The sequence below is a fragment of the Somniosus microcephalus genome, chromosome 23 (genome assembly GCF_052327205.1).
Source record: "Somniosus microcephalus isolate GS21.2 chromosome 23, FLI_Smic_1.0, whole genome shotgun sequence".
NCBI lineage: Eukaryota > Metazoa > Chordata > Chondrichthyes > Squaliformes > Somniosidae > Somniosus > Somniosus microcephalus.
In genome coordinates this window covers 64,141,447-64,213,535 of record NC_141009.1, presented here as the reverse complement: position 1 = coordinate 64,213,535, position 72,089 = coordinate 64,141,447, and the positions used below count along the sequence as shown (strand labels likewise).

Sequence of the window (72,089 nt, the reverse complement as noted above, 5' to 3'; positions counted from 1 at the left end):
TATTGGGATTAAACACACTGCTGTCACCCTCATTTATAATGGGATGAAACACGCTGCTGTCACACTCATTTATAGTGGGATGAAACACGCTGCTGTCACACTCATTTATAGTGGGATTAAACACACTGCTGTCACACTCATTTATAATGGGATTAACACATGGCTTTACCTGTGTTTTAACCATCATATCTTCGCTGTTAAGATTCTCCCTTTTATGCACCATCTGTGTTCTCGATGTGTTTGCCACGGCGGTCGGGGCTCCGATTGATGGCGTGTTTGCTGCAGCTGTCGATGTTGTCCCCTGGGCTCACAGCCAAGCTTTCAGCGTTTTATCCGCCTGTACGCTCAGCACGCACGATCTGTTTACCTCAGCCTCTTTCCAGCCAGTCTGCCTGCTCTTTACTCTGGTTACTCCTGATAGACCTGAAATATCTCCGTCTCTTTCCTACGGCTTATTTGCTGTCACAGCTCAGAGATTTGAAGATTTCCTTCTTGTGTTTGGCTTCAACTCTAATCCATATTAAATGTTTTTCAATTTTTGATTGTTTTTATTTTTTAGGCAGAAAGAAATCAATTAATTTTAATACATTTGCATAGGACAATAAATTTTTCATTACTCGAACAGTCGTCTAACTGCAATAGATTGACATTAATAATGATCTGTGGTGCAGTACACTACTCTCACACTTAATTATACTAAGTCACCCTCTTGTACTACAGGTACTTATTGCCCTGGAATTTGCGATCGGGTTGATGGCGAACTGGCAGCGTTCAGCATCATTCCGCCCTTGAAACTGACCGCAACTTCGGGATTTGGCACATGCGCATGCGGAAATCCGATTTTATGCTCAGTCATTGACAGCTCCGAATCTGGCTGCGCTGTGCCTCCCCACCCCTACCCACAGAGCGGGCAATCAGTGAAACTTGCCCTGTGCCCCTCTACCCCCACCCACAGAGCGGGCAATCAGTGAAACTTGCCCTGTGCCCCTCTACCCCCACCCACAGAGCGGGCAATCAGTGAAACCTGCGCTGTGCCCCTCTACCCCCACCTCTACCCACAGAGCGGGCAATCAGTGAAACCTGCCCTGTGCCCCTCAAACCCCTACCCACAGAGCGGGCAATCCGTGAAACATGCCCTGTGCCCCTCCACCCCCACCCACAGAGCGGGCAATCCGTGAAACCTGCCCTGTGCCCCTCCACGCCCTACCCACAGAGCGGGCAATCAGTGAAACATGCCCTGTGCCCCTCAAACCCATACCCACAGAGCGGGCAATCCGTGAAACATGCCCTGTGCCCCTCCACCCCCACCCACAGAGCGGGCAATCCGTGAAACATGCCCTGTGCCCCTCAAACCCCTACCCACAGAGCGGGCAATCCGTGAAACTTGCCCTGTGCACCTCTACCCTCACCCACAGAGCGGGCAATCAGTGAAACCTGCCCAGTGCCCCTCCACCCCCACCCACAGAGCGGGCAATCAGTGAAACCTGCCCAGTGCCCCTCTACCCCCACCCACAGAGCGGGCAATCCGTGAAACTTGCCCTGTGCCCCTCCACCCCCACCCACAGAGCGGGCAATCAGTGAAACCTGCACTGTGCCCCTCTACCCCCACCCACAGAGCGAGCAATCAGTGAAATCTGCAGTGTGCCCCTCTACCCCTACCCACAGAGCGGGCAATCAGTGAAACCTGCCCTGTGCCCCTCTACCCCTACCCACAGAGCGGGCAATCAGTGAAACCTGCCCAGTGCCCCTCCACCCCCACCCACAGAGCGGGCAATCAGTGAAACCTGCCCAGTGCCCCTCCACCCCCACCCACAGAGCGGGCAATCAGTGAAACCTGCCCAGTGCCCCTCTACCCCCACCCACAGAGCGGGCAATCAGTGAAACCTGCCCTGTGCCCCTCCACCCCCACCCACAGAGCGGGCAATCAGTGAAACCTGCACTGTGCCCCTCCACCCCCACCCACAGAGCGAGCAATCAGTGAAACCTGCCCTGTGCCCCTCCACCCCTACCCACAGAGCGGGCAATCAGTGAAACCTGCACTGTGCCCCTCCACCCCCACCCACAGAGCGGGCAATCAGTGAAACCTGCGCTGTGCCCCTCTACCCCCACCCACAGAGCGGGCAATCAGTGAAACCTGCGCTGTGCCCCTCTACCCCCACCCCTACCCACAGAGCGGGCAATCAGTGAAACCTGCCCTGTGCCCCTCTACCCCCACCCACAGAGCGGGCAATCAGTGAAACCTGCGCTGTGCCCCTCTACCCCCACCCACAGAGCGGGCAATCAGTGAAACCTGCCCTGTGCCCCTCCACCCCCACCCACAGAGCGGGCAATCAGTGAAACCTGCCCTGTGCCCCTCCACCCCCACCCACAGAGCGGGCAATCAGTGAAACCTGCGCTGTGCCCCTCTACCCCCACCCACAGAGCGGGCAATCAGTGAAACCTGCCCTGTGCCCCTCTACCCCCGCCCACAGAGCAAGCAATCAGTGAAACCTGCACTGTGACCCTCCACCCCCACCCACAGAGCGGGCAATCAGTGAAACCTGCGCTGTGCCCCTCCACCCCCACCCACAGAGCGGGCAATCAGTGAAATCTGCCCTGTGCCCCTCTACCCCCACCCACAGAGCGGGCAATCAGTGAAATCTGCCCTGTGCCCCATTACCCCTACCCACAGAGCGGGCAATCCGTGAAACCTGCGCTGTGCCTGTTGTGTATGTACCTTTAAGAGAGAACTGATTTCATACTGTAGCACCGGCAGTGACCACACCTGTATATAAAGCCATAGCAGGCTTTTGTACTTACAGTTTGAGCATACCCTCTGTTCAGTAAATACCTGTTATTATTGTTCTCCTGCAGTCCGTGTGTTATTGATACGCGGACATTACACTGGCGACGAGCAGGTTCGAACTCACCTGCAGTACTGCATCACCTCACGGGGATCTTTCCCTGAAAAGAAGCTTCTTGGAGGTCGAAGTCAGAGCAACGGGCGTCGACCGTGGGCAACCGCCCAGTGATCCATCGGAGTTCGGAGAATTGCAGGGGAGGCTGTGGAGAGCTGGGCTTGGCTCCCAGTCAAGGTGTTCCAGCAAATCGTGCTGGTAGCAGGTAGTGCGCTGACCCTTCCGGACTGTGGCGGGCTCGAGCTCGATCGAGTGGCTCTGCAAAGGGGCCGTGCAGCGTCGTTGGGAGGAAAAGAGAGAGAGAGAGAGAGGGTGGAGCTCAAGAACCGGGCAGCGTAGAGAAAATAAAACGAGGGGAAGGAAAAGTGAGACGCGCTGAAGCCGCGGGTTGCTGCCATTACCCTGTAGAACACTAGAAGCAGCGTGGCAGCAAGGGGAGGAAGAAAAAGCGCGGGAGGTGCCATTTTAAACCACCCAAGATGCCGAAGAGTGGCAGTATCACTGCTTTCGACAATGAGGTAGAAGACTGGACCACGTATGTGGAAAGAATTGGAGTGTACTGCAAGGCAAATGAGGTGGCCGATGGAAAGAAGGCGTCGGTATTATTAAATTTGATCGGCGTGAGAACGTACGGCCTATTGCGGAATTTAATTACCCCAGCTAAACCAATGGAGAAAAGTTTTGAAGAGATTGCTAATATCTTACAGGAACACCTAAACCCTACACCGCTGCTGATAGCAGAAAGATTCAAGTTCCATAAAAGAAACCAGCACAAAGATGAGAGCAATGCTGACTATCTTACGGAACTACGCAAGTTATCGAAGCACTGCCAGTTCGGAGCAGGACTGGCAGACACCTTAACGGATAAGTTTGTCTGCGGGCTCCAGCGTGAAGGAACCCAGAAACGACTACTTTCGGAAAAGGACCTGACGCTAGAACAGGCTTTCAGCGTGGCAGTATCCTATGAAGCAGCAGCACGGGGAGCTGCGGAAATACAACAGAAACCACAAGAATACAGCACTAATGAAATGGCATATGGAGCAGAAAAGTGCTATCGCTGCGGCAGAACAACCCATGATCAGAAGGACTGCTGGTTTAAGGACAAAGTATGCAGGCAATGTGGGAAAATGGGACATATAGCAAGAATCTGCAGGTCGGGAAAGAAAACCAACACTAAAAGAACTACTAAGGAAAAGTACAAGAAAGAAAAAAAAATGACAGACAGTAGTTCAGAAGATCAGGAGAGTGATAATGACTCCGGGAGCAGGAGACTAAGTTGTCTAAAGTTACACAACGTGATCGCAAAGGAGGATCACCGAACCATTTGGGTCACCCTCATGATAGCAGGGTCCCAAGTAAAGATGGAATTGGACACAGGATCAGCCCTAACTGTCATGAATCGATGAGACTATGAGCGGCTCATCTCACACATACCCTTGAAGGACACGACCATTGTATTGAAGACATACACGGGGCAAAAGCCTACCCCAGAGGAAAAATAAGGGTGCCAGTTAAATACAACGGCAAGGAAACACAGAAAATGTATCTAGATATACTACAAGATGGAGGACCACCATTATTGGGACGTGAATGGATCCGAAAAATACAATTGGATTGGCATTCCATTCAGGCGCTAACTGTGACTGACAAAAAGGATGACGACGTCACACCTGGACGACTGTCAAAAATTCTAACTGATGCGAAAGAGGTGTTCCAACAAGGACTTCGGACTCTAAAAGGAGTAACGACAACAATAAAAATCGAAGATAACGCAAACCCAAAATTTTTTAAGGCCAGACCGTTACCGTACGCGATCCGCCCAGCCGTTCAAGCAGAGCTGGAGAGTCTGGAGCGTTCGGGTGTGCTGTCCAAGGTGGACTGGAGCGAGTGGGCCACACCCATCATTCCTGTAATGAAGAAATCATTGAGCAGCACGCCTGGGGAGCCGAAGAAGGTTCGCATCTGTGGGGACTTCAAGGTAACGGTGAAGCCAGTCCTGCACACAGTACAATATCCACTTCCACGGATAGAAGATATTTTCGCCTCACTATCTGGAGGGAAACGCTTTACGAAGATTGATCTGGCCCAAGCGTATCTACAAATGGAGGTGGAAGAAGCATCTAGGAAATACCTCACGATAAAAACTCACAAAGGTCTTTACCAGTACAACCGACTGGTATTCGGGGTAGCATCAGCCCCAGCTATTTGGCAGAGGGCGATGGAACAAGTCCTGCAAGGGATCCCGGGGACCCAGTGTTATTTGGACGACATCCTGGTTACGGGCGAAAATGACAGTGAACACCTTGCCAACCTGGAGCAGGTGCTCACTAGATTACAAGAATATGGGCTATGAGCCAACCGCCCCAAATGCGAGTTCTTCAGGAGACAAATCTCGTATTGTGGCCACATGATTGATGAGGAAGGGTTGCATAAGTCCCCAGACAAGATTGAGGCAGTAGTCAAGGCTCCAGCACCGGAAAATGTGTCGCAACTGAGTTCGTTCCTCGGGTTGGTGAACTACTACCATAAGTTCTTGCCGAATTTATCTACAATTCTGCACCCACTGAACGCCCTGCTGCAAACTGGAGTAACATGGAAATGGAGTGATGAGTGTAAGCGTGCCTTTCAGAAATGTAAATGCCTAATCACTTCAAAAGAAGTATTGGCCCACTACAATCCAACACTACCGATTCGGTTGGCATGTGATGCGTCTCCCTACGGCATTGGAGCGGTGCTGTCACACAAATTCCTTGACGGTTCAGAGAGGCCAATAGTCTTTGCGTCGCGCTCGTTAACCTCAGCCGAGCGTAACTACACCCAGATTGACAGGGAGGCCCTCAGCCTGGTGTGGGGGGTGAAGAAGTTCAATCACTATCTGCACGGGCAGAAATTCACCCTGCTGACTGATCATCAGCCTCTGGTCTCCATTTATAACCCAAAGAAGGGCGTTCCGGTGATGACGGCGCAACGGCTGCAAAGATGGTCACTTTTTCTAGGGGCACATCAGTACGACATAGAGTACAAGGGTACGAAACAGCATGGAAACGCTGATGGGCTGTCGCCTACCGTTGCCTACGGTGGAGGAAGCACCTGCAGTGGACCCTGTTGAGATATTCCATTCGACCATAGTCGAATGTCTACCTGTTACAAACTCAAGTGTAGAGAAGGAAACCCGAAATGACCCGACACTCTCTCGGGTCTATGATTTGACGGTAAAGGGATGGCCAGCACATGGCGACTCACTGTTGCCAGCATTCTCGCCAAGGAGAGAACAGCTGTCAGTGTGCCGGGGGACCTTGATGTGTGGATCCCGAGTGGTAATTCCACCCAAGTTGAGAGATAGACTGCTCAATGAGATTCATGAGGGTCATCTGGGAGGGGTAAAAATGAAGAGCCTAGCCAGGGCGTTTGCGTGGTGGCCGGGAATCGATAAAGAAATCGAGGATATGGCCAAGAGATGCACAGGATGCCAGAAGGTCCAAAACGCTCCACCACAGGCCCCGCTACACCCATGGGAGTGGCCCTCATCTCCATGGCAATGGGTACACATTGATTTTGCTGGTCCATTTACGGACTCAATGTTTTTAATCGCCGTGGATGCCCATTCGAAATGGCCAGAGGTCATCAAAATGTCCTCCACCACCACGGAGAAAACTACTGCAGTCCTACGGACCATCTTCGCCAGGAATGGCTTGCCAGAACAGATTTGCTCCGACAATGGACCACAGTTTGTGTCCGAGGATTTCCGGAGGTTTCTGAGGAATAATAGGGTGAAACATTACACATCTGCCCCATATCATCCAGCCACAAATGGATTGGCTGAGAGGTTTGTTCAGACCTTTAAAAAGGCAATAAAGGCGATGTATAACGACGACATACCACTACAACACAAGGTGGATAATTTCTTGTTTGCTTACCGGAATGCGACACATGCAGTCACCAACCAAGCTCCAGCCATAATGTTCTTCAACCGAAGGCTAAGATGTCACCTGGATTTGCTCAAATCAAACATAAGACGAGATGTTGAGGATAAGCAATTCCAGCACATCAATGAGAAGCCTACCAGGAGCTTCAAGATAGGGCAACCAGTCTTGGCCCACGACTACCGAACAGAAAAATGGCAGCCAGGAACGATATGTACACAGCAGGGACCACTAATGTACACAGTGGACGTTGGAGAGAGTATCGTGAGACGCCATGCTGACCAGATTCTAGAGTCACAGGAACAAGCCAAACCCATACCACGAGCATGCGCACCTGGTAATGAACCCGAAGTACAGATTGCGTCTACCTCAGAATCAGTGGTATTGGAAGCTGACGAACCAACCAATGACAATGAGCCAGAATCGACTCCGCCGCAAGAACAGGATACTCGAGAAAGGCGCTATCCAGTCAGGATCAGGAAGCCTCCTCAAAGACTGAACTTATAAATGATTATTTCAGTTGATGTATATAGTACAGAGAAAATTGTAATTGTAATTAGTTATTATTTAGTTGTTAAATGAATGTTATGTACTGTTTATATAAAAAGGGAGGAATTGTTGTGTATGTACCTTTAAGAGAGAACTGATTTTATACTGTAGTACCGGCAGTGACCACACCTGTATATAAAGCCATAGCAGGCTTCTGCACTTTCAGTTTAAGCATACCCTCTGTTCAGTAAATACCTGTTATTATTGTTCTCCTTGGTGTCCGTGTGTTATTGATACGCGGACACGACAGTGCCCCTCTACTCCCACCCACAGAGCGGGCAATCAGTGAAATCTGCCCTGTGCCCCTCCACCCTCACCCACAGAGCGGGCAATCAGTGAAATCTGCCCTGTGCCCCTCCACCCTCACCCACAGAGCGGGCAATCAGTGAAATCTGCCCTGTGCCCCTCCACCCTCACCCACAGAGCGGGCAATCAGTGAAATCTGCGCTGTGCCCCTCCACCCCCACCCACAGAGCGGGCAATCAGTGAAACCTGCGCTGTGCCCCGCCACCCCCACCCACAGAGCGGGCAATCAGTGAAACCTGCCCTGTGCCCATCCACCCTCACCCACAGAGCGGGCAATCAGTAAAACCTGCGCTGTGCCCCTCCACCCCCACCCACAGAGCGGGCAATCAGTGAAACCTGCGCTGTGCCCCGCCACCCCCACCCACAGAGCGGGCAATCAGTGAAACCTGCCCTGTGCCCATCCACCCTCACCCACAGAGCGGGCAATCAGTGAAACCTGCGCTGTGCCCCGCCACCCCCACCCACAGAGCGGGCAATCAGTGAAACCTGCGCTGTGCCCCACCACCCCTACCCACAGAGCGGGCAATCAGTGAAACCTGCGCTGTGCCCCCCCACCCCCACCCACAGAGCGGGCAATCCGTGAAATCTGCGCTGTGCCCCTCCACCCCCACCCACAGAGCGGGCAATCCATGAAATCTGCGCTGTGCCCCTCCACCCCTACCCACAGAGCGGGCAATCAGTGAAACCTGCCCTGTGCCCCTCCACCCCTACCCACAGAGCAAGCAGTCAGTGAAATCTGCACTCTGCCCCTCTACCCCCACCCATAGAGCGGGCAATCAGTGAAATCTGCCCTGTGCCCCTCTACCCCCACCGAAAGAGTGGGCAATCCGTGAAACCTGTGCTGTGCCCCTCTACCCCTACCCACACAGCGAGCAATGAGTGAAACCTGCGCTGTGCCCCTCTACCCCCACCCACAGAGCGGGCAATCAGTGAAGCCTGCCCTGTGCCCCTCTACCCCCACCCACAGAGTGGGCAATCAGTGAAACCTGCGCTGTGCCCCTCTACCCCCACCCACCGAGTGGGCAATCAGTGAAACCTGCCCTGTGCCCCTCTACCCCCACCCACAGAGTGGGCAATCAGTGAAACCTGCGCTGTGCCCCTCTACCCCCACCCACAGAGTGGGCAATCAGTGAAACCTGCCCTGTGCCCCTCTACCCCCACCCACAGAGTGGGCAATCCGTGAAATCTGCACTGTGCCCCTCTACCCCTACCCACAGAGTGGGCAATCAGTGAAATCTGCCCTGTGCCCCTCCACCCTCACCCACAGAGTGAGCAATCAGTGAAACCTGCGCTGTACCCCTCCACCCTCACCCACAGAGCGGGCAATCAGTGAAATCTGCGCTGTGCCCCTCTACCCCCACCCACAGAGTGAGCAATCAGTGAAATCTGCGCTGTGCCCCTCCACCCTCACCCACAGAGCGGGCAATCAGTGAAACCTGCGCTGTGCCCCTCCACCCTCACCCACAGAGCGGGCAATCAGTGAAACCTGCGCTGTGCCCCTCCACCCTCACCCACAGAGCGGGCAATCAGTGAAATCTGCGCTGTGCCCCTCCACCCTCACCCACAGAGCGGGCAATCAGTGAAACCTGCGCTGTGCCCCTCTACCCCCACCCACAGAGCGGGAAATCAGTGAAAACTCCTAAATCATTTAAACCGATGAAAAATTTGGCTCTTCCACAGTACGTACGCTGTTAACTTCCCCACTAAAGTTAGACCCAAAGTGATTGGCTGTAACTGGGGTTTTGACAGTGTTATTACTGCTAAACAAATGTTTAGGGGCTGGAAAACAAATTTTAGTTTTGTGCAGTGTGAAATTTGTCCATTTTAATAAAAATGAAAAATTTTAAGAAACGTTTCAAAAAATAAATCCTTGTGCGAGGTGTATTCGGGACCAGGAGCAAACACCTTCGCTGACGGCAGATTCCGGGCCATTGTGTAACAGTCAATCTCCCGTCGCATTGCAGTCGAGACCTAGGCCATTGTTCAGGTCAAACTGGTTTCAAGGGTGGGGGAGTAACTGAAGCAAGGTGCAGGAAGGGAGAGCAGGCAGATGGGAGGGGAAGGCAGGAGGGTGGGGAGGAACAGGGTGAAGGTAGAGACTGGGGATGGGCTGAGGTGGAGAGAAGAGAGGGGGATAGAAGGAGGGGGCGGAGAAGGTGAGGAGGGGGAGAGGCAGAGGATGGGGCGAGGAAGGAGTGGAGAGGGGGAGGAGAAAGGGAGATGAGAAGAAATGTGAGGAGAAAATAGGAGAGTATGGGAGGGAAAGAAAGGGGAGAGTGGGAATGGGCATTGGAAGAGAAGGAGAGGAGCAGGGAGAAAGAGAATGAGGGGGAGGGAGGAGCAAACAGGAAAGAATGGAAGAGAGAGATCAGGAGTAGGAGAGGGAAGAATAGGAGGGGAGAGAGGGGTGACGGGGTTCGGGTGATTGGGGTTTGGGTGATTGGGGTTTGGGTGATTGGGGTTTGGGTGACGGGGGTTTGGGTGACTGGGGTTTGGGTGATTGGGGTTTGGGTGATTGGGGTTTGGGTGATTGGGGTTTGGGTGATTGGGGTTTGGGTGATTGGGGTTTGGGTGATTGGGGTTTGGGTGATTGGGGTTTGGGTGATTGGGGTTTGGGTGATGGGGGTTTGGGTGATTGGGGTTTGGGTGATTGGGGTTTGGGTGATTGGGGTTTGGGTGATTGGGGTTTGGGTGATTGGGGTTTGGGTGATTGGGGTTTGGGTGATGGGGGTTTGGGTGATTGGGGTTTGGGTGATGGGGGTTTGGGTGATGGGGGTTTGGGTGATTGGGGTTTGGGTGATGGGGGTTTGGGTGATGGGGGTTTGGGTGATTGGGGTTTGGGTGACGGGGGTTTGGGTGATTGGGGTTTGGGTGATGGGGGTTTGGGTGATTGGGGTTTGGGTGATGGGGGTTTGGGTGATGGGGGTTTGGGTGATTGGGGTTTGGGTGATGGGGGTTTGGGTGATTGGGGTTTGGGTGATTGGGGTTTGGCTGATTGGGGTTTGGGTGATGGGGGTTTGGGTGATTGGGGTTTGGGTAAAGCGCTTTGGAACATCCTGAGGTTATGAAAGGCGCTATATAAATGCAAGTCTTTCTCTTTTTTTTGTCACCTTAATGTGTACGCACAGCTGGTTGGGAGTTCATTGTTGCTTGGAAAAAGAAGTGTCAAAAAGTTCACAGTAATGTTCACCTTGACAGTGACTGACAGGTTGTCATATTAATCGTTATAAAAATATTTACAAGCAAAGCCCTTATTAAAAGTGTTTGGCACTAACCCAAACCCCAATCACCCAAACCCCAATCACTCACTCACACTCACACACTCACTCACACACTCACTCACACTCACACACTCACTCACACACTCACACTCACTCACACACTCACACTCACTCACACACTCACACTCACACACTCACACTCACTCACACACTCACTCACACACTCATATACTCACAAATCACTCACACTCACACACTCACTCACACACTCACTCACACTCACACACTCACTCACACACTCACACTCACTCACACACTCACACTCACTCACACACTCTCACACACTCACTCACACACTCACACTCACTCACACACTCACACTCACTCACACACTCACACTCACACACTCACACTCACTCACACACTCACTCACATACTCACAAACTCACTCACACTCACACACTCACTCACACACTCACTCACACTCACACACTCACTCATACACTCACACTCACTCACACACTCACACTCACTCACACACTCACACTCACTCACACACTCACACTCACTCACACACTCACTCATATACTCACAAACTCACTCACTCACTCACTCACACACACTCACGCACTCACACTCACTCACACACTCACTCACACACTCACTCACACACTCACACACTCACTCACACACTCACACTCACTCACACACTCACACTCACTCACACACTCACTCACTCACACTCACTCACACACTCACACTCACTCACACTCACACACTCACACACTCACTCACACACTCACTCACTCACACACTCATATACTCACAAATTCACTCACTCACTCACACTCACTCACTCACACACTCGCACTCACTCACACACTCACACACTCACTCACTCACACACTCACTCACACTCACTCACACACTCACTCACACACTCACGCACTCACTCACGCACTCACGCACTCACTCACACTCTCACACACTCACTCACACACTCACACTCACACACTCACTCATATACTCACACACTCACACACCCAATGGCCTGGAGTTTGAGATCCTGATGACAGCGAGCTGGCAGCGTTGGATTAGGTGCTGCTGAACAAAGGTTATGGCCCTGAAAAAACTAATTTTAATTTTGTGGAGTGTCAAATGTATCCAAACTTTTAAAAGTTTGTTCATCTTTATTTCAGGTTGAGAGTCCCAATCTTTGTTTTGCTCTCTCCAACATTTTTTAAAAGCTGGACTCAAAGGAGCGTTTCCACTTCCTGGTTCCTGGACTGTGGGAATTCTGCGTTTTGATTGGCTGCTTAGACAGCTTGTTGAGGTCACGGCAGCGCTTTGCTGGGAATCCCTATTAACTTGCATTGATTTCAATTACGCGTTGGAAAAGAGATCATGAGATTTTTGCGGGAAGCTTACTTCGGGGCCACGGGCCAATGAAATCCCCTTGCCCAAGCAAATATTGCATCGTTTCCTACATTACAACACTGACTACACTTCAAAAGTATTTCATTGGCTGTAAAGCGGTTGGAACACCCTGAGGTTATGAAAGGCGCTATATAAATGCAAGTCTTTCTCTTTTTTTTGTCACCTTAATGTGTACGCACAGCTGGTTGGGAGTTCATTGTTGCTTGGAAAAAGAAGTGTCAAAAAGTTCACAGTAATGTTCACCTTGACAGTGACTGACAGGTTGTCATATTAATCGTTATAAAAATATTTACAAGCAAAGCCCTTATTAAAAGTGTTTGGCACAGGTGAATGAGTTAAGCCATTCCACTCAATTAAACATCATTTTGTGGTTTTCTGCCTCTCACGTATCTTTCGTTTTATTCATTCACGGCATCACTGGCAAGGCCAGCATTTATTGCCCATCCCTAATTACCCTTGAGAAGGTGGTGGTGAGCCGCCTCCTTAAACCGCTGCAGTCCGTGTGGTGAAGCTACTCCCACAGTGCTGTTAGGGAGGGATTCCACGATTTTGACCCAGCGACAATGAAGGATCGGCGATATACTTCCAAGTCAGGATGGTGTGTGATTTGGAGGGGAACTTGGAGGTAGTGGTGTTCCCATGCGCCTGCTGCCCTTGTCCTTCTAGGTGGTAGAGGTTGCGGGTTTGGGAGGTGCTGCCGAAGGAGCCTTGGCGAGTTGCTGCAGTGCATCTTGTAGATGGTACACACTGCAGCCACGGTATGCCAGTGGTGGAGGGAGTGAATGTTTAAGGTGATGGATGGGGTGCCAATCAAGCGGGATGCTTTGTCCTGGATGGTGTCGAGCTTCTCGAGTGTTGTTGGAGCTGCACTCATCCAGGCAAGTGGAGAGTATTCCATCACACTCCTGACTTCTGCCTTGTGGAAAGGTTTTGGGGAGTCAGGAGGTGAGACACTCGCTGCAGAATACCCAGCCTCTGACCTGCTCTTGTAGCCACAGTATTTATGTGGCTGTCCAGTTAATGATCAATGGTAACCCCCAGGATATTGATGGTGGGGGATTCGGCGATGGTAATGCCGTTGAATGTCAAGAGGAGGTGGTCCAACACTCTTGTTGGAGATAGTCATTGCCTAGTACTTGTGTGGCGTGAATGTTACCTGCCACTTATCAGCCCAAGCCTGAATGTTGTCCAGGTCTTGCTACATACAGGCACAGACTGCTTCATTATCTGAGGAGTTGTGAATGGAACTGAACACTTTGCAATCATCAGCGAACATCCCCACATCTGATGGAGGGAAGGTCATTGATGAAGCAGCTGAAGATAGTTGGGCCTAGGACACTGCCCTGAGGAACTCCTGCAGTGATGTCCTGGAGCTGAGATGATTGGCCTCCAACAACCACAACCATTTCCTCTTGTGCTGGGTATGACTCCAGCCAGTAGAGAGGTTTCCCCCTGATTTCCATTGACTTCAGTTTTACTGCCTATTGATGTGTCCAATGGTTGGGTAAGAGATTGGTGGGTGGTCTATTACCCAGCAGGCAAGCTGAAAGGGATGTAGAAAAGCTAGTGCCTGTATTTGGCCCTGTATTACTGCAAGTGCTCACCTTTGCTGGAGTAGATACAGGCCCATTGTTTTCAGAGCCAGTGCCCACTGTGGCTCGTGCAGGGTTCTGTGATGGTATAGAACTGACACCGACATCCAAGCCCGTTGGCTGCTCCTGTTATTCTAAGCCAGCCAGTCCCAGAACGAATTCTCCTCACGAGGAGGCCATAGGACGGAGGGTCTCAGAATCCCGCTTATAGTCGTTCTCCAAGTGAGTTGAAGCAGCACTCTGACTATGTGTTGGAGTTCAGACCCCAAAGCTTCCATCACTACAGTAAAACTATTCCAGAGAGGTGCACCTACTCTGCCTCTGTTGCGTTATTGAAGGCAAGTCATGATTGGCTGTTACATTACTCTTACTGCTAGAAATTAGGAAGCATTCTCGTCACTAGATTATGATTAAACATTAGGTTTTCTTATCTTCTTTGATAGAAGAGCAAAATCGAAATCTAAGAAATACTGCTGAGCATTTGCAGGCTGATATAGATCTCCAGTGAGTATATTTTCTGGCTCTGGACACTGTTCCCATGCAAATGTCACAGTCATCATAAATCATCGAGTCACACAGCACAGAAGGAGGCCATTCGGCCCATCGTGCCTGTGCCAGCTCTTTGAAAGAGCGATCCAATTAGTCCCACTCCCTGCTCTTTCCCCAGAGCCCTGCTAATGTTTCTGTTTTAAGTAGAGATCCAATTCCATTTTGAAAGTTATTGTTGAATCTGCTTCCACTACCCTTTCAGGCAGTGCCTTGCAGATCACAACAACTCGCTGCATGAAAACATTCTCCTCAACTCCCCCCTGGCTTTTTTGCTAATTATTTTAAATCTGTGTTAGCGATAGTCCTGCCAGTGCAAACGATTTATCCTTATTTACTCTATCAAAACCGCTCATAATTTTGAACATTTGAATTAAATCTCCCATTAACCTTCCCTGCTCTAAGGAGAACAACCCCAGCTTCTCTAGTCTAGAGTTGGCAAAGGCTTTAAACTAGTAAGAAAGGGGAGTGGTGGGGGCAGGGGTGGGGGAGGATCTACAAGAAATGAAACAAGCCTAAATATAAACGAAACAGGAAAGGAGAGCCTAGAGCAGACTAAACAAAGAGAGGATATACGAAATAACAACAGAAAATGCTGGAAAAACTCAGCAGGCCAGGCAACATCCGTGGAGAGAAAATAGAGTCAACGTTTCGGGTGAAAACCCTTTGTCAAGACTAAAGAAGCACAGGAAATGAAATAGATTAAGAGGCCAGGCTGGGAGAGAACAAAAGAGAAGACGAGACATTAAGAGTTATTCAAAACGAGACGAGATGGTGATAGGACTAATGGATAGGACTAGTGGGTGACCACATTGTGGAACACCTCTGTTCAGTCCGTAAGGGTGACCCCAAGCTTCCGGTCGCCTGTCATTTTAATTCCCCGCCCCATTCCCACTCAGGCCTCACCGTACTCGGGCTCTTGCATTGTTCCATGGAAGCCCACCGTAAACTCGAGGAACAGCACCTCATCTTCCGATTAGGCACTTTACAACCTTCTGGACTCAATATCGAGTTCAACAATTTCAGATCATAACCTCGGCCCCTATTACATTCTTACTTATATTTTTTATCCACACCTTTGTTTTGGCCCTTCCCCCTTTTTTTCTCTCCCACATGGCAGCTGTCTCCCATTCTGCCAGCGCATTTCACATCTAATCTGAGCCGTCTTTTGTCTCCACTAGTCCCATCATCATCTCGTCTGGTTTTGAATACCTCTTAATGTCTCTTCACTTCTCTTTTGTTCTCTCATCCCCATTTCCCAGCCCCCAAACTGGCCTTTTAATCTGTTTCACTTCCTGTGCTTTTTCAGTCCTGACGAAGGGTTTCGACCGGAAACGTTGACTCTATTTCTCTCTCCACGGATGTTGCCTGGCCTGTGGAGTTTTTCCAGCATTTTCTGTTGTTATTTCGGATTTCCAGCATCCGCAGTATTTTGCTATCGAAGAGAGGATATAAATGGCCAGGGAATAAATACAGTTATAGAACAGGAGTCTAAAAAATGGTTAAAAATAAAGCGTGAGGAACTGCTATTAAAAATGAGTTAAACTGTCTGTACAGCAATGCACACTGTTATCTGTAATAAAACAGGGGGACTGGAGGCAATAATATGTGGTGAGGAACCAGATATAGTAGGGATTACTGAGACATGGTTACAGACAAATCAGGACTGGGAATTAAACATTGCAGGGTATAACATATTTAGAAAAGATTGAGAGGGAAAAAGAGGAGGTGGAGTAGCTGTATTTATTAGAGATAACATATGGCAGTAGAAAAAAGTGACACAGCCATCAGCAAGACAAAAATAGAATCCATATGGATAGAGATAAAAGATAATAAAAGATCAATCACACTAATACAGGTAGTCTACAGACCACCTAATAGTGGAAGGGAGTTGGAGGAAGAAATTTGCAAACAAATTAAGGAAATGAGTAAAAAACATAGAATAATAATCATGGGGGATTTCAACTATCCTGAAATTAATTGGCCAGAAGAGGTAGGAAAAGGGGATAAGGGAATGGAGTTCCTACAATGTATACAGGATCCTTTCTAACCCAATATGTAAGAAGCCCAACAAGGAAGGATTTGCTACTGGATCTAGTAATGGGGAATGAACCAGAGCAGATAAAGAAAGTAAAAGTAGGGGAACATCAAGGTAATAGTGACCATAATATAATATGGTTTAAGATAATAATTGAGAAGGGCATAAGCATGTCAAAGACCAGGGTAATAGATTGGAGAAAAGCTGATTTTGAGGGGTTGAAAATAGAACATGGGAAAATAAAATGGAAAACAATATTGCTAAACAATGATGTAGAACAGCAATGGGAAACATTTAAAACAGTGTTCAACAGAGTCCAGGAAAAATATATCCTGCTAAAAAACAAGAACAAACTAAACACTAATGAGACACCATGGATGAATAAAGACATATGGGAAAAATTGAGGTTAAGAAAAGAGGCATACACTAAGTACATGGACAGCCGAGAGCATGACAAGAGAGAATACGAAGAGATTAGAAAAGTCAAAAAAACATTTAGGAAGGCAAAGAGGAACTATGAAATTAAATTATGAAGGGCCTTTGAAGCTGAAACTTCGAAACAGAGAAAACATCTTTAAACCAAAAAAGCAGCTTTAAATGGCTTTAGATGTGAGTACTTGAGCATTCATAAGCCTTCTAGTTCCCTTAATTTGTTGCTTGCTGTTTGATCCATTTGCAGTTTTCCTGAGGTGTTGATGTTTACGATGGTTATTCCAGTCGATATAACAGAGCAATTCCTTGCCATTTTTATACCCCTGGAGTTCGACAGTTATGACCATTTAGAGGAGTTTCAACAGGTAATTTGTTCTGCAGACACACTTGTGAAGCACCTTGGGATGTTTTACTATGTTAAAGGTGCTATATAAATGCAAGTTGTTGTTGTTGTTGCAGGCAACGGGCAGTCTATTTAGGAAATTCCCCACCCATGCTCTTGTGATGGAGAACAAGAAACAGAGGATCCAAATTCCCAGCCACTTCAAGTAGGCCTCGTCGAAACTATGCTGCGTCCACTACGGACAGCCATGGACCGGTTCCACTGGATTGAGACTGAATCAACGGCTGGGACACTTGTGATTATGTCATGTGCCATTCACGTATCGCTGATTGCGCTTTGATTTGAGCCGTGATTAGATCACAGTGATGCAGCATGGTGGGAGCAGACGGAGCATGAACTATCAAGGACGCCATTTGCTGAGTGCGGGAATTAAGTGTTGAGCAGGAGATAAGCCTAAAGGAGTCATGGTCGAGTGTGGCTTACAGCAGACGGATGGCCTTGCGCTTAAGCGTGAGTACAAAGTACGAACTCCACACCCAGCTCATGCAGAGCCAATCACTAAAGCCTCCCATGGTAACGCTGGAGTTCCGTGGTTCGGATAAGAACATAAGAACATAAGAAATAGAAGCAAGAGTCGGCCATTCAGCCCTTCGAGCCTGCTCCGCCATTCAACGAGATCATTGCTGATCTTCTGCCTCGACTCCATTCACCGGCCCTATCGCCATATCCCTTGATGCCCTTACTAGTCAGAAATCTATCGACTTCTGTTTTGAATATACCCAATGACTGAGCCTCCACAGCCCTCTGGGATAGAGAATTCCAAAGACTCACCACCCTCTGTGTGAAGACATTTCTTCTCATCTCAGTCCTGAATGGCCTACCCTTTATCCTGAGGCTGTGACCCCTGGTTCTAGACTCCCCAGCCAAGGGAAACATTCTCCCAGCATCCATCCTATCAAGCCCTGTAATAATTTTGTATGCTTCAATGAGATCCCCTCTCATTCTTCTGAATTCAAGAGAATACAGGCTTAGTTTACTTAATCTCTTCTCATACAAGTCCCCCCATCCCAGGAATCAATCTCGTGAACCTTCGTTGCACTCCCTCTATGGCAAGTATATCCTTCCTTAGGTAAGGAGACCAAAATTGTACACAGTACTCCAGGTGTGGTCTCACCAAGGCCCTATATAATTGGAGTAAGACTTCTTTACTCCTGTACTCAAATCCTCTTGTAATGAAGGCCAGCATACCATTTGCCTTCCTAATGGCTTGCTGCACCTGCACATTCAATTTCAGTGACTCATGTACAAGGACACCCAGGTCCCTTTGAGCATCTGCATTCCCCAATCTTTCACCATTTAGGAAATACGCTGCCTTTCTGTTTTTTCTACCAAAGTGGATAACTTCATATTTATCCACATTATATTCCATCTGCCATGTTCTCGCCCACTCACTGAGCCTGTCGAGATCCCCTTGAAGCCTCTTCACGTCCTCTTCGCAACTGACACTGCCACCTAGCTTTGTGTCATCAGCAAATTTGGAAATGTTACATTTAGTCCCCTCATCCAAATCATTGATATAGATTGTGAATAGCTGGGGCCCAAGCACCGATCCTTGCGGTACCCCACTAGTCACAGCCAGCCATCCTGAAAAAGACCCGTTTATCCCTACTCTTTGTTTTCTGTCTGTTAACCAATTCTCAATCCATGCTAGTACATTACCCCCAATTGCATGTGCCCTAATTTTGTTCACCAACCTCTTGTATGGGACCTTATCGAAGGCCTTCTGAAAATCCAAATACACCACATCTACCAGTTCCCCTTTGTCTACTCCACTAGTTACATCCTCAAAGAACTCCAATAGGTTTGTCAAACAGGATTTCCCTGTCGTAAATCCATGTTGACTCTGCCCAATCTTACTATTAGTTTCTAAGTGCCCAGTTATTGCATCCTTTATAATAGACTCCAGCATTTTCCCAACTACTGATGTGAGGCTAACAGGTCTGTAGTTTCGCATTTTCTCTCTCCCTCCTTTCTTAAATAGCGGGGTTACATTTGCTATCCTCCAATCTGCAGGAATCATTCCAGAATCTATAGAATTTTGGAAGATGACAACCAATGCATCCACTATCCCAATGGCCACCTCTTTCAAAACCCTAGGATGTAGATCATCCGGTCCTTGAGATTTATCGACTTTTAGTCCCATTAATTTTGCAAGTACTGTTTTTTTACTAATAATAATTTCTTTAAGTTCCTCATTCTCGCCACACCCTTGGTTTTCTCATATTTCTGGGAGGTTTTTTGTGTCTTCCTCCGTGAAGACAGAAACAAAGTATTTATTTAATTTCTCAGCCATTTCCTCATTCCCCATTATAAATTCTCCCGTCTCTGACTGTAAAGGACCTACATTTACCTTCACCAGTCTTTTCCTTTTCACATACCTACAGAAGCTTTTACAATCCGTTTTTATATTTTTCGCTAGTTTGTGCTCATATTCCATTTTCCCTTTCTTTAGCAATTTCTTACTCCCCCTTTGCTGATTTCTAAAAAGATCCCAATCCTCAGGCTGACCGCTTTTTCTGGCAACTTTATAAATTTCCTCCTTTGACTTAATACTAGCTTTAATTTCTTTTGTTAGCCATGGTTGGATCACTTTTCCTTTTGGGTTTTTGTGCCCTAGAGGAATATATGTTTGTTGCAAATTATGCATTATTTCTTTGAATGTTAGCCATTGTATGTCCACCTTCATACCTGATAGTGTAGTCTCCCAATCTACCATGACTAACTTGTCCCTCGTACCCTTGTAGTTTCCTCTGTTTAGATTGAAGACCTTAGTTTCAGATTGCACTACATCACTCTCAAACTTATTGGCCCAGTAATTCCTGTCCCAACGCGTGAGTACGGACGGGGTACTCACGCGTGTGCCCGGAGGAATTGCCAGTTTTCAGCATGCACAGCGCATGCGGGGAAAACCGGCATTTCCTCTCCTCTGACCCAAGGGGTTAAGAGGCTGAACGCGTGCGTGCAGCAGTCTGCGCGTGCGACTTGGATTTCCTTTATTTTTAGAGAGTTGCGCATGTGTAAAGGCCTCCGGTTTTTACGCATTGAAAAACCACACGTAAGTACTTAGTTTTACAGGTAAGTGGTCTATTAATACAATTTATTTAAAAAATTTCCACAGGTTTATTATTTTTAAAGAATTTACAGTAAGGTAAGTTTAGTTTCAGCCCCGATTTCTTATATAATAATTTTTTTCAAATTATAAAATTATTGTTTAATATAGTTTTTTACAGTTATTTATGGTTCATTTAAGTAGTGCAATGTTTTTTTTAATTTTCTTTCAAGTTTAAGTAGTGTTTTGGGGCCAGGAGTTTTCATGAATTTGACAGCTCTTACTATCAAACTCATGAATGAACTTTTGCAACCTCCCATTGGTTGCCCTGTGCTCACGTGATCCCAGCCGGCTCATCGCACTAAGTACGCCGCTGGGTCACGCACGCACAGCGCGGCAGGACCTCAAGCGCGCCAGTGAGAGGAAATGCAATGCGGGCCACGATTCAAATGTCAGCGCGCCGGGTAAGTGCACATCGGGGGCTTGCACGCGTGACAAGCTCCCGATCCTAATTTTAGAGCCAATGTAAAATACAATCATATTATGGTCACGTACCCCTAAAGGCCCCTTTACCACTAATTATTGATTAGCCCTTTCTCATTACACAGTACCAGATCCAGAATAGCCTGTTCCCTGGTTGGTTCCTCCACATACTGATCCAGGAAACAATCTCGCATGCATTGCAAGAATTTGTCCTCCACACCATTAGTGGTAATTTGATTTGCCCAGTCAATATGTAGATTAAAGTCCCCCATCAATATGTACATTAAAGTCCCCATCAATGTGTAGATTAAAGTCCCCATCAATATGTAGATTTAAGTCCCCATCAATATGTAGATTAAAGTCCCCCATCAATATGTAGATTAAAGTCCCCATCAATATGTAGATTAAAGTCCCCATCAATGTGTAGATTAAAGTCCCCTATCAATATGTAGGTTAAAGTCCCCATCAATGTGTAGATTAAAGTCCCCCATCAATATGTAGATTAAAGTCCCCATCAATGTGTAGATTAAAGTCCACATCAATGTGTAGATTAAAGTCCCCATCAATATGTAGATTAAAGACACATCAATATCTGGATTAAAGTCACCATCAATGTGTAGGTTAAAGTCCCCAGCAATATGTAGTTTAAAGTCCCCCATCAATGTGTAGATTAAAGTCCCCCATCAATATGTAGATTAAAGTCCCCATCAATATGTGGATTAAAGACCCCCATCAATGTGTAGATTAAAGCCCCCATCAATATGTAGATTAAAGTCCCCATCAATATGTGGATTAAAGTCCCCCATCAATATGTAGATTAAAGTCCCCATCAACGTGTAGATTAAACTCCCCCATCAATGTGTAGATTAAAGTGCCCTATCAATATGTATATTAAAGTCCCAATCAATATGTAGATTAAAGTCCCCCATCAATGTGTAGATTAAAGTCCCCCATCAATGTGTAGATTAAAGCCCCCAACAATGAGTAGATTAAAGTCCCCATCAATGTGTAGATTAAAGTCCCCCATCAATGTGTAGATTAAAGTCCCCATCAATATGTAGCTTAAATTCCCCATCGATATGTAGATTAAAGTCCCCCATCAATGTGTAAATTGAAGTCACCCATCAATATGTAGATTAAAGACCCCCATCAATATGTACCTTAAAGTCCCCATCAATATGTAGATTAAAGACCCCATCAATGTGTAGATTAAAGTCCCCCATCAATATGTAGATTAAAGTCCCCATCAATGTGTAGATTAAAGACCCATCAATACGTAGTTTAAAGTCCCCATCAATGTGTAGATTAAAGTCCCCATCAATATGTAGATTAAAGTCCCCATCAATGTGTAGATTAAAGTCCCCATCAATATGTAGATTAAAGACCCCCATCAATATGTAGATTAAAGTCCCCCATGAATGTGTAGATTAAAGTCCCCATCAATATATAGATTAAACTAGCCATCAATATGCAGATTAAAGTCCCCATCAATATGTAGATTAAAGTCCCCCATCAATATGTAGATTAAAGTCCCCATCAATATGTAGATTAAAGACCCCCCATCAATATGTAGCTTAAACTCCCCATCAATATGTAGATTAAAGCCCCCATCAATATGTAGATTAAATTCCCCATCAAGGTGCAGATTAAAGTCCCCATCAATGTGTAGATTAAAGCAGCCATCAATATGCAGATTAAAGTCCCCATCAATATGCAGATTAAAGTCCCACATCAATATGTAGATTAAAGTCCCCCATCAATATGTAGCTTAAAGTCCCCATCAATATGTAGATTAAAGTCCCCATCAATGTGCAGATTAAAGTCCCCATCAATATGTAGATTAAAGTCCCCCATCAATGTGTAGATTAAAGTCCCCATCAATAGGTAGATTAAAGTCCCCATCAATGTGTAGATTAAAGTCCGCATCAATGTTTAGATTAAAGTCCAATCAATATGTAGATTAAAGTCCCCCGTCAATGTGTAGATTAAAGTCCCCCGTCAATGTGTAGATTAAAGTCCCCCATCAATATGTAGATTAAGGTCCCCATCAATGTGTAGATTAAAGACCACATCAATGTGTAGATTAAAGTCCCCATCGATATGTAGATTAAAGACACATCAATATCTGGATTAAAGTCACCATCAATGTGTAGGTTAAAGTCCTCATCAATATGTAGATTAGAGTCCCCCATCAATGTGTAGATTAAAGTCCCCCATCAATATGTAGATTAAAGTCCCCATCAATGTGCAGATTAAAGTCCCCATCAATATGTGGATTAAAGTCCCCCATCAATGTGTAGATTAAAGTCCCCCATCAATATGTAGATTGAAGTCCCCATCAATATGTGGATTAAAGTCCCCCATCAATATGTAGATTAAAGTCCCCATCAACGTGTAGATTAAAGTGCCCCATCAATATGTATTTTAAAGTCCCAATAAATATGTAGATTAAAGTCCCCCATCAATGTGTAGATTAAAGTCCCCCATCAATGTATAGATTAAAGCCCCCAACACTGTGTAGATTAAAGTCCCCCATCAATATGGCGATTAAAGCCCCCATCAATATGTAGATTAAAGTCCCCGTCAATGTGTAGATTAAAGTCCCCATCAATGTGTAGATTAAAGTCCCCCATCAATATGTAGATTAAAGTCCCCCATCAATATGTAGATTAAAGCCCCCATCAATGTGTAGATTAAACTAGCCTTCAATATGCAGATTAAAGTCCCCATCAATATGTAGATTAAAGTCCCCCATCAATATGTAGATTAAAGACCCCCCATCAATATGTAGCTTAAAGTCCCCATCAATATGTAGATTAAAGCCCCCATCAATATGTAGATTAAAGTCCCCCATCAATGTGTAGATTAAAGTCCCCATCAATATGTAGATTAAAGTCCCCCATCAATGTGTAGATTAAAGCCCCCATCAATGTGTAGATTAAACTAGCCATCAATATGCAGATTAAAGTCCCCATCAATATGTAGATTAAAGTCCCCATCAATGTGTAGATTAAAGACCACATCAATGTGTAGATTAAAGTCCCCATCGATATGTAGATTAAAGACACATCAATATCTGGATTAAAGTCACCATCAATGTGTAGGTTAAAGTCCTCATCAATATGTAGATTAGAGTCCCCCATCAATGTCTAGATTAAAGTCCCCCATCAATATGTAGATTAAAGTCCCCATCAATATGTGGATTAAAGTCCCCCATCAATGTGTGGATTAAAGTCCCCCATCAATATGTAGATTAACGTCCCCATCAATATGTAGATTAAAGTCCCCATCAATATGTAGATTAAAGTCCCCCATCAATGTGTAGATTAAAGCCCCCATCAATGTGTAGATTAAACTAGCCATCAATATGCAGATTAAAGTCCCCATCAATATGTAGATTAAAGACCCCCCATCAATATGTAGCTTAAAGTCCCCATCAATATGTAGATTAAAGCCCCCATCAATATGTAGATTAAATTCCCCATCAAGGTGTAGATTAAAGTAGCCATCAATATGCAGATTAAAGTCCCCATCAATATGTAGATTAAAGTCCCACATCAATATGTAGATTAAAGTCTCCCATCAATATGCAGCTTAAAGTCCCCATCAATATGTAGATTAAAGTCCCCATCAATGTGTAGATTAAAGTCCCCATCAATATGTAGATTAAAGTCCCCCATCAATGTGTAGATTAAAGTCCCCATCAATAGGTAGATTAAAGTCCCCATCAATGTGTAGATTAAAGTCCGCATCAATGTTTAGATTAAAGTCCAATCAATATGTAGATTAAAGTCCCCCATCAATATGTAGATTAAAGTCCCCCGTCAATGTGTAGATTAAAGTCCCCCATCAATGTGTAGATTAAAGCCCCCAACAATGTGCAGATTAAAGTCCCCCATCAATATGTCGATTAAAGCCCCATCAATATGTAGATTAAAGTCCCCATCAATGCGTAGATTAAAGTCCCCCATCAATATGTAGATTAAAGTCCCCATCAATGTGGAGATTAAAGACCACATCAATGTGTAGATTAAAGTCCCCATCGATATGTAGATTAAAGACACATCAATATCTGGATTAAAGTCACCATCAATGTGTAGGTTAAAGTCCTCATCAATATGTAGATTAGAGTCCCCCATCAATGTCTAGATTAAAGTCCCCCATCAATATGTAGATTAAAGTCCCCATCAATATGTGGATTAAAGTCCCCCATCAATATGTAGATTAAAGTCCCCATCAACGTGTAGATTAAAGTCCCCCATCAATGTGTAGATTAAAGTCCCCCATCAATATGTATTTTAAAGTCCCAATCAATATGTAGATTAAAGTCCCCCATCAATGTGTAGATTAAAGTCCCCCATCAATGTATAGATAAAAGCCCCCAACAATGTGTAGATTAAAGTCGCCCATCAATATGTAGATTAAAGTCCCCATCAATGTGTAGATTAAAGTCCCCATCAATGTGTAGATTAAAGTCCCCCATCAATATGTAGATTAAAGTCCCCCATCAATATGTAGATTAAAGTCCCCATCAATATGTAGATTAATGTCCCCATCAATATGTAGATTAAAGTCCCCATCAATATGTAGATTAAAGACCCCATCTATGTGTCGATTAAAGTCCCCATCAATATGTAGATTAAAGTCCCCCATCAATGTGTAGATTAAAGTCCCCATCAATATGTAGCTTAAATTCCCCATCGATATGTAGATTAAAGTCCCCCATCAATATGTAAATTGAAGTCACCCATCAAGGGGATAAATGCAATTGAAAAGAAGGATATTAACTCAGTTAATACAGAATCTATATGGGTGGAGCTAAGAAATAGCGAGGGGCGAAAAACATTAATAGGAGTGGTATATAGGCCTCCAAATAGTAAAATAGAGGTTAGGGAGGGCATCACGAGGGAAATTAGAGAAGCGTGCAATAAGAGCACAGCTGTCATCATAGGTGACTTTAACTTACATATAGATTGGACTAGCCTAATCAGTAAAAATAATGAGGAGGAGGAATTCCTTGAGTGTTTAAGGGATGGTTATCTGGATCAATATGTCGAGGAACCAACTCGGGAACAGGCTATATTGGACTGGGTACTGTGCAATGAGAAGGGACTAATCAGTAATCTTGTTGTACGGGGACCCTTGGGTCAGAGCGATCATAACATGATCGATTTCTCACTCGAAATGGAGAGCGAAGAAATTGACTCAGAGACTAAGGTCCTGAATTTAAACAAGGGGAATTATGATGCCATGAGACGGGAACTGAGTAGGTCTGATTGGACAACGTTCCTGGGAGGACTGGAGGTAGATAAACAATGGCAAACATTTAAAGATAGAATGACAAAATTGCAAAAATTGTTTATACCAATCTGGCATAAAAGGAAATCTAAAAAGGTGACTCAACCGTGGATAACAGGGGAAATTAGAGACAGCATAAAATCCAAAGATAGGGCGTATAAAATAGCCAAAAAAAGCGCCAGAGCGGAAGATTGGGAACAGTTTAAGATAGAGCAAAGGAGGGCAAAGGGCATGATCAAGAGGGGCAAAATAGCTTACGAAAACAAGCTGGCGGAAAATATAAAAACTAACTCCAAAAGCTTTTATAAATATATCAAAAGGAAAAGACTGGTGAAAACCAAAGTTGGTCCATTGCAGTCAGATACGGGGGAATATATAATGGGAAATAAGGAAATGGCAGATCAACTAAATGCATACTTTGGGTCAGTCTTTACGAAGGAAGACACAAAAAACCTCCCTGGGATATCGGGAAAAATAGGAACATTGGCAAAGGAGGAACTGACGCAAATCAATATCTCTAAGGATATGGTGTTAAGGAAGCTAAAGGGATTGAAGGTGGACAAATCCCCAGGGCCTGATAACATGCATCCTAGGGTACTGAAGGAGGTGGCCCTAGAGATAGCGGATGCACTAAGGATGATTTTTCAGAATTCATTAGACTCGGGAACAGTGCCGATGGATTGGAGGGTAGCTAACGTTACCCCACTATTCAAAAAGGGGGGTAGGGAAAAAGCAGGTAATTACAGACCTGTAAGCCTTACATCAGTTGTGGGCAAAATGCTGGAGTCCATCATTAAGGATGAAATAGCGGAGCACTTAGCAAATGGGGACAGGATAGGACAGAGTCAACATGGATTTACAAAGGGTAAATCGTGCTTGACTAATCTATTGGAATTTTTTGAGGGAGTAACTGGTAGAATAGATGGGGGAGAGCCAGTAGATGTGGTGTACCTGGACTTCCAAAAGGCCTTCGATAAGGTCCCACATAAAAGATTAGCATGGAAAATTGAGGCTCATGGGATAAAGGGGAAAGTTTTGGCGTGGATAGGGAACTGGCTGTCAGATAGAAAACAGAGAGTTGGAATAAACGGCTCATTTTCTGAATGGCAGGCAGTAACAAGTGGGGTACCACAGGGATCTGTCCTGGGCCCCCAGCTGTTCACAATTTACATTAATGACCTGGATCAGGGAGTCGGATGCAGCATTTCCAAATTTGCAGACGACACTAAACTAGGAGGGGGGGTGGGCTCAGAGGAAGAGACCAGGAAGCTCCAGAGCGATTTGGACAGACTGGGCGATTGGGCGGATAAATGGCAGATGCACTATAATGTGGACAAGTGCGAAGTTATCCACCTTGGGTGCAGGAACGGGAGGGCAAATTATTATTTAAATGGCAATAGATTGGGAGAGGGGGAAGTACAGAGAGACCTGGGTGTTCTTGTACACCAGTCACTGAAGGCGAGCATGCAGGTGCAACAGGCGGTCAAGAAGGCAAACGGTATGCTGGCCTTCATAGCAAAAGGGTTAGAATACAGGAACAGGGATACCTTGCTGCAGCTGTACAGGGCACTGGTGAGACCACACCTCGAGTACTGTGTACAGTTTTGGTCGCCTCATCTGAGGAAGGATGTTCTTGCCATGGAGGGGGTGCAGCGGCGATTCACCAGGCTGATACCAGGAATGGCGGGAATGACCTATGAGGAGAGACTATGTAGTTTAGGGATGTACACACTGGAGTTTAGAAGATTGAGAGGGGACCTCATAGAAGTGTATAAAATTCTGACAGGTCTAGACAGACTGGATGCAGAAGGAATGTTTCCCTTGGCGGGTGAGAACAGAACTAGAGGACATAATTTAAGGATAAGGGCTAAACCATTTAGGACAGAGATGAGGGGGAATTTCTTCACTCAGAGAGTGGTGAACCTGTGGAACTCATTGCCACAGAGGGCAGTGTACGCCAGCTCATTAAATATATTTAAGAGGGAATTAGATATATTTCTACGGGCAAAAGGGGTTAAGGGTTACGGAGAGAAGGCGGGGACAGGATACTGAATTAAAGGATCAGCCATGATCTCATCGAATGGCGGAGCAGGCACGAAGGGCCGAATGGCCTACTCCTGCTCCTATCTTCTATGTATCTATGTATCTATGTAATATGTAGATTGAGGACCCCCATCAATATGTAGATTAAAGTCCCCATCAACATGTAAATTAAAGTCCCCATCAACGTGTAGATTAAAGTCCGCATCAATGTGTAGATTAAAGTCCCCATCAATATGTAGATTAAAGACCCCCGTCAATATGTAGATTAAAGCCCCCATCAATATGTAGATTAAAGTCCCCCATCAATATGTAGATTAAAGTCCCCCATCAATAGGTAGCTTAAAGTCCCCATCAATATGTAGATTAAAGTCCCCATCAATATGTAGATTAAAGTCCCCCATCAACATGTAGATTAAAGTCCCCATCAATATGTAGCTTAAATTCCCCATCGATATGTAGATTAAAGTCCCCCATCAATATGTAAATTGAAGTCACCCATCAATATGTAGATTGAGGACCCCCATCAATATGTAGATTAAAGTCCCCATCAACATGTAGCTTAAAGTACCCATCAATATGTAGATTAAAGCCCCCATCAATATGTAGATTAAAGTCCCCCATCAATATGTAGATTAAAGTCCCCCATCAATGTGTAGATTAAAGTCCCCATCAATGTGTAGATTAAAGTCCCCATCAATAGGTAGATTAAAGTCCCCATCAATGTGTAGATTAAAGTCCCCCATCAATGTGTAGATTAAAGTACCCCATCAATATGTATTTTAAAGTCCCAATCAATATGTAGATTAAAGTCCCCCATCAATATGTAGATTAAAGTCCCCCATCAATGTGTAGATTAAAGTCCCCCATCAATATATAGATTAAAGTCCCCGTCAATATGTAGATTAAAGTCCCCATCAATGTGTAGATTGAAGTCCCCTCCAATGTGTAGATTAAAGTCCCCCATCAATATGTAGATTAAAGTCCCCCATCAATATGTAGATTAAAGACCCCATCAATATGTAGATTAAAGGCCTCATCAATGTGTAGATTAAAGTCCCCATCAATATGTAGATTTAAGTCACCATCAATGTGTAGATTAAAGTCCCCATCAATGTGTAGATTAAAGTCCCCATCAATATGTAGATTAAAGTACCCATCAATGTGTAGATGAAAGTCCCCATCAATATGTAGATTAAAGACCCCCATCAATATGTAGATTAAAGTCCCCATCAATATATGGATTAAAGTCCCCCATCAATATGTAGATTAAAGTCCCCATCAACGTGTAGATTAAAGTCCCCCATCAATGTGTAGATTAAAGTGCCCCATCAATATGTAGATTAAAGTCCCAATCAATATGTAGATTAAAGTCCCCCATCAATATCTAGATTAAAGTCCCCCATCAATGTGTAGATTAATGTCCCCCATCAATGTGTAGATTAAAGCCCCCAACAATGTGTAGATTAAAGTCCCCCATCAAAATGTCGATTAAAGCCCCCATCAATATGTAGATTAAAGTCCCCATCAATGTGTAGATTAAAGTCCCCATCAATGTGCAGATTAAAGTCCCCATCAATGTTTTGATTAAAGTCCCCATCAATGTGTAGATTAAAGTCCCCATCAATAGGTTGATTAAAGTCTCCCATCAATGTGTAGATTAAAGTCCCCCATCAATGTGGAGATTAAAGTCCCCATCAATGTGTAGATTAAAGTCACCGTCAATGTGTAGATTAAAGACCCATCAATATGTAGATTAAATTCCCCATCAATGTGTAGATTAAAGTCCCCATCAATGTGTAGATTAAAGTCCCCATCAATATGTAGATTAAAGTCCCCATCAATGTGTAGATTTAAGTCCCCCATCAATGTGTAGATTGAAGTTCCCCATCAATGTGTAGATTAAAGTCCCCATCAATATGTAGCTTAAATTCCCCATCGATGTGTAGATTAAAGTCCCCCATCAATATGTAAATTGAAGTCACCCATCAATATGTACATTGAGGTCCCCCATCAATATGTAGATTAAAGTCCCCATCAATATGGAGATTAAAGTCCCCATCAATATGTAGATTAAACTCCCCCATCAAGGTGTAGAATAAAGTCCCCATCAATGTGTAGATTAAAGTCCCCATCAATGTGTACATTAAAGTCCCCCATCAATGTGTAGTTTAAAGTCCCCCATCAATGTGTAGCTTAAAGTCCCCCATCAATGTGTAGTTTAAAGTCCCCTTCAATGTGTAGATTAAAGTCCCCATCAATTTGTAGATTAAAGTCCCCATCAACATGTAGATTAAAGTCCCCCATCAATGTGTAGATTAAAGTCCCCATCAATGTGTAGATTAAAGTCCCCATCAATGTGTAGATTAAAGACCCATCAATATGTAGATTAAAGACCCATCAATGTGTAGATTAAAGTCCCCATCAATATGTAGATTAAAGTCCCCATCAATATGTAGATTAAAGTCCCCATCAATGTGTAGATTAAAGACCCATCAATATGTAGATTTAAGTCCCCATCAATATGTAGATTAAAGTCCTCGTCAATGTGTAGATTAAAATCCCCATCAATATGTAGATTAAATTCCCCATCAATGTGTAGATTAAAGTCCCCATCAATGTGTAGATTAAAGTCCCCATCAATATGTAGATTAAAGTCCCCATCAATGTGTAGATTAAAGTCCCATCAATATGTAGATTAAAGACCCATCAATATGTAGATTAAAGTCCTCGTCAATGTGTAGATTAAAATCCCCATCAATATGTAGATTAAATTCCCCTTCAATGTGTAGATTCAATTCCCCCATCAATATGTAGATTAAAGTCCTCCATCAATATGTAGGTTACAGTCCCCATCAATGTGTAGATTAAAGTCCCCATCAATGTGTAGATTAAAGTCCCCATCAATGTGTAGATTAAAGTCCCCCATCAATGTGTAGATTAAAGACACCGTCAATGTGTAGATTAAAGACCCATCAATGTGTAGATTAAAGTCCCCCATCAATATGTAGATTAAAGTCCCCATCAATGTGTAGATTAAAGTCCCCATCAATATGTAGATTAAAGTCCCCATCAATGTGTAGATTAAAGACACCGTCAATGTGGAGATTAAAGTCCCCATCAATGTGTAGATTAAAGACACCGTCAATGTGTAGATTAAAGACCCATCAATGTGTAGATTAAAGTCCCCCATCAATATGTGGATTAAAGTCCCCATCAAGGTGTAGATTAAAATCCCCCATCAATTTGCAGATTAAAGTCCCCCATCAATATGTAGATTAACGTCCCCATCAATATCTAGATTAAAGTCCCCATCAGTGTGTAGAGTAAAGACCCCATCAATATGTAGATTAAAGGCCCCCATCAATGTGTAGATTAAGGCCCCCATCAAGATGTAGATTAAAGGCCTCCATCAAGATGTAGATTAAAGGCCTCCATCAAGATGTAGATTAAAGTCCCCCATCAATATGTAGATTAAAGTCCCCCATCAATATGTAGATTAAAGTCCCCATCAATATGTAGATTAAAGGCCCCATCAATATGTAGATTAAAGTCCCCATCAATGTGAAGATTAAAGTCCCCATCAATATGTAGATTAAAGTCCCCATTAATATGTAGATTAACGTCCCCATCAATATGTAGATTAAAGTCCCCATCAATATGTAGATTAAAGTCCCCCATCAATGTGTAGATTTAAGTCCCCCATCAGTATGTAGATTAAAGTCCCCATCAATGTGTAGATTAAAGTCCCCCATCAATGTGTAGATTAAAGTCCCCATCAATGTGTAGATTTAAGTCCCCCATCAATATGTAGATTAAAGTCCCCCATCAATATGTAGATTAAAGTCCCCCATCAATATGTAGATTAAAGTCCCCCATCAATGTGTAGATTAAAGTCCCCCATCAATATGTGGATTAAAGTCCCCCATCAATATGTAGATTAAAGTCCCCATCAACGTGTAGATTAAAGTTCCCATCAACGTGTAGATTAAAGTCCCCCATCAATATGTAGATTAAAGTCCCCCATCAATATGTAGATTAAAGTCCCCCATCAATGTGTAGATTAAAGTCCCCCATCAATATATAGATTAAAGTCCCCGTCAATATGTAGATTAAAGTCCCCATCAATGTGTAGATTAAAGTCCCCTCCAATGTGTAGATTAAAGTCCCCCATCAACGTGTAGCTTAAAGTCCCCCATCAATATGTAGATTAAAGTCCCCCATCAATATGTAGATTAAAGACCCCATCAATATGTAGATTAAAGGCCTCATCAATGTGTAGATTAAAGTCCCCATCAATATGTAGATTTAAGTCACCATCAATGTGTAGATTAAAGTCCCCATCAATGTGTAGATTAAAGTCCCCATCAATATGTAGATTAAGGTACCCATCAATGTGTAGATTTAAGTCCCCCATCAATGTGTAGATTTAAGTCCCCCATCAGTATGCAGATTAAAGTCCCCATCAATGTGCAGATTAAAGTCCCCTCCAATGTGTAGATTAAAGTCCCCCATCAACGTGTAGCTTAAAGTCCCCCATCAATATGTAGATTAAAGTCCCCCATCAATATGTAGATTAAAGACCCCATCAATATGTACATTGAGGTCCCCCATCAATATGTAGATTAAAGTCCCCATCAATGTGAAGATTAAAGTCCCCATCAATATGTAGATTAAAGTCCCCATTAATATGTAGATTAACGACCCCATCAATATGTAGATTAAAGTCCCCATCAATATGTAGATTAAAGTCCCCCATCAATGTGTAGATTTAAGTCCCCCATCAGTATGTAGATTAAAGTCCCCATCAATGTGTAGATTAAAGTCCCCCATCAATGTGTAGATTAAAGTCCCCATCAATGTGTAGATTTAAGTCCCCCATCAATGTGTAGATTAAAGTCCCCCATCAATATGTGGATTAAAGTCCCCCATCAATATGTAGATTAAAGTCCCCATCAACGTGTAGATTAAAGTTCCCATCAACGTGTAGATTAAAGTCCCCCATCAATATGTAGATTAAAGTCCCCCATCAATATGTAGATTAAAGTCCCCCATCAATGTGTAGATTAAAGTCCCCCATCAATATATAGATTAAAGTCCCCGTCAATATGTAGATTAAAGTCCCCATCAATGTGTAGATTAAAGTCCCCTCCAATGTGTAGATTAAAGTCCCCCATCAACGTGTAGCTTAAAGTCCCCCATCAATATGTAGATTAAAGTCCCCCATCAATATGTAGATTAAAGACCCCATCAATATGTAGATTAAAGGCCTCATCAATGTGTAGATTAAAGTCCCCATCAATATGTAGATTTAAGTCACCATCAATGTGTAGATTAAAGTCCCCATCAATGTGTAGATTAAAGTCCCCATCAATATGTAGATTAAGGTACCCATCAATGTGTAGATGAAAGTCCCCATCAATATGTAGATTAAAGACCCCCATCAATATGTAGATTAAAGTCCCCATCAATATATGGATTAAAGTCCCCCATCAATATGTAGATTAAAGTCCCCATCAACGTGTAGATTAAAGTCCCCCATCAATGTGTAGATTAAAGTGCCCCATCAATATGTAGATTAAAGTCCCAATCATTATGTAGATTAAAGTCCCCCATCAATATCTAGATTAAAGTCCCCCATCAATGTGTAGATTAAAGCCCCCAACAATGTGTAGATTAAAGTCCCCCATCAAAATGTCGATTAAAGCCCCCATCAATATGTAGATTAAAGTCCCCATCAATGTGTAGATTAAAGTCCCCATCAATGTGTAGATTAAAGTCCCCATCAATGTTTTGATTAAAGTCCCCATCAATGTGTAGATTAAAGTCCCCATCAATAGGTTGATTAAAGTCTCCCATCAATGTGTAGATTAAAGTCCCCCATCAATGTGGAGATTAAAGTCCCCATCAATGTGTAGATTAAAGTCACCGTCAATGTGTGGATTAAAGACCCATCAATATGTAGATTAAAGTCCCCATCAATATGTAGATTAAAGTCCTCGTCAATGTGTAGATTAAAATCCCCATCAATATGTAGATTAAATTCCCCATCAATGTGTAGATTAAAGTCCCCATCAATGTGTAGATTAAAGTCCCCATCAATATGTAGATTAAAGTCCCCATCAATGTGTAGATTTAAGTCCCCCATCAATGTGTAGATTGAAGTTCCCCATCAATGTGTAGATTAAAGTCCCCATCAATATGTAGCTTAAATTCCCCATCGATGTGTAGATTAAAGTCCCCCATCAATATGTAAATTGAAGTCACCCATCAATATGTACATTGAGGTCCCCCATCAATATGTAGATTAAAGTCCCCATCAATATGTAGATTAAAGTCCCCATCAATATGTAGATTAAACTCCCCCATCAAGGTGTAGAATAAAGTCCCCATCAATGTGTAGATTAAAGTCCCCATCAATGTGTACATTAAAGTCCCCCATCAATGTGTAGTTTAAAGTCCCCCATCAATGTGTAGCTTAAAGTCCCCCATCAATGTGTAGTTTAAAGTCCCCATCAATGTGTAGATTAAAGTCCCCATCAATTTGTAGATTAAAGTCCCCATCAACATGTAGATTAAAGTCCCCCATCAATGTGTAGATTAAAGTCCCCATCAATATGTAGATTAAAGTCCCCCATCAATTTGTAGATGAAAGCCCCCATCAATATGTAAAGTCCCCATCAATGTGTAGATTAAAGTCCCCATCAATGTGTAGATTAAAGACCCATCAATATGTAGATTAAAGACCCATCAATGTGTAGATTAAAGTCCCCATCAATATGTAGATTAAAGTCCCCATCAATATGTAGATTAAAGTCCCCATCAATGTGTAGATTAAAGACCCATCAATATGTAGATTAAAGTCCCCATCAATATGTAGATTAAAGTCCTCGTCAATGTGTAGATTAAAATCCCCATCAATATGTAGATTAAATTCCCCATCAATGTGTAGATTAAAGTCCCCATCAATGTGTAGATTAAAGTCCCCATCAATATGTAGATTAAAGTCCCCATCAATGTGTAGATTAAAGTCCCATCAATATGTAGATTAAAGACCCATCAATATGTAGATTAAAGTCCTCGTCAATGTGTAGATTAAAATCCCCATCAATATGTAGATTAAATTCCCCTTCAATGTGTAGATTCAATTCCCCCATCAATATGTAGATTAAAGTCCTCCATCAATATGTAGGTTACAGTCCCCATCAATGTGTAGATTAAAGTCCCCATCAATATGTAGATTAATGTCCTCCATCAATATGTAGATTAAAGTCCCCATCAATGTATAGATTAAAGTCCCCCATCAATATGTAGATTAAAGTCCCCATCAATGTGTAGATTAAAGTCCCCATCAATATGTAGATTAAAGTCCCCATCAATGTGTAGATTAAAGTCCCCATCAATATGTAGATTAAAGTCGCCATCAATGTGTAGATTAAAGACCCCATCAATGTGTAGATTAAAGTCCTCCATCAATGTGTAGATTAAAGTCCTCCATCAATGTGTAGATTAAAGTCCCCATCAATAGGTTGATTAAAGTCTCCCATCAATGTGTAGATTAAAGTCCCCCATCAATGTGGAGATTAAAGTCCCCATCAATGTGTAGATTAAAGACACCGTCAATGTGTAGATTAAAGACCCATCAATGTGTAGATTAAAGTCCCCCATCAATATGTGGATTAAAGTCCCCATCAAGGTGTAGATTAAAATCCCCCATCAATTTGCAGATTAAAGTCCCCCATCAATATGTAGATTAACGTCCCCATCAATATCTAGATTAAAGTCCCCATCAGTGTGTAGAGTAAAGACCCCATCAATATGTAGATTAAAGGCCCCCATCAATGTGTAGATTAAGGCCCCCATCAAGATGTAGATTAAAGGCCTCCATCAATATGTAGATTAAAGTCCCCCATCAATATGTAGATTAAAGTCCCCATCAATGTGTAGAATAAAGACCCATCAATGTGTAGATTAAAGTCCCCATCAATATGTAGATTAAAGGCCCCATCAATATGTAGATTAAAGTCCCCATCAATGTGAAGATTAAAGTCCCCATCAATATGTAGATTAAAGTCCCCATTAATATGTAGATTAACGTCCCCATCAATATGTAGATTAAAGTCCCCATCAATATGTAGATTAAAGTCCCCCATCAATGTGTAGATTAAAGTCCCCCATCAGTATGTAGATTAAAGTCCCCCATCAATGTGTAGATTAAAGTCCCCATCAATGTGTAGATTTAAGTCCCCCATCAATATATAGATTAAAGTCCCCCATCAATGTGTAGATTTAAGTCCCCCATCAATGTGTAGATTTAAGTCCCCCATCAATATGTAGCTTAAATACCCCATCGATGTGTAGATTAAAGTCCCCCATCAATATGTAAATTGAAGTCACCCATCAATATGTACATTGAGGTCCCCCATCAATATGTAGATTAAAGTCCCCATCAATATGTAGATTAAATTCCCCATCAATATGTAGATTAAACTCCCCCATCAAGGTGTAGAATAAAGTCCCCATCAATGTGTAGATTAAAGTCCCCATCAATGTGTACATTAAAGTCCCCCATCAATGTGTAGTTTAAAGTCCCCCATCAATGTGTAGTTTAAAGTCCCCCATCAATGTGTAGCTCAAAGTCCCCCATCAATGGGTAGTTTAAAGTCCCCATCAATGTGTAGATTAAAGTCCCCATCAATTTGTAGATTAAAGTCCACATCAACATGTAGATTAAAGTCCCCCATCAATGTGTAGATTAAAGTCCCCATCAATATGTAGATTAAAGTCCCCCATCAATTTGTAGATGAAAGCCCCCATCAATATGTAAAGTCCCCATCAATGTGTAGATTAAAGTCCCCATCAATGTGTAGATTAAAGACCCATCAATATGTAGATTAAAGACCCATCAATGTGTAGATTAAAGTCCCCATCAATATGTAGATTAAAGTCCCCATCAATATGTAGATTAAAGTCCCCATCAATGTGTAGATTAAAGACCCATCAATATGTAGATTAAAGTCCCCATCAATATGTAGATTAAAGTCCTCGTCAATGTGTAGATTAAAATCCCCATCAATATGTAGATTAAATTCCCCATCAATGTGTAGATTAAAGTCCCCATCAATGTGTAGATTAAAGTCCCCATCAATATGTAGATTAAAGTCCCCATCAATGTGTAGATTAAAGTCCCCATCAATATGTAGATTAAAGTCCTCGTCAATGTGTAGATTAAAATCCCCATCAATATGTAGATTAAATTCCCCTTCAATGTGTAGATTCAATTCCCCCATCAATATGTAGATTAAAGTCCTCCATCAATATGTAGGTTACAGTCCCCATCAATGTGTAGATTAAAGTCCCCATCAATATGTAGATTAATGTCCTCCATCAATATGTAGATTAAAGTCCCCATCAATGTATAGATTAAAGTCCCCCATCAATATGTAGATTAAAGTCCCCATCAATGTGTAGATTAAAGTCCCCATCAATATGTAGATTAAAGTCCCCATCAATGTGTAGATTAAAGTCCCCATCAATATGTAGATTAAAGTCGCCATCAATGTGTAGATTAAAGACCCCATCAATGTGTAGATTAAAGTCTCCCATCAATGTGTAGATTAAAGTCCTCCATCAATGTGGAGATTAAAGTCCCCATCAATGTGTAGATTAAAGACACCGTCAATGTGTAGATTAAAGACCCATCAATGTGTAGATTAAAGTCCCCCATCAATATGTGGATTAAAGTCCCCATCAAGGTGTAGATTAAAATCCCCCATCAATTTGCAGATTAAAGTCCCCCATCAATATGTAGATTAACGTCCCCATCAATATCTAGATTAAAGTCCCCATCAGTGTGTAGAGTAAAGACCCCATCAATATGTAGATTAAAGGCCCCCATCAATGTGTAGATTAAGGCCCCCATCAAGATGTAGATTAAAGGCCTCCATCAATATGTAGATTAAAGTCCCCCATCAATATGTAGATTAAAGTCCCCATCAATGTGTAGATTAAAGACCCATCAATGTGTAGATTAAAGTCCCCATCAATATGTAGATTAAAGGCCCCATCAATATGTAGATTAAAGTCCCCATCAATGTGAAGATTAAAGTCCCCATCAATATGTAGATTAAAGTCCCCATTAATATGTAGATTAACGTCCCCATCAATATGTAGATTAAAGTCCCCATCAATGTGTAGATTAAAGTCCCCCATCAGTATGTAGATTAAAGTCCCCATCAATGTGTAGATTAAAGTCCCCCATCAATGTGTAGATTAAAGTCCCCATCAATGTGTAGATTTAAGTCCCCCATCAATATATAGATTAAAGTCCCCCATCAATGTGTAGATTTAAGTCCCCCATCAATGTATAGATTTAAGTCCCCCATCAATGTGTAGATTAAAGTCCTCATCAATATGTAGCTTAAATACCCCATCGATGTGTAGATTAAAGTCCCCCATCAATATGTAAATTGAAGTCACCCATCAATATGTACATTGAGGTCCCCCATCAATATGTAGATTAAAGTCCCCATCAATATGTAGATTAAATTCCCCATCAATATGTAAATTAAACTCCCCCATCAAGGTGTAGAATAAAGTCCCCATCAATGTGTAGATTAAAGTCCCCATCAATGTGTACATTAAAGTCCCCCATCAATGTGTAGTTTAAAGTCCCCCATCAATGTGTAGTTTAAAGTCCCCCATCAATGTGTAGCTCAAAGTCCCCCATCAATGGGTAGTTTAAAGTCCCCATCAATGTGTAGATTAAAGTCCCCCATCAATGTGTAGATTAAAGTCCCCATCAATATGTAGATTGAGGACCCCATCAATATGTAGATTAAAGTCCCCATCAACATGTAGCTTAAAGTACCCATCAATATGTAGATTAAAGCCCCCATCAATATGTAGATTAAAGTCCCCCATCAATATGTAGATTAAAGTCCCCCATCAATGTGTAGATTAAAGTCCCCATCAATGTGTAGATTAAAGTCCCCATCAATAGGTAGATTAAAGTCCCCATCAATGTGTAGATTAAAGTCCCCCATCAATGTGTAGATTAAAGTACCCCATCAATATGTATTTTAAAGTCCCAATCAATATGTAGATTAAAGTCCCCCATCAATATGTAGATTAAAGTCCCCCATCAATGTGTAGATTAAAGTCCCCCATCAATATATAGATTAAAGTCCCCGTCAATATGTAGATTAAAGTCCCCATCAATGTGTAGATTAAAGTCCCCTCCAATGTGTAGATTAAAGTCCCCCATCAATATGTAGATTAAAGTCCCCCATCAATATGTAGATTAAAGACCCCATCAATATGTAGATTAAAGGCCTCATCAATGTGTAGATTAAAGTCCCCATCAATATGTAGATTTAAGTCACCATCAATGTGTAGATTAAAGTCCCCATCAATGTGTAGATTAAAGTCCCCATCAATATGTAGATTAAAGTACCCATCAATGTGTAGATGAAAGTCCCCATCAATATGTAGATTAAAGACCCCCATCAATATGTAGATTAAAGTCCCCATCAATATATGGATTAAAGTCCCCCATCAATATGTAGATTAAAGTCCCCATCAACGTGTAGATTAAAGTCCCCCATCAATGTGTAGATTAAAGTGCCCCATCAATATGTAGATTAAAGTCCCAATCAATATGTAGATTAAAGTCCCCCATCAATATCTAGATTAAAGTCCCCCATCAATGTGTAGATTAATGTCCCCCATCAATGTGTAGATTAAAGCCCCCAACAATGTGTAGATTAAAGTCCCCCATCAAAATGTCGATTAAAGCCCCCATCAATATGTAGATTAAAGTCCCCATCAATGTGTAGATTAAAGTCCCCATCAATGTGCAGATTAAAGTCCCCATCAATGTTTTGATTAAAGTCCCCATCAATGTGTAGATTAAAGTCCCCATCAATAGGTTGATTAAAGTCTCCCATCAATGTGTAGATTAAAGTCCCCCATCAATGTGGAGATTAAAGTCCCCATCAATGTGTAGATTAAAGTCACCGTCAATGTGTAGATTAAAGACCCATCAATATGTAGATTAAATTCCCCATCAATGTGTAGATTAAAGTCCCCATCAATGTGTAGATTAAAGTCCCCATCAATATGTAGATTAAAGTCCCCATCAATGTGTAGATTTAAGTCCCCCATCAATGTGTAGATTCAAGTTCCCCATCAATGTGTAGATTAAAGTCCCCATCAATATGTAGCTTAAATTCCCCATCGATGTGTAGATTAAAGTCCCCCATCAATATGTAAATTGAAGTCACCCATCAATATGTACATTGAGGTCCCCCATCAATATGTAGATTAAAGTCCCCATCAATATGGAGATTAAAGTCCCCATCAATATGTAGATTAAACTCCCCCATCAAGGTGTAGAATAAAGTCCCCATCAATGTGTAGATTAAAGTCCCCATCAATGTGTACATTAAAGTCCCCCATCAATGTGTAGTTTAAAGTCCCCCATCAATGTGTAGCTTAAAGTCCCCCATCAATGTGTAGTTTAAAGTCCCCTTCAATGTGTAGATTAAAGTCCCCATCAATTTGTAGATTAAAGTCCCCATCAACATGTAGATTAAAGTCCCCCATCAATGTGTAGATTAAAGTCCCCATCAATGTGTAGATTAAAGTCCCCATCAATGTGTAGATTAAAGACCCATCAATATGTAGATTAAAGACCCATCAATGTGTAGATTAAAGTCCCCATCAATATGTAGATTAAAGTCCCCATCAATATGTAGATTAAAGTCCCCATCAATGTGTAGATTAAAGACCCATCAATATGTAGATTAAAGTCCCCATCAATATGTAGATTAAAGTCCTCGTCAATGTGTAGATTAAAATCCCCATCAATATGTAGATTAAATTCCCCATCAATGTGTAGATTAAAGTCCCCATCAATGTGTAGATTAAAGTCCCCATCAATATGTAGATTAAAGTCCCCATCAATGTGTAGATTTAAGTCCCCCATCAATGTGTAGATTGAAGTTCCCCATCAATGTGTAGATTAAAGTCCCCATCAATATGTAGCTTAAATTCCCCATCGATGTGTAGATTAAAGTCCCCCATCAATATGTAAATTGAAGTCACCCATCAATATGTACATTGAGGTCCCCCATCAATATGTAGATTAAAGTCCCCATCAATATGGAGATTAAAGTCCCCATCAATATGTAGATTAAACTCCCCCATCAAGGTGTAGAATAAAGTCCCCATCAATGTGTAGATTAAAGTCCCCATCAATGTGTACATTAAAGTCCCCCATCAATGTGTAGTTTAAAGTCCCCCATCAATGTGTAGCTTAAAGTCCCCCATCAATGTGTAGTTTAAAGTCCCCTTCAATGTGTAGATTAAAGTCCCCATCAATTTGTAGATTAAAGTCCCCATCAACATGTAGATTAAAGTCCCCCATCAATGTGTAGATTAAAGTCCCCATCAATGTGTAGATTAAAGTCCCCATCAATGTGTAGATTAAAGACCCATCAATATGTAGATTAAAGACCCATCAATGTGTAGATTAAAGTCCCCATCAATATGTAGATTAAAGTCCCCATCAATATGTAGATTAAAGTCCCCATCAATGTGTAGATTAAAGACCCATCAATATGTAGATTAAAGTCCCCATCAATATGTAGATTAAAGTCCTCGTCAATGTGTAGATTAAAATCCCCATCAATATGTAGATTAAATTCCCCATCAATGTGTAGATTAAAGTCCCCATCAATGTGTAGATTGAAGTCCCCATCAATATGTAGATTAAAGTCCCCATCAATGTGTAGATTAAAGTCCCATCAATATGTAGATTAAAGACCCATCAATATGTAGATTAAAGTCCTCGTCAATGTGTAGATTAAAATCCCCATCAATATGTAGATTAAATTCCCCTTCAATGTGTAGATTCAATTCCCCCATCAATATGTAGATTAAAGTCCTCCATCAATATGTAGGTTACAGTCCCCATCAATGTGTAGATTAAAGTCCCCATCAATATGTAGATTAAAGTCCCCATCAATGTGTAGATTAAAGACCCCATCAATATGTAGATTAAAGTCCCCATCAATGTGTAGATTAAAGACCCCATCAATGTGTAGATTAAAGTCCCCATCAATATGTAGATTAAAGTCCCCATCAATGTGTAGATTAAAGACCCCATCAATGTGTAGATTAAAGACACCGTCAATGTGGAGATTAAAGTCCCCATCAATGTGTAGATTAAAGACACCGTCAATGTGTAGATTAAAGACCCATCAATGTGTAGATTAAAGTCCCCCATCAATATGTGGATTAAAGTCCCCATCAAGGTGTAGATTAAAATCCCCCATCAATTTGCAGATTAAAGTCCCCCATCAATATGTAGATTAACGTCCCCATCAATATCTAGATTAAAGTCCCCATCAGTGTGTAGAGTAAAGACCCCATCAATATGTAGATTAAAGGCCCCCATCAATGTGTAGATTAAGGCCCCCATCAAGATGTAGATTAAAGGCCTCCATCAAGATGTAGATTAAAGGCCTCCATCAAGATGTAGATTAAAGTCCCCCATCAAGATGTAGATTAAAGTCCCCATCAATATGTAGATTAAAGGCCCCATCAATATGTAGATTAAAGTCCCCATCAATGTGAAGATTAAAGTCCCCATCAATATGTAGATTAAAGTCCCCATTAATATGTAGATTAACGTCCCCATCAATATGTAGATTAAAGTCCCCATCAATATGTAGATTAAAGTCCCCCATCAATGTGTAGATTTAAGTCCCCCATCAGTATGTAGATTAAAGTCCCCATCAATGTGTAGATTAAAGTCCCCCATCAATGTGTAGATTAAAGTCCCCATCAATGTGTAGATTAAAGTCCCCCATCAATATGTAGATTAAAGTCCCCCATCAATATGTAGATTAAAGTCCCCCATCAATATGTAGATTAAAGTCCCCCATCAATGTGTAGATTAAAGTCCCCCATCAATATGTGGATTAAAGTCCCCCATCAATATGTAGATTAAAGTCCCCATCAACGTGTAGATTAAAGTTCCCATCAACGTGTAGATTAAAGTCCCCCATCAATATGTAGATTAAAGTCCCCCATCAATATGTAGATTAAAGTCCCCCATCAATGTGTAGATTAAAGTCCCCCATCAATATATAGATTAAAGTCCCCGTCAATATGTAGATTAAAGTCCCCATCAATGTGTAGATTAAAGTCCCCTCCAATGTGTAGATTAAAGTCCCCCATCAACGTGTAGCTTAAAGTCCCCCATCAATATGTAGATTAAAGTCCCCCATCAATATGTAGATTAAAGACCCCATCAATATGTAGATTAAAGGCCTCATCAATGTGTAGATTAAAGTCCCCATCAATATGTAGATTTAAGTCACCATCAATGTGTAGATTAAAGTCCCCATCAATGTGTAGATTAAAGTCCCCATCAATATGTAGATTAAGGTACCCATCAATGTGTAGATTTAAGTCCCCCATCAATGTGTAGATTGAAGTTCCCCATCAATGTGTAGATTAAAGTCCCCATCAATATGTAGCTTAAATTCCCCATCGATGTGTAGATTAAAGTCCCCCATCAATATGTAAATTGAAGTCACCCATCAATATGTACATTGAGGTCCCCCATCAATATGTAGATTAAAGACCCATCAATGTGTAGATTAAAGTCCCCATCAATATGTAGATTAAAGTCCCCATCAATATGTAGATTAAAGTCCCCATCAATGTGTAGATTAAAGACCCATCAATATGTAGATTAAAGTCCCCATCAATATGTAGATTAAAGTCCTCGTCAATGTGTAGATTAAAATCCCCATCAATATGTAGATTAAATTCCCCATCAATGTGTAGATTAAAGTCCCCATCAATGTGTAGATTAAAGTCCCCATCAATATGTAGATTAAAGTCCCCATCAATGTGTAGATTAAAGTCCCATCAATATGTAGATTAAAGACCCATCAATATGTAGATTAAAGTCCTCGTCAATGTGTAGATTAAAATCCCCATCAATATGTAGATTAAATTCCCCTTCAATGTGTAGATTCAATTCCCCCATCAATATGTAGATTAAAGTCCTCCATCAATATGTAGGTTACAGTCCCCATCAATGTGTAGATTAAAGTCCCCATCAATGTGTAGATTAAAGTCCCCATCAATGTGTAGATTAAAGTCCCCCATCAATGTGTAGATTAAAGACACCGTCAATGTGTAGATTAAAGACCCATCAATGTGTAGATTAAAGTCCCCCATCAATATGTAGATTAAAGTCCCCATCAATGTGTAGATTAAAGTCCCCATCAATATGTAGATTAAAGTCCCCATCAATGTGTAGATTAAAGACCCCATCAATGTGTAGATTAAAGACACCGTCAATGTGGAGATTAAAGTCCCCATCAATGTGTAGATTAAAGACACCGTCAATGTGTAGATTAAAGACCCATCAATGTGTAGATTAAAGTCCCCCATCAATATGTGGATTAAAGTCCCCATCAAGGTGTAGATTAAAATCCCCCATCAATTTGCAGATTAAAGTCCCCCATCAATATGTAGATTAACGTCCCCATCAATATCTAGATTAAAGTCCCCATCAGTGTGTAGAGTAAAGACCCCATCAATATGTAGATTAAAGGCCCCCATCAATGTGTAGATTAAGGCCCCCATCAAGATGTAGATTAAAGGCCTCCATCAATATGTAGATTAAAGTCCCCCATCAATATGTAGATTAAAGTCCCCATCAATATGTAGATTAAAGGCCCCATCAATATGTAGATTAAAGTCCCCATCAATGTGAAGATTAAAGTCCCCATCAATATGTAGATTAAAGTCCCCATTAATATGTAGATTAACGTCCCCATCAATATGTAGATTAAAGTCCCCATCAATATGTAGATTAAAGTCCCCCATCAATGTGTAGATTTAAGTCCCCCATCAGTATGTAGATTAGAGTCCCCATCAATGTGTAGATTAAAGTCCCCCATCAATGTGTAGATTAAAGTCCCCATCAATGTGTAGATTTAAGTCCCCCATCAATGTGTAGATTAAAGTCCCCCATCAATATGTGGATTAAAGTCCCCCATCAATATGTAGATTAAAGTCCCCATCAACGTGTAGATTAAAGTTCCCATCAACGTGTAGATTAAAGTCCCCCATCAATATGTAGATTAAAGTCCCCCATCAATATGTAGATTAAAGTCCCCCATCAATGTGTAGATTAAAGTCCCCCATCAATATATAGATTAAAGTCCCCGTCAATATGTAGATTAAAGTCCCCATCAATGTGTAGATTAAAGTCCCCTCCAATGTGTAGATTAAAGTCCCCCATCAACGTGTAGCTTAAAGTCCCCCATCAATATGTAGATTAAAGTCCCCCATCAATATGTAGATTAAAGACCCCATCAATATGTAGATTAAAGGCCTCATCAATGTGTAGATTAAAGTCCCCATCAATATGTAGATTTAAGTCACCATCAATGTGTAGATTAAAGTCCCCATCAATGTGTAGATTAAAGTCCCCATCAATATGTAGATTAAGGTACCCATCAATGTGTAGATGAAAGTCCCCATCAATATGTAGATTAAAGACCCCCATCAATATGTAGATTAAAGTCCCCATCAATATATGGATTAAAGTCCCCCATCAATATGTAGATTAAAGTCCCCATCAACGTGTAGATTAAAGTCCCCCATCAATGTGTAGATTAAAGTGCCCCATCAATATGTAGATTAAAGTCCCAATCATTATGTAGATTAAAGTCCCCCATCAATATCTAGATTAAAGTCCCCCATCAATGTGTAGATTAAAGCCCCCAACAATGTGTAGATTAAAGTCCCCCATCAAAATGTCGATTAAAGCCCCCATCAATATGTAGATTAAAGTCCCCATCAATGTGTAGATTAAAGTCCCCATCAATGTGTAGATTAAAGTCCCCATCAATGTTTTGATTAAAGTCCCCATCAATGTGTAGATTAAAGTCCCCATCAATAGGTTGATTAAAGTCTCCCATCAATGTGTAGATTAAAGTCCCCCATCAATGTGGAGATTAAAGTCCCCATCAATGTGTAGATTAAAGTCACCGTCAATGTGTGGATTAAAGACCCATCAATATGTAGATTAAAGTCCCCATCAATATGTAGATTAAAGTCCTCGTCAATGTGTAGATTAAAATCCCCATCAATATGTAGATTAAATTCCCCATCAATGTGTAGATTAAAGTCCCCATCAATGTGTAGATTAAAGTCCCCATCAATATGTAGATTAAAGTCCCCATCAATGTGTAGATTTAAGTCCCCCATCAATGTGTAGATTGAAGTTCCCCATCAATGTGTAGATTAAAGTCCCCATCAATATGTAGCTTAAATTCCCCATCGATGTGTAGATTAAAGTCCCCCATCAATATGTAAATTGAAGTCACCCATCAATATGTACATTGAGGTCCCCCATCAATATGTAGATTAAAGTCCCCATCAATATGTAGATTAAAGTCCCCATCAATATGTAGATTAAACTCCCCCATCAAGGTGTAGAATAAAGTCCCCATCAATGTGTAGATTAAAGTCCCCATCAATGTGTACATTAAAGTCCCCCATCAATGTGTAGTTTAAAGTCCCCCATCAATGTGTAGCTTAAAGTCCCCCATCAATGTGTAGTTTAAAGTCCCCATCAATGTGTAGATTAAAGTCCCCATCAATTTGTAGATTAAAGTCCCCATCAACATGTAGATTAAAGTCCCCCATCAATGTGTAGATTAAAGTCCCCATCAATATGTAGATTAAAGTCCCCCATCAATTTGTAGATGAAAGCCCCCATCAATATGTAAAGTCCCCATCAATGTGTAGATTAAAGTCCCCATCAATGTGTAGATTAAAGACCCATCAATATGTAGATTAAAGACCCATCAATGTGTAGATTAAAGTCCCCATCAATATGTAGATTAAAGTCCCCATCAATATGTAGATTAAAGTCCCCATCAATGTGTAGATTAAAGACCCATCAATATGTAGATTAAAGTCCCCATCAATATGTAGATTAAAGTCCTCGTCAATGTGTAGATTAAAATCCCCATCAATATGTAGATTAAATTCCCCATCAATGTGTAGATTAAAGTCCCCATCAATGTGTAGATTAAAGTCCCCATCAATATGTAGATTAAAGTCCCCATCAATGTGTAGATTAAAGTCCCATCAATATGTAGATTAAAGACCCATCAATATGTAGATTAAAGTCCTCGTCAATGTGTAGATTAAAATCCCCATCAATATGTAGATTAAATTCCCCTTCAATGTGTAGATTCAATTCCCCCATCAATATGTAGATTAAAGTCCTCCATCAATATGTAGGTTACAGTCCCCATCAATGTGTAGATTAAAGTCCCCATCAATATGTAGATTAATGTCCTCCATCAATATGTAGATTAAAGTCCCCATCAATGTATAGATTAAAGTCCCCCATCAATATGTAGATTAAAGTCCCCATCAATGTGTAGATTAAAGTCCCCATCAATATGTAGATTAAAGTCCCCATCAATGTGTAGATTAAAGTCCCCATCAATATGTAGATTAAAGTCGCCATCAATGTGTAGATTAAAGACCCCATCAATGTGTAGATTAAAGTCCTCCATCAATGTGTAGATTAAAGTCCTCCATCAATGTGTAGATTAAAGTCCCCATCAATAGGTTGATTAAAGTCTCCCATCAATGTGTAGATTAAAGTCCCCCATCAATGTGGAGATTAAAGTCCCCATCAATGTGTAGATTAAAGACACCGTCAATGTGTAGATTAAAGACCCATCAATGTGTAGATTAAAGTCCCCCATCAATATGTGGATTAAAGTCCCCATCAAGGTGTAGATTAAAATCCCCCATCAATTTGCAGATTAAAGTCCCCCATCAATATGTAGATTAACGTCCCCATCAATATCTAGATTAAAGTCCCCATCAGTGTGTAGAGTAAAGACCCCATCAATATGTAGATTAAAGGCCCCCATCAATGTGTAGATTAAGGCCCCCATCAAGATGTAGATTAAAGGCCTCCATCAATATGTAGATTAAAGTCCCCCATCAAAATGTCGATTAAAGCCCCCATCAATATGTAGATTAAAGTCCCCATCAATGTGTAGATTAAAGTCCCCATCAATGTGTAGATTAAAGTCCCCATCAATGTTTTGATTAAAGTCCCCATCAATGTGTAGATTAAAGTCCCCATCAATAGGTTGATTAAAGTCTCCCATCAATGTGTAGATTAAAGTCCCCCATCAATGTGGAGATTAAAGTCCCCATCAATGTGTAGATTAAAGTCACCGTCAATGTGTGGATTAAAGACCCATCAATATGTAGATTAAAGTCCCCATCAATATGTAGATTAAAGTCCTCGTCAATGTGTAGATTAAAATCCCCATCAATATGTAGATTAAATTCCCCATCAATGTGTAGATTAAAGTCCCCATCAATGTGTAGATTAAAGTCCCCATCAATATGTAGATTAAAGTCCCCATCAATGTGTAGATTTAAGTCCCCCATCAATGTGTAGATTGAAGTTCCCCATCAATGTGTAGATTAAAGTCCCCATCAATATGTAGCTTAAATTCCCCATCGATGTGTAGATTAAAGTCCCCCATCAATATGTAAATTGAAGTCACCCATCAATATGTACATTGAGGTCCCCCATCAATATGTAGATTAAAGTCCCCATCAATATGTAGATTAAAGTCCCCATCAATATGTAGATTAAACTCCCCCATCAAGGTGTAGAATAAAGTCCCCATCAATGTGTAGATTAAAGTCCCCATCAATGTGTACATTAAAGTCCCCCATCAATGTGTAGTTTAAAGTCCCCCATCAATGTGTAGCTTAAAGTCCCCCATCAATGTGTAGTTTAAAGTCCCCATCAATGTGTAGATTAAAGTCCCCATCAATTTGTAGATTAAAGTCCCCATCAACATGTAGATTAAAGTCCCCCATCAATGTGTAGATTAAAGTCCCCATCAATATGTAGATTAAAGTCCCCCATCAATTTGTAGATGAAAGCCCCCATCAATATGTAAAGTCCCCATCAATGTGTAGATTAAAGTCCCCATCAATGTGTAGATTAAAGACCCATCAATATGTAGATTAAAGACCCATCAATGTGTAGATTAAAGTCCCCATCAATATGTAGATTAAAGTCCCCATCAATATGTAGATTAAAGTCCCCATCAATGTGTAGATTAAAGACCCATCAATATGTAGATTAAAGTCCCCATCAATATGTAGATTAAAGTCCTCGTCAATGTGTAGATTAAAATCCCCATCAATATGTAGATTAAATTCCCCATCAATGTGTAGATTAAAGTCCCCATCAATGTGTAGATTAAAGTCCCCATCAATATGTAGATTAAAGTCCCCATCAATGTGTAGATTAAAGTCCCATCAATATGTAGATTAAAGACCCATCAATATGTAGATTAAAGTCCTCGTCAATGTGTAGATTAAAATCCCCATCAATATGTAGATTAAATTCCCCTTCAATGTGTAGATTCAATTCCCCCATCAATATGTAGATTAAAGTCCTCCATCAATATGTAGGTTACAGTCCCCATCAATGTGTAGATTAAAGTCCCCATCAATATGTAGATTAATGTCCTCCATCAATATGTAGATTAAAGTCCCCATCAATGTATAGATTAAAGTCCCCCATCAATATGTAGATTAAAGTCCCCATCAATGTGTAGATTAAAGTCCCCATCAATATGTAGATTAAAGTCCCCATCAATGTGTAGATTAAAGTCCCCATCAATATGTAGATTAAAGTCGCCATCAATGTGTAGATTAAAGACCCCATCAATGTGTAGATTAAAGTCCTCCATCAATGTGTAGATTAAAGTCCTCCATCAATGTGTAGATTAAAGTCCCCATCAATAGGTTGATTAAAGTCTCCCATCAATGTGTAGATTAAAGTCCCCCATCAATGTGGAGATTAAAGTCCCCATCAATGTGTAGATTAAAGACACCGTCAATGTGTAGATTAAAGACCCATCAATGTGTAGATTAAAGTCCCCCATCAATATGTGGATTAAAGTCCCCATCAAGGTGTAGATTAAAATCCCCCATCAATTTGCAGATTAAAGTCCCCCATCAATATGTAGATTAACGTCCCCATCAATATCTAGATTAAAGTCCCCATCAGTGTGTAGAGTAAAGACCCCATCAATATGTAGATTAAAGGCCCCCATCAATGTGTAGATTAAGGCCCCCATCAAGATGTAGATTAAAGGCCTCCATCAATATGTAGATTAAAGTCCCCCATCAATATGTAGATTAAAGTCCCCATCAATGTGTAGAATAAAGACCCATCAATGTGTAGATTAAAGTCCCCATCAATATGTAGATTAAAGGCCCCATCAATATGTAGATTAAAGTCCCCATCAATGTGAAGATTAAAGTCCCCATCAATATGTAGATTAAAGTCCCCATTAATATGTAGATTAACGTCCCCATCAATATGTAGATTAAAGTCCCCATCAATATGTAGATTAAAGTCCCCCATCAATGTGTAGATTAAAGTCCCCATCAATGTGTAGATTAAAGTCCCCCATCAATGTGTAGATTAAAGTCCCCATCAATGTGTAGATTTAAGTCCCCCATCAATATATAGATTAAAGTCCCCCATCAATGTGTAGATTTAAGTCCCCCATCAATGTGTAGATTTAAGTCCCCCATCAATATGTAGCTTAAATACCCCATCGATGTGTAGATTAAAGTCCCCCATCAATATGTAAATTGAAGTCACCCATCAATATGTACATTGAGGTCCCCCATCAATATGTAGATTAAAGTCCCCATCAATATGTAGATTAAATTCCCCATCAATATGTAGATTAAACTCCCCCATCAAGGTGTAGAATAAAGTCCCCATCAATGTGTAGATTAAAGTCCCCATCAATGTGTACATTAAAGTCCCCCATCAATGTGTAGTTTAAAGTCCCCCATCAATGTGTAGTTTAAAGTCCCCCATCAATGTGTAGCTCAAAGTCCCCCATCAATGGGTAGTTTAAAGTCCCCATCAATGTGTAGATTAAAGTCCCCATCAATTTGTAGATTAAAGTCCCCATCAACATGTAGATTAAAGTCCCCCATCAATGTGTAGATTAAAGTCCCCATCAATATGTAGATTAAAGTCCCCCATCAATTTGTAGATGAAAGCCCCCATCAATATGTAAAGTCCCCATCAATGTGTAGATTAAAGTCCCCATCAATGTGTAGATTAAAGACCCATCAATATGTAGATTAAAGACCCATCAATGTGTAGATTAAAGTCCCCATCAATATGTAGATTAAAGTCCCCATCAATATGTAGATTAAAGTCCCCATCAATGTGTAGATTAAAGACCCATCAATATGTAGATTAAAGTCCCCATCAATATGTAGATTAAAGTCCTCGTCAATGTGTAGATTAAAATCCCCATCAATATGTAGATTAAATTCCCCATCAATGTGTAGATTAAAGTCCCCATCAATGTGTAGATTAAAGTCCCCATCAATATGTAGATTAAAGTCCCCATCAATGTGTAGATTAAAGTCCCCATCAATATGTAGATTAAAGTCCTCGTCAATGTGTAGATTAAAATCCCCATCAATATGTAGATTAAATTCCCCTTCAATGTGTAGATTCAATTCCCCCATCAATATGTAGATTAAAGTCCTCCATCAATATGTAGGTTACAGTCCCCATCAATGTGTATATTAAAGTCCCCATCAATATGTAGATTAATGTCCTCCATCAATATGTAGATTAAAGTCCCCATCAATGTATAGATTAAAGTCCCCCATCAATATGTAGATTAAAGTCCCCATCAATGTGTAGATTAAAGTCCCCATCAATATGTAGATTAAAGTCCCCATCAATGTGTAGATTAAAGTCCCCATCAATGTGTAGATTAAAGACCCCATCAATGTGTAGATTAAAGTCCTCCATCAATGTGTAGATTAAAGTCCTCCATCAATGTGTAGATTAAAGTCTCCCATCAATGTGTAGATTAAAGTCCCCCATCAATGTGGAGATTAAAGTCCCCATCAATGTGTAGATTAAAGACACCGTCAATGTGTAGATTAAAGACCCATCAATGTGTAGATTAAAGTCCCCCATCAATATGTGGATTAAAGTCCCCATCAAGGTGTAGATTAAAATCCCCCATCAATTTGCAGATTAAAGTCCCCCATCAATATGTAGATTAACGTCCCCATCAATATCTAGATTAAAGTCCCCATCAGTGTGTAGAGTAAAGACCCCATCAATATGTAGATTAAAGGCCCCCATCAATGTGTAGATTAAGGCCCCCATCAAGATGTAGATTAAAGGCCTCCATCAATATGTAGATTAAAGTCCCCCATCAATATGTAGATTAAAGTCCCCATCAATGTGTAGATTAAAGACCCATCAATGTGTAGATTAAAGTCCCCATCAATATGTAGATTAAAGGCCCCATCAATATGTAGATTAAAGTCCCCATCAATGTGAAGATTAAAGTCCCCATCAATATGTAGATTAAAGTCCCCATTAATATGTAGATTAACGTCCCCATCAATATGTAGATTAAAGTCCCCATCAATGTGTAGATTAAAGTCCCCCATCAATGTGTAGATTAAAGTCCCCATCAATGTGTAGATTTAAGTCCCCCATCAATATATAGATTAAAGTCCCCCATCAATGTGTAGATTTAAGTCCCCCATCAATGTGTAGATTTAAGTCCCCCATCAATGTGTCGATTAAAGTCCTCATCAATATGTAGCTTAAATACCCCATCGATGTGTAGATTAAAGTCCCCCATCAATATGTAAATTGAAGTCACCCATCAATATGTACATTGAGGTCCCCCATCAATATGTAGATTAAAGTCCCCATCAATATGTAGATTAAATTCCCCATCAATATGTAAATTAAACTCCCCCATCAAGGTGTAGAATAAAGTCCCCATCAATGTGTAGATTAAAGTCCCCATCAATGTGTACATTAAAGTCCCCCATCAATGTGTAGTTTAAAGTCCCCCATCAATGTGTAGTTTAAAGTCCCCCATCAATGTGTAGCTCAAAGTCCCCCATCAATGGGTAGTTTAAAGTCCCCATCAATGTGTAGATTAAAGTCCCCCATCAATGTGTAGATTAAAGTCCCCATCAATATGTAGATTAAAGTCCCCATCAATGTGTAGATTAAAATCCCCATCAATATGTAGATTACAGTCCCCATCAAGGTGTAGATTAAAGTCCCCCATCAATATGTAGATTAAAGTCCCCCATCAATGTGTTGATTAAAGTCCCCCATCAGTATGTAGATTGAAGTCCCCATCAATGTGTAGATTAAAATCCCCATCAATATGTAGATTAAAGTCCCCATCAAGGTGTAGATTAAAGTCCCCCCATCAATATGTAGATTGAAGTCCCCATCAATGTGTAGATTAAAGTCGCCATCAATAGGTAGATTAAAGTCCCCATCAATGTGTAGATTAAAGTCGCCGTCAATAGGTAGATTGAAGTCCCCATCAATGTGTAGATTAAAGTCCCCCATCAATATGGAGATTAAGTCCCCATCAATATGTAGATTAAAGTCCCCATCAATATGTAGATTAAAGTCCCCCATCAATGTGTCGATTAAAGTCCCCATCAATGTGTAGGTTAAAGTCCCCATCAATGTGTAGATTAAAGTCCCCCATCAATATGTAGATTAAAGTCCCCATCAATGTGTAGATTAAAGTCCCCCATCAATATGTAGATTAAAGTGCCCCATCAATGTGTAGATTAAAGTCCCCATCAATGTGTAGATTAAAGTCCCCCATCAATATGTAGATTAAAGTCCCCATCAATGTGTAGATTAAAGTCCCCCATCAATATGTAGATTAAAGTCCCCCATCAATGTGTTGATTAAAGTCCCCCATCAATGTGTAGATTAAAGACCCATCGATATGTAGATTAAAGACCCATCAATGTGTAGATTAAAGTCCCCATCAATATGTAGATTAAAGTCCCCATCAATATGTAGATTAAAGTCCCCCATCAATATGTAGATTAAAGTCCCCATCAATGTGTAGATTAAAGTCCCCATCAATGTGTAGATTAAAGTCCTCCATCAATATGTAGATTAATGTCCCCATCAATATGTAGATTAAAGTCCCCCATCAATATGTAGATTAAAGTCCCCATCAATGTGTAGATTAAAGTCCCCATCAATGTGTAGATTAAAGCCCCCATCAATAAGTAGATTAAAGTCCCGATCAATGTGTAGATTAAAGTCCCCATCAATGTGTAGATTAAAGTCCCCCATCAATGTGTAGATTAAAGTCCCCCATCAGTATGTAGATTGAAGTCCCCATCAATGTGTAGATTAAAGTCGCCATCAATAGGTAGATGAAGTCCCCATCAATGTGTAGATTAAAGTCGCCGTCAATAGGTAGATTAAAGTCCCCCATCAATGTGTAGGTTAAAGTCCCCCATCAATATGTAGATTGAAGTCCCCCATCAATATGGAGATTAAAGTCCCCATCAATATGTAGATTAAAGTCCCCCATCAATGTGTCGATTAAAGTCCCCATCAATGTGTAGATTAAAGTCCCCATCAATGTGTAGATTAAAGTCCCCCATCAATATGTAGATTAAAGTCCCCATCAATGTGTAGATTAAAGTCCCCATCAATATGTAGATTAAAGTCCCCATCAATGTGTAGATTAAAATCCCCATCAATATGTAGATTAAAGTCCCCATCAAGGTGTAGATTAAAGTCCCCATCAATAAGTAGATTAAAGTCCCCCATCAATATGTAGATTAAAGTCCCCCATCAATGTGTTGATTAAAGTCCCCCATCAATATGTAGATTGAAGTCCCCCATCAATGTGTAGATTAAAGTCGCCATCAATAGGTAGATTAAAGTCCCCATCAATGTGTAGATTAAAGTCGCCGTCAATAGGTAGATTGAAGTCCCCATCAATGTGTAGATTAAAGTCCCCCATCAATATGGAGATTAAGTCCCCATCAATATGTAGATTAAAGTCCCCATCAATATGTAGATTAAAGTCCCCCATCAATGTGTCGATTAAAGTCCCCATCAATGTGTAGGTTAAAGTCCCCATCAATGTGTAGATTAAAGTCCCCCATCAATATGTAGATTAAAGTCCCCCATCAATGTGTTGATTAAAGTCCCCCATCAATATGTAGATTAAAGTCCCCCATCAATGTGTAGATTAAAGTCCCCATCAATATGTAGATTAAAGTCCCCCATCAATGTGTAGATTAAAGTCCCCATCAATGTGTAGATTAATGTCCCCATCAATGTGTAGATTAAAGTCCCCCATCAATGTGTAGATTAAGGTCCTCCATCAATATGTAGATTAAAGTCCCCATCAATATGTAGATTAAAGTCCCCATCAATATGTAGATTAAAGTCCCCCATCAATATGTAGATTAAAGTCCCCATCAATATGTAGATTAAAGTCCCCCATCAATATGTAGATTAAAGTCCCCTATCAATATGTAGATTAAAGTCCCCTATCAATATGTAGATTAAAGTGCCCCATGGGAGGAGTCTCTGAGGGGACCATGGATGCCAGTGCCTCGCTAGTGATGGAAAGTATATCATTCACAGCGACCAGCATCTATTAACCAGCCCCCTCCAGGTCACCACCGCAATCGATCAAACCAAGCACCATACAGAATGCAGTGAATGGATTGGTCATTCCAGCTTATCCAGCCTATGCATGGGTACCACCCCCAGGATGCAAGGCAGAGGCCTCCCTGGCAGGGCCCAGGGTAGAGGGCAGCAGCAGATCGGGGCACCACCACCCCCCACTCTGGGAGGCTGTGCACCTCGAGAACTTCCCCAAACTGATAGCTCTGTGTCTCATTGCCATTTATTTTCCAGATACCTCGCCAAGGGTTACAAGGCCATCATCGCCTTGAAGTTCAACGTGACCAAGAACAGCTTGTGCATACCCACCATATCGTGAGTCCGGGATATTTAGCTTTCTAATGCCAGGAGATGACAACTCAACCCGGCTGAGATGCAGAGGGTGGAGGAGTTGGTCAAGCTGCGACCCGGGAACAGGCAGCTGAAGGTTTATATTTAGAGGGAATTCAACAACTAGTAACCCTGCCCGATATTAGAAATATAAAGACACGACTCAAAGCCGGTGATGACAGCATGAATGGACTCTGTGATACTCTGGAAAAGATTGAACGGAACGGGGCGACGGTACATGTTGGCATGCAAGCGAAGGACATTCATGACACCAGCAATGAAGTCCCATCTCGAGGCCTTTCCCGAGCTGATGTTTATTGATGGGACGTACAAGATCAACGAGTACGGCTATCCTCTGTATCAGGCTATGGTGCAGGACACAATTGGCAGGGGCAGGGCTGTGTTCTATACCATGATGAGGAATAAGATGAAATCATGGGTGTGTTCATTGACATGTTGGGCTCCTGCCTGGATCAGGTGGAGACGACAATCATGGATAAGGGCATCAACGAGATCAATGCATTCAAGAAGCACCTTCCAGCTGTCATGATGCTACTGTGCCAATTCCATGTTATACTGAACATGAGGAGGAAGATCTGCAGCTACACATTGGACCATCCTAGGAAGCAGCAATTGTTTGAGATCTGCAGGCTCGGAGGAGAAACTGATGTCATGTATAGAAAGGATTGGGCAGCCTCAGCCGCCCCTGCAGGAGTGTCTGTTCATTAGCTGGGTTCCGCAGAAGGAGATGTGGGCGACATATTCCCAAAGAACCAGTCTAACTTTCAGAAATAGCACCAGTAATCGGATTGAGATAAAACACCCGCTCCACGCCTCCTCATCCATGAAGAAAGGCATTGAATTGCTGGTCTTCCACAACGATGTCCTGGATGAGGAGCGCTCCTTTGCCACATTCCTGCAGAAAAACTCTTTCAAGCAGGTGGCAGAGTCACCTGCAGACCTACAGTCCTTCTATGCAGAGTTCACCAATTATGCTGTGAAGCAGATGTGGGAAAATCATCGTCACCTGTCTGCAGTGAGCATCAAGCAGCAAGAAGTGGACACAGTCACTGTGACTTCTGGTGACAGGGAGCCCACTCTGCAGACACATGATGGCCGAGCTACCTGCAGCTGCACCTTCTGGATTCACCATCTGTTGCCCTGGAAACATGCCATCGTAGTGCAGAGGCATTTGGGTTTTGTAATGATATCAGCAAATAGTGATGATATTTGTCTGTGTTTGATTACTTATGCCTTACAGCATACTTGTCTGTGTTTGATTGCTTGTGCCTGAGCAGCAGAGGTCATGTGACACAGACAAGCAGGCTGAGAGTTTCAGTTTCATTTTTAGCTGCAGCCAGAAGCATGGTCTCCTGAAAAGCTGTATGAATTCTTGAACAAACCTTAGATTAAAAGTTATACTCCTTTGATAAATGTCTCATCATTGAACCCACAAGGAAATCAACACATGGTGTCAGAAGTGGCTCGATTGAAAGAGATGAAGAGAAAAAAATCGGAAGTTAGCAACTCGATGGGACAGTGAAAGGAGTTGTGGCAAGTAAGTTAAATCAGCTCTCCACATATTAGCAAGCCAGAAGAGAACATCGTTGCTTACCATTAGAGAATAGCTAACGAAGTGAAAAATGGAAGGTTTACTCCCACCGGCGACGCTTCAGTTGTCAGGTAATGTGGCTGAAAATTGGAGAAGGTTCAAACAACGCTTAGAGCTGTATTTAGCGGCAACCGGAGCTGACGAGAAAAGTGATAAACATAAATCGTCCGTGTTCTTACATGTAGTGGGTGATGCAGCGCTGGAGGTATATAATAATTTCATATTTGCTGTTGATGGAGACAAAATTAAGCTGGATAAAATAATGGAACAGCTTGAGGCCTACTGCATACCTAAACGCAACGTGACCTTTGAGAGGCACAAATTTTTCACATGTGTACAGAAAATCGGCGAGACTATTGATCAGTATGTGACTGAACTGAGAAACCGAAGCAAATCATGAGAATTTGGGGGACTCACAGACTCGCTGATAAAAGACAGACTGGTGTGTGGTATTCCAGATAATGGTCTAAGGGAAAGACTGCTACGAGAGCAAGATCTAGACCTGGGAAAAGCCATAGCACTGTGTAGGGCTACAGAGACTGTGAAGTTGCAGGCAAAGGAGCTGTTCAGTGACAGTAGCTGCAACGTGGATGCAGTGAGAAAGAACGGATACAAACCGTTTAACAAAGAGAGTGCCAATGGGAAAAAAGAGACGTGGCCAACAAACAAAAATGAAAGGGACAATCGGAAGTCATGTAGTCGATGCGGTACACAGCATCCACCAAGAAAGTGTCCAGCATATGGTAAAACATGCAATAGATGCAACAAAAACAACCATTATGCCCGTTGCTGTAAGAACCAAGCGCAACAAAGCAAGGTCCATACAGTAGATGAAAGCGAGATAGAGGAATTCAATGTAGATGTGTCTGAAAACAAAAAAGAAGAAAGAGACTGGATGTTGACACTAAAAGTGAATGACATACACATTCCATTTAAATTGGATACTGGAGCACAAGTTAATGTGATATCAGAGACCGATTTTAACAGAATTAGACCCAGACCAAAGTTACATGGAATACAAGTGAAAGTGACCGGATACTCAGGTACTGATATACCAGTGAAAGGAAAATGCATTGTCAAAGTAACACACAAGGACAGAGAGCACACGCTAGCATTAATCGTGGTGCCAAAGGATGTGCAAGCCATACTAGGTTTAAAAGCCTGTGAGAGACTGAACCTGGTAAAGAGAGTCCTCGTTGTGGAAAGCGAAGGAGAGACAGTCTATGATGAACTCATGAAAGAGTACAAAGACCTATTTAAGGGTCTAGGCTGCATTCCAGGAGAACACACAATCAGAGTAGATAAAAGTATGACACCGGTCATACATCCATGCAGAAAAGTTCCGTTTGCTCTTCAAAAGCAACTGAAGGCAGAGTTGGACAGGATGGAAAGCCTGAACGTGATTCAGAAGATAGATGAGCCAACTGAGTGGGTGAGTTCCCTCGTCGTAGTGGACAAAAAGAATGGAAAGCTCAGAATTTGCCTGGATCCAAGAGATCTAAACAGAGCAATAAAGAGAGAGCACTTCAAGCTTCCTACACGTGAGGAAATCATGGCACAGTTTGCAAATGCAAAATATTTCAGCAAGTTAGATGCATCCTCAGGATTTTGGCAGATGAAGCTGGACGAAGCAAGTTTAAGACTGTGCACGTTCAACACTCTATTTGGCAGATACAGATTCCTAAGGTTACCATTTGGCATTGCCTCAGCTCCTGAAGTGTATCACAAGACTATCCATATGATCTATGAGCACCTGGAGGGAGTTGATACATCAATGGATGACATCATAGTATGGGGAACCACGAGAACTGAGCATGACGAGAGACTGAAAAAAGTGCTGGAAGCAACAAGGAAAACAAACCTGAAGCTGAATAGAGAGAAATGCCAGCTCGGGGTGACAGAACTGACATTCGTGGGAGATATCCTTAGCAGTGAGGGCATCAGACCAGATCCCAGAAAGGTGTCCGCCATTGAGAATATGCCAAGGCCACAATGCAAAAAGGACGTGCAGAGGTTTAATGGAATGATCAACTACATGGGTAAATTCATATCCAACCTCTCAGAAAAAATAGCACCACTGAGAAGACTAACTGAAAAGAACATAGAATGGGAATGGAATCATGAGCATGAGAAGTCATGGAGCGAGCTAAAGAAACTGCTCACAGAGGAACCAGTTCTGAGGTTTTATGACCCAGTGAGACCCATCAAGATATCATCAGATGCATCACAGAGTGGGCTCGGTGCCGTTCTTCTGCAACAATATGACTACTGGCAACCTATTGCATATGCATCGCGCTCAATGACAGACGCGGAGACGCGATATGCTCAAATAGAAAAGGAGCAGCTCAGCATCACATACGCCTGTGAAAGATTTCACCAGTTTGTGGCAGGACAAGCAATCAGTGTAGAGACTGACCATAAGCCCTTGATTGCATTGTTCCAAAAGCCACTAAATAGCTGTCCGCTTAGAATACAAAGAATGATGATCAGGCTGCAACGCTATACACAATGTTACGTACACACCGGGTAAGCTGATGTATACAGCAGACACGTTGTCCAGAGCTGTTGACAGCCCGCAAACACCACAATGGATGAAAAAGTGAACGCCTACGTGGACATGATCACAAGTGCACTGCCCATAGCAGATGCAAAAATGGAGCTCATAAAGACTGAGACAAACAAAGTTGAAACAATGAGATGACTGAGAAAAAGCATCTTGGATGGATGGCCCAACATGAAGCAAGACTGCTCACCTGACATGGCAGAGTACTGGAACTGCAGCGCGGAACTATCAGTGGTCGAAGACATCATCTACAAAGGAAGTAAAATAGTTATCCCAAAGAGTCTGAGAAAAGAGATGCTAAAAAAGATCCATGGAGGACATCTGGGAATTGAAAAGTGTAAGAAAAGAGCACGAGAGGTGATGTACTGGCCACGAATGAACCAAGATGTGACAAATGAGGTGTCAAACTGCACAATATGCCTGAAATATCAAGCAAGCAATCCGGTAGAACCACTAAAGCCACACCCAGCACCAGACAGACCTTACCAGAAGGTAGGCGCTGACCTATTCGTATGTCAAGGGAAGGACTATCTTGTCGTCACAGACTATTACTCCCTGTATCCAGAGGTTTGTAGACTGTACACCACCACTGCAGAAGCTGTGATAAGAAGTATGAAAGCCATATTCTCCAGACATGGCGTGGCAAGCGAGGTCTTCACAGACAACGGACCCCAGTTTAACAATGCAAATTTCCGACACTTTGCCAAAGAGTGGGACTTTGTCCACACAACGTCAAGTCCTCACTATCCACAGTCCAATGGACTAGTGGAAAAATCGGTCCAGACAGTGAAAAGACTGATGTACAAGGCAAAAGACAGTGGAACTGACTTCTACCAAAGCATGCTTGTATACCGCACAACGCCGCTCGAGTGTGGTATGTCACCAGCCCAACTCCTGATGGGACGTCGGCTAAGATCAAACCTACCCATCCCGGAGAACCTCCTGAAAACAAAAGAGGGGGAGAAAGTGAGGAAGTTCAAAGAACAACAGAAAGAAAAGCAAAAGTACTATTATGACAGAGGAACACAAAACCTACCTGAACTCCACACTGGTGACCAAGTAAGGTTCAAAGACAAAACAAACACATGGACGGAGAAGGGAACTGTCCTGAGTGAAGTTCAACCAAGATCATACACCATTCAGACAGATGAGGGTGCTGTTCTGAGAAGAAATCGTCGAGATCTTCTCATGGAACCAGCCACAGCAGGTCAAAAGACTGATACTGTTGAACAACCTGATCACACAGCAGGTCAAGAGACTGATACTGTTGAACAACCTGATCACACAGCTGAGAACCAATCATCTGAGGCAACAACTCAGATTCAAGGACAATCAATCGGAAAATCCTCAAGACACGTGAAGCCTCCTGAGAGACTCATTGAGCAAATTTAAGGACTATTGTTATAGAAGGAAGTAATGTTATCTTATTCTTTCTTCAAGTTCTAGTGTATTGACATATTTCATGTGAACACACAAAGCAAGGTTAAAAAACCTTGATCATGATAATGATAATGTAAGTTCATTAAGTGTTACAGTTAAAATGCAGATTAATACAAAGAAAACATGTTGTTAGTTAAAAGTAAAATACTTTTGTTTTAAGAAAGGGAGATGTAATGATATCAGCAAATAGTGATGATATTTGTCTGTGTTTGATTACTTATGCCTTACAGCATACTTGTCTGTGTTTGATTGCTTGTGCCTGAGCAGCAGAGGTCATGTGACACAGACAAGCAGGCTGAGAGTTTCAGTTTCATTTTTAGCTGCAGCCAGAAGCATGGTCTCCTGAAAAGCTGTATGAATTCTTGAACAAACCTTAGATTAAAAGTTATACTCCTTTGATAAATGTCTCATCATTGAACCCACAAGGAAATCAACACAGGTTTGTCTCTGGGGAGACTTGCCCCGACAGCCGTTGGTGATTGCCTCGGCCACGCGTTGAGGCAGACATTGCTCCTGGAATTGTTGTTACCGAAGCCCGGCCACGGGCCTGCAACAGCCGTGAGATGTACCATATGGCTGCAGGCATCACACATCGGCTCTGAGACATCTTGACCAACAGCGCAACAGAGGTTTTCCAGCAAAGAGTGGACTGGCTTGAATGACAGATTCACAATTGGCAGCAAGGACTGGGAGATGAGATGGAATGTCTCGATGTAACTGCTGGGTATTGCAGACTTTGGATGAAGCAGGCCCCACTGTCCCAACTGCCTTTGGTGGTTCTGCGCACTGCACAGTCGGTGGTGAGGACCTCATCAGCACGTCACCATCCCTGCCTGATAGTGATCCTACCCCCTGCTCTCCTGAGCACTTGGACCGTACAAACATCTGCCTGGACACCACGTCTCCTGAGCACTTGGATCATACAAACACCTGCCTGGACACCACGTCTCCTGAGCACTTGGACCATACAAACATCTGCCTGGACACCACGTCTCCTGAGCACTTGGACCTTACAAACATCTGCCTGGACACCACATCTCCTGAGCACTTGGACCATACAAACACCTGCCTGGACACCACGTCACGTGAGCACTTGGAGCTTACAAACATCTGCCTGGACACCACATCTCCTGAGCACTTGGACCATACAAACACCTGCCTGGACATCACGGCTCCTGAGCACTTGGGCCATACAAACACCTGCCTGGACACCACGTCTCCTGAGCACTTGGACCATACAAACACCTGCCTGGACACCACGTCTCCTGAGCACTTGGACCATACAAACACCTGCCTGGACACCACGTCTCCTGAGCACTTGGACCATACAAACACCTGCCTGGACACCACATCTCTTGAGCACTTGGACCGTACAAACACCTGCCTGGACACCACATCTCCTGAGCACTTGGACCATACAAACACCTGCCTGGACACGACGTCTCCTGAGCACTTGGACCGTACAAACATCTGCCTGGACACCACATCTCCTGAGCACTTGGGCCATACAAACACCTGCCTTGACACCACGTCTCCTGAGCACTTGGGCCATACAAACACCTGCCTTGACACCACGTCTCCTGAGCACTTGGACCATACAAACACCTGCCTGGACACCACATCTCCTGAGCACTTGGACCATACAAACACCTGCCTGGACACCACGTCTCCTGAGCACTTGGACCATACAAACACCTGCCTGGACACCACGTCTCCTGAGCACTTGGACCATACAAACACCTGCCTGGACACCACGTCTCCTGAGCACTTGGACCATACAAACATCTGCCTGGACACCACGTCTCCTGAGCACTTGGACCATACAAACACCTGCCTGGACATCACATCTCCTGAGCACTTGGACCATACAAACACCTGCCTGGACACCACGTCTCCTGAGCACTTGGACCTTACAAACACCTGCCTGGACACCACATCTCCTGAGCACTTGGACCATACAAACACCTGCCTGGACACCACATCTCCTGAGCACTTGGACCATACAAACACCTGCCTGGACACCACGTCTCCTGAGCACTTGGACCGTACAAACACCTGCCTGGACACCACGTCTCCTGAGCACTTGGACCATACAAACACCTGCCTGGACACCACGTCTCCTGAGCACTTGGACCATACAAACACCTGCCTGGACACCACATCTCCTGAGCACTTGGACCGTACAAACACCTGCCTGGACACCACGTCTCCTGAGCACTTGGACCATACAAACACCTGCCTGGACACCACATCTCCTGAGCGCTTGGACCGTACAAACACCTGCCTGGACACCACATCTCCTGAGCACTTGGACCATACAAACACCTGCCTGGACACCACTTTTCCTGAGCACTTGGACCATACAAACACCTGCCTGGACACCACGTCTCCTGAGCACTTGGACCATACAAACACCTGCCTGGACACCACATCTCCTGAGCACTTGGACCATACAAACACCTGCCTGGACACCACTTTTCCTGAGCACTTGGACCATACAAACACCTGCCTGGACACCACGTCTCCTGAGCACTTGGACCATACAAACACCTGCCTGGACACCACGTCTCCTGAGCACTTGGACCGTACAAACATCTGCCTGGACACCACATCTCCTGAGCACTTGGGCCATACAAACACCTGCCTTGACACCACGTCTCCTGAGCACTTGGGCCATACAAACACCTGCCTTGACACCACGTCTCCTGAGCACTTGGACCATACAAACACCTGCCTGGACACCACATCTCCTGAGCACTTGGACCATACAAACACCTGCCTGGACACCACGTCTCCTGAGCACTTGGACCATACAAACACCTGCCTGGACACCACGTCTCCTGAGCACTTGGACCATACAAACACCTGCCTGGACACCACGTCTCCTGAGCACTTGGACCATACAAACATCTGCCTGGACACCACGTCTCCTGAGCACTTGGACCATACAAACACCTGCCTGGACATCACATCTCCTGAGCACTTGGACCATACAAACACCTGCCTGGACACCACGTCTCCTGAGCACTTGGACCTTACAAACACCTGCCTGGACACCACATCTCCTGAGCACTTGGACCATACAAACACCTGCCTGGACACCACATCTCCTGAGCACTTGGACCATACAAACACCTGCCTGGACACCACGTCTCCTGAGCACTTGGACCGTACAAACACCTGCCTGGACACCACGTCTCCTGAGCACTTGGACCATACAAACACCTGCCTGGACACCACGTCTCCTGAGCACTTGGACCATACAAACACCTGCCTGGACACCACATCTCCTGAGCACTTGGACCGTACAAACACCTGCCTGGACACCACGTCTCCTGAGCACTTGGACCATACAAACACCTGCCTGGACACCACATCTCCTGAGCGCTTGGACCGTACAAACACCTGCCTGGACACCACATCTCCTGAGCACTTGGACCATACAAACACCTGCCTGGACACCACTTTTCCTGAGCACTTGGACCATACAAACACCTGCCTGGACACCACGTCTCCTGAGCACTTGGACCATACAAACACCTGCCTGGACACCACGTCTCCTGAGCACTTGGACCATACAAACACCTGCCTGGACACCACTTTTCCTGAGCACTTGGACCATACAAACACCTGCCTGGACACCACGTCTCCTGAGCACTTGGACCATACAAACACCTGCCTGGACACCACTTTTCCTGAGCACTTGGACCATACAAACACCTGCCTGGACACCACGTCTCCTGAGCACTTGGACCATACAAACACCTGCCTGGACACCACGTCTCCTGAGCACTTGGACCATACAAACACCTGCCTGGACACCACGTCTCCTGAGCACTTGGACCATACAAACATCTGCCTGGACAGCACTCCACTTCGCTCGCCCGAGCAGCCCTCTTCTCAGCAGCCTGTCACACTGGGAGAATCTGACACCTCATGGGCCACAATGGAAGAAAACAATGCTGCTTACACACAACCACCAGCTCCCTCGCGAACTCCAGCACCTGACATGATGGCACAGCGTCTCCTGAAGCTGCGCGATTGTCGGCCGCTGTACACCAAACAACGAGGACACCTGATGGGATCAAAGGCCTGGGGAACATTCAGTAAGAAGAAGCAGTGAGTAAAAAAAGAAGAAAAATGACACACTCTGCAGCTTGTGCCACAGGGGCGGCCCGCCCAGCCATCGAAGCACAGAGCCGATAGTTTCCTGGGTGGAGTGTGGACGTGGATGCCCGCGCTGGTTCCACCTTTGCTGCTTCCCAGCTGGAGTGGATCCCCACACAATTCTGTGTGAGTGCCACGCGTCATGGCCAATGGCACAATTGTGCCTCAATCAATGCCTCCTGCCACCAACATGGAAAATGTAGCTGAGGCCTTTTCACTCGCAGTTGAAAGAAATGTTGAATTTGAACTCACTTGTGTTGTGAAAGAAAAGAAAATAATTTTATTTTGATATTAAATGCGTGTTGGGGATTATCATTCTGATAAGAATATGCATTTTACTGCGACAGTGAGCGGTCCCATCCCATTCCAATCCCGCACTCCTAACCCAGAGACTGGAATTGAGCATAGAGTGGGTTACTCAAACGCTGCGCTTTAACCCCCCCCACCCCCCCGCCCTGCCCGACCCTCTCCTGCCCATCAAGGCCGGATTGGTTTAAAATCAAGCCTTTGTCTCTAACCTGGACGTCGGCCTGCCCTGCATACCAGAGCAAAGGTCAGTAAGCCTGTGCCATACCTTTCACAGGCTTTGCATAAAACATTCCTGGACAACAGCCACACACCAAACTGACCCAAGCATTGGGAAAAGGAAGTAAATGTGTCATAGGGAACGGTGAGCTGGATCAGTGTGGTGGGTTAAACATTTATAAGAACATAAGACATAGGAGCAGGAGTAGGCCATTCGGCCCCTCGAGCCTGCTCCGCCATTCAATATGATCATGGCTGATCTGATCTTGGCCTCAACTCCACTTCCCTGCCCGCTCCCCATAACCCTCAACTCCCTTATCATTCAAAAATCTGTCTATCTCCACCTTAAATATATTCAATGACCCAGCCTCCACAGCTCTCTGGGGAAGAGGATTCCAAAGATTCACGACCCTCTGAGAGAAGAAATTCCTCCTCATTTCCAATTTAAATGGGTGCCCCCTTATTCTGAAATTATGCCCCCTAGTTCTAGATACCCCCACGAGGGGAAACATTCTCTCTGCATCTACCCTGTCAAGCCCCCTCAGAATCTTATATGCTTCAATAAGATCCCCTCTCATTCTTCTAAACTCCAATGAGTATAGGCCCAACCTGCTCAACCTTTCTTCATAAGACAACCCCTTCATCTCCGAAATCAACCTCGTGAACCTTCTCTGAACTGTCACAATGCAAGTATATCCTTCCTTAAATAAGGAAACCAAAACTGTATGCAGTACTCCAGGTGTGGTCTCACCAACGCCCTGTACAGTTGTAACAGGACTTCCCTAATTTTATACTCCATTCCCTTTGCAATAAAGGCCAACACTCCATTTGCCTTCCTAATTACTTGCTGTACCTGCATGCTAACTTTTTGTGATTAATGTACGAGAACACCCAGATCCCTCTGTACCTCAGCATTTTGTAATCTCTTCCCATTTAAATAATTTGCTTTTTTATTTTTCGTACCAAAGTGGATAACCTCACACTTTCCCACATTAAACTCTATCTGTCAGATTTTTGCCCACTCACTTAGCCTATCTACAGGAAACTTCGCGATATCCGGCACCGACGGGACCGAGCTGGTGCCGTTAGATCAAAACTTCCGGATAGACCAGCACTAATGTTGAAGGATACGGAGGTTTTCATCTCTGTATCTGACAACAAACACTGTTGCTTAGCAACAGCTTGTAAACACTCGGCCCGTACCTTGGAAGCATCTCTGAAGCTGTTGCTAAGCTACAGAGACACTTTCCACAGCCTGACTGTTTAAAAAAATGCTAGGGGAAGAAAAAAAACCTAACAAAACGGCTGCTGATTTCTGCCGTTAGATCGAGGTTTCCAGACATACAACCTCTGGCTAAACCAAAGTTTCCTGTATATCCCTTTGGAGATTCTTTGCGTCCTCCACACAATTTGCTTTCCCACCTATCTTTGTATCATCAGCAAATTTGGCTACATTACACTCGGTCCCTTCATCCAAGTCATTAATATAGAGTGTAAATAATTTAATTTCTCTCAGTTTGTTTCAGCGATGAGCAAAGAGGCCTGCTTCGATTTGTCGCAGCCCAGTGCACATGTTCGATATTAGCAGCAGTGTGATCTCTGGATCTAGTGCACCTGAACTGGACACCCCTCTGAGCATTCCGGCATTCATTCCATTTTTTGATTTAGGATAGGAAACACATAAATTAAAGAAAATTGGGATTCCAGTGGATGCCACCGATAACTACTAGAATCCCCCTTTCTCACTCTTTGAAAGGACGTAAAGTGGTTTTCCTGTTGCTGGCCAAAAACAGTATTGGCAGAGCTTTGTGTGGGTAATATTTATGTACGTATTTATATTCATATTTTTATTAATAGTTGTGGTTATTCTTTTGGCAAATTGCTTAGTTGATTCAATACCAAACTGCTGTGTGTGATAAAATGTCTGTCATTATGAGGTGTAAAGAAGTGTTTTGTAGACATTGGCTGTCCAGGAAGACTTGTGAATTTTTCCATTTTAAACACCACCACCAATCCTTATGGCGAATTTGTGCAGAATGAATCCACATCCATAAGGAATGGGTGGAGGCCGGACTGTCTCGTGCAGAAAGCAGACAGTCATTTTATCCCAGTCACCTAGAGCTGTATTGTTTTCAGTTAGATGCATTCAGTTTTATTAACCGGAAACCACTATTTTTGGGTACTTAGGAATTTCCAAGGTGTGCTGAAAAATGCTTTTTAATAGACCGTTGTCAAAACCCTCGCAACCCTCATAGAGTCATAACGGCACAGAAGGAGGCCATTCGGCCCATCGAGTCCATGACAGCTCTCTGTAGAGCAATCCAGTCAGTCCCATTCCCCCGCTCTATCCCCGTAGCCCTGCAAGTTTATTTCCCTCAAGTGCCTATCCAGTCTCCCCTTGAAAACATTGAGGGCTAGAAATTCGGTATAGCCGCGTTTGGGGCGCTAGTCCTGGCGAAGCGCAAAGCTTAGCACCAGGCAAATTTTAGCGCCACCTGGCGCAATATTGGGTTGCAGCGCCCCTGAGGGTGATTGTGGCGCTAAATCAAGCGCTGCATGATACTCTTAAGGCGCTAACCCAGCGGCGCATCCCAATTTCGCGTCGGCGGGGCGCAGCGCAGGTGCTGTCAGTAATCACTTTCCCCGAGACACACTGGCACCGGCCAGCTCTTAAAGGGGCGGGTCATCAGCCACGGGCACAGAGGATAGCCCTTGTCCCCGAGAAGCCAGCCTCCTGGGTGAGCCAGGGCCTCGAAAAGGTCTGCAACAGAAGTCTGGCACAGGATGAAGGCGTCGTGGCTGCTGCCTGGGAACTGCTCATTCACTGCGAGGATCAGCTGTCGGTGGTCACAGACCAGCTGGACATTCAAGGAATGGAACCCCTAGCGGTTGCGGAACTCCTCCGGATTCTCTACAGGTGCCCGCAAAGCCACGTGCGTGCAGTCAATGGCACCCTGCACTATGGGGAAGTCCGCTATTGCAGCGAAGCCCTCTGCGCGCTCCCGCTGCTTGTCCGGGGTCATTGGGAAGGAGATGTACTGCCGCCTCCTTTTAAACAGGGCATCAGTCACTTGACGGATGCAGCAATGCACCGCAAACTGCGAGATGTTGGCTATGTCCCCAGTTCTGGCCTGAAAGGAGCCGCTTGTGTAGAAGTTCAGGGCAACAGTCATCCTCACAGCCACCGACAGAGATGTCCTGCACCTTATCCGAGGCTGCAGATCTGGCTGAAGCAGTTGGCACAGCTCAGTCACCACCTCCTTTCTAAAGCGCAGCCTTCTGATACACTGCTCCTCCGACATGTTCATGTAGGAAAACTGCTGTCGGAAAACCCTGGCAGTGTAAGGTCTGGTGTGGCGACGTCTGTTGGTCCTCCTCCATCTGGCCATGCCTGCCCCTCTCTCCCTGCATCTCTCTGCCCTTTCCAGATGATTCAGCAGCAGGACGTTCCCCTCCAATGCAGCCCCCATAATAAGTGCTCCCGTTGTAAATGCTCACCAACAGCAAGGTGATGGTCAGAAGGCTGAAGTTCCTCTGCCAGCACTGGCTCAGTGGTGAAATGGCTCGCTGTGTGCAGCCCAGCAACTCTCTGTAGCTCTCGAAGAGGTTTTAACCCAAAAGGCTGCCGCTTTTAAACCACACCAGTGCCCTTTAAATAACGCCACCCCAGGCCGAGAACGATTGGGTAAGGCTCCATGTAAGCTGTCACTATTAGTGCCAGGCGCTACGGAGGGGGGCGCCACTGAATTTCCGGTCCGGGGCGCCCATAAGGCATTGCGCACTCAAATGACGTCATAATCTGCCTGCGCCCATGAGCGGGCGCTAAGATTTTGCACCGGTGCTAAATGCATGCTCAATATGGGGCGAGGCGCTAGGCTCCCTGCGCCCGGCCGGAAATTGGCTAGCACCCCACTTCTCGGCCTCTTTAGGCGTTAATCGGTGGCGCTACCAACCGAATTTCTCCCCGAGTGTCTCCGCTTCCACCACTTCCGTCGGCAGCGAGTTCCAGGTCATCACCACTCGCTGCGTAAAAAAGTTTTTCCTCACATCCCCCCTGTATCTATTGCCCAAAACGTTGAATCTGTGTCCCCTAGTCCTTGTACCATCAACTAGTGGGAACAGCCTTTCCCTTTCTAGCCTGTCCAAACCCGTCATAATCTTGCACAACTCTATCAAATCACCCCTCAACCTCCTTTGCTCGAATGAAAACAAATCCAGCTTCTCCAACCTGTCCTTGTAGCTAAGATCCCCCATCCCCAGAACCATTCTGGTAAATCTCCTTTGCACCCTCTCAAGGGCCTTCACATCCTTCCTAAAGTGTGGTGACCAGAACTGGACGCAATACTCTAGTTGTGGTCTAACTAGCGCTTTATAAGGAGCTGGAGAATCTCAACCGGTAAATTCGCCACTGTGCCTGCAGAATCCAGTAATTCCAGCTAAACTCAACATAGGATATGCTGATAAACTCAAAATGATTTCATGCAAACTGCAATGATATGCACAGACACTCAGCAGGGGCTAACGCACATATTTTGGTTTAGAACGCTTGTGTGCAACTTGTAGGGGGTGGCGTGTGTGCAGTCAGCTCGCCTCTGACTGGGTTCCCGAGCGGTTCGAATCGCTCCCACACCCCTGGGTTCTAGACACCGGTCATAGGTACAGGCGGCGATACAGAATTGGAGTAGGCAACTGGTTTGGTACAAGAAAACTGTATTTTTATTAAAATTACAACACTGGAAAAATTACTGGAATAGCTACAGGCATACAAGAGTACACTTAATTAGGGATGGGGAACACACGGCACATCGAGGGGAAAATTCACAGGATTACCTCCCTTACCCTTGTCCCACCCCCAATATCTAACTAATTGTGCTGTGAGGGGCCAGGGATTATGCTCACCAATAAGGGTTTCTGGACGGTTGGATCCTGTCGATTAAGCCGGTTGCGGTTTTGGGGTTCACTCTTGGTGTCCTTTGGGGCCTGCCGTCGTCACGTGGTCCCAGGGCGCGGCGGTGGAGTCGTCTGAGTAAAATACCCTCTTTTCCTCCATTAGAGATAGGGAGTAAAGTCTTTGTTGGGTACTTTACCTTGCAGAATGGAAACTTCGGGTTTTGTTCTTCTGGTGGTGGTCTGGTTGTCGAAGTTTTTGTTGCGGTTGGGGTTCGGTTGGCGGTCTTCAGTGTTGGCTTGGTCGCGGTGGCCTAGATCATTACCTGTGCAGTGGTAATGACCCGAAGGTATGGTTTACCCGGCCCTTTGTTACCGCAGTGCTCGTGGTCGTCTGCTTCTTCTTCTACCCCTGCTTCGTTCGTCAGCTTCGTTCGTTCTGAGTATACCTGGACCAGGGTGTGTGCCTGCTCATCCCCAACACTTCTCCACGCTGCCCTTCTCTGCTTATCAGCCTTGCCGTTTGCCTCGTCTCGCCTGCCCGCTTGCTGCCTCGTGTGTCCTGTGTTCCTTTTGGTTACCGATGGGCCTACAATTATACTATTTCGGAAGTTGTTATCTGCGCGCCAAATCAGGATTAGTTCTTTGTCCGATTTTTGGCGGGCTCGTTAAAGTGATTATAGTCGTTCACCTTAA

The 72,089-nt window shown here is 43.2% G+C and overlaps 1 pseudogene; it reads left to right on the top strand.

Moving 5' to 3' along the window:
* Nucleotides 1-17,213: 17,213 nt before the first annotated feature.
* On the top strand, nt 17,214-57,686 carry LOC147101911 (uncharacterized; annotated as a pseudogene).
* Nucleotides 57,687-72,089: the final 14,403 nt, after the last annotated feature.